This window comes from Macrobrachium nipponense, chromosome 32 (assembly GCF_015104395.2).
Source record: "Macrobrachium nipponense isolate FS-2020 chromosome 32, ASM1510439v2, whole genome shotgun sequence".
In the NCBI taxonomy this organism is placed as follows: Eukaryota; Metazoa; Arthropoda; class Malacostraca; order Decapoda; family Palaemonidae; genus Macrobrachium; species Macrobrachium nipponense.
In genome coordinates, this window is record NC_061094.1 from 36,718,560 (window position 1) to 36,790,648 (window position 72,089).

At 35.6% G+C, this 72,089-nt stretch overlaps 1 long non-coding RNA gene across 2 annotated transcripts; it reads left to right on the plus strand.

Moving 5' to 3' along the window:
- Window positions 1–15,424: 15,424 nt before the first annotated feature.
- LOC135207344 (uncharacterized) lies at window positions 15,425–34,776 on the plus strand. Of its 2 annotated transcripts, none has more exons than XR_010312960.1 (4): window positions 15,425–15,550; window positions 20,813–20,896; window positions 25,276–25,415; window positions 33,435–34,776. It is a non-coding gene; the product is annotated as an uncharacterized LOC135207344 (long non-coding RNA). The 2 variants fall into 2 exon arrangements; XR_010312961.1 differs by lacking the exon at window positions 33,435–34,776 and adding an exon at window positions 25,961–26,707.
- The last annotated feature ends 37,313 nt before the right edge of the window (window positions 34,777–72,089 follow it).

Consider the following 72,089-nt stretch of genomic DNA (forward strand, 5'->3'; position numbering starts at 1 on the left):
TGTAAATGACAAGGCTATAAAAACAAAACATTCCTACTCGAATTTCAAAATTACAAGAACGCTGAACAAACATAGAATACCAGTAAATGGAGGAGCAAGGAACGAGTCTTTTAAAAGCTGATAATAGTGCCGCACTTGCAAATAATCATAAAAATCATACAAAACTACAATTTTCATTAGTAACCCTTGTTATATCATCATACAAAGGCACAGAAAAATAAACCGAATAATTGTGTTGAATAGAACCTCTGAAACCCATTTCATGAAAATCGAACAAAGCACAGAATGTCATTGGACACATCTACTCTTTCCTTTGAACAAATATCCTTCAATATTTTCTTAATTCTTCAAGTTAAAACCAATGAACTATGAACACCATGCGACTGTTCTAATTACGTCTGCATGAAAGGACAGTATTTTTTTCCCGTTTAAAGCAAAGTCCAAAAGTATCACTCCTTAACAAACTTGACATGAGGTATAAACAATTTGCTGCATAATAAAAAAAATCACAATGATGTAGTAAAAATAACAGTAAACGTAATAATGACTAGAGATGGAGTTCGTAGGATTTACAGTTATACATCGAATAAATATTAGTGCATCAAAACCATTAAAATATATACACCTATCAGCAATCCGTCACCATTTTGCATTTTTAGGGTAAATAATATCATCCACCAATAAAAAAGACTTGTAGAAAGGGGGGAAATTGTGCCTTAGTATGCATATGAGCTGGACTTAGGGAAAATTTTAGTGACAATAGAAAACTACAAAATCGTGGGAAGAGAGAGAGAGAGAGAGAGAGAGAGAGAGAGAGAGAGAGAGAGAGAGAGAGAGAGAACAAAATCATGTGTTGAAGTTGACGAACCAAAAATGAAACCCTTTTACAAAATCGTATACCAATAAGCATACGCACAGTAAAGGAGAGAGAGAGAGAGAGAGAGAGAGAGAGAGAGAGAGAGAGAGAGAGAGAGAATCCCGGCACTGCCCTTGTATTTTCTATCATATACAGTCGTGCTGAAAAAATCAATTCACATCTCCACCGTCTTCCCATTTCCCAGCCTCCTCCTACACGCGGCATAAACCACGGCAGGATCCGCAAGCAGAAGTCACTCCTATGCCGGGAGGCACCAAGAGCTAATCTTGCAGATCCAAGCGGAAGGACATCATGGCAGACTGGCCCTAAGTGTATTTTACATAGAAAAGTTTCCATTGAGTGTTGATAGACTAGTCTTGTCCAGCTGAAATTGAAGTTTGGGTTGTGTGTAGGGTGCGAGGCGGAGGTTTCGGGGTTGGGGTGGTGGTGAGGTTGGTAGTCGGGGTTGGTTGCCCAGCGGGGGGAGGAACTAGTAGGTGGTGATGGACCTCAAAGGCAAAGGGAGGAGGAGGTTGAAGGAAATGTAAAAGGAAATGATGATGTCTAGGAGTGAGGAGAACTTGCGAGGGAGATGCCATCCACACTTATGAGAGAGAGAGAGAGAGAGAGAGAGAGAGAGAGAGAGAAAAATGACCAGATACTTGTCAGTTTACTTTCAAAAAACATAAAATCAGGATTTAATGATAAGCATACTCTTATTACGGCAGATACCGTGTCCTCATCTATAAGAATGGCGATGTAAAAGAAATCAAGACTAGGACTGTGATATGCAGATTAAACAATATAGCACAAAGGAAAAAAGGAAGTCAGGAAAAGATATATGTCACTATATACAAGTAAGCGTTCATTTGCAATTGTAAACTTCTTATACATCATGATAACGTAAAATTCATTAGACGCTGTTATACATCAAAATAAAGTACTCGGGTAAAATTCATACTTTATTCATTCCTAACATACGCGACCTTTGCAAAAAAAAAAAAAAAAAAAAAAATTAAGTCTGATTTCGAAACAAGAAGGAAACAAACACATTTTCGCTTGACATTAGTTACAAAATTATAATAAAGAAATTCACAAAAGTTATTCTTGCTTTTGTAAACAGACAAAAATGAATGTTTTTGATTTAAAAAAAAAAAAAACGGTTTATAGGGGAAACAACAGTAATGGTTACGCAATGGTGACATCATTCATAATGTTAATGTCCAAAAAGTTTCTCGTGATTCGTTTGAGCTTTGGTGATCGATAATTGATGGATTATCAGCGGTCTGTTGATACGGGGATCTCGTCATGACGCACGAGTCCTTCCCTCGTGAGACCCCTACCCGTAGCCCACGGGCCCCACATCCCTACCCACTCCGGTGGCGGAAGTCCGAGACCACGCCCCGACAGTTTACATCGGACAATGGTGACTGATTTCCCCAATGCCTCTCGAAATGACGGCGCTAAAAGCTACCTGATGACACTGGGCGATGTTTGACTCCTCTTGCGTTGAAAGCTGGGTACGAGTGATCCCGAGTCCAAACGTTTACGGTTTTTGAAATCGGTCGCCATTTGCCAGATTTCCCAGCCCATATGCAGAGTAGTACTATTCAGATGGCCCTCTCGCGTATGCCACAATAGTTGCCAACTGTCTACTGAACTTGAATTTATTACCTCTCTGTCCCTTGAAACGATAATGCATTTTATAAAGCAAAAGCTACATCCGAGAAACAGGAAAAGGCAAGATCTCCTAATCAAAAATCGAGTAATTCTGAAAAGATGGCGCGGCTAAATAACCTGGAGTGGATCAGGCAAAAATATCGTTGGAACCATTGACCAAATGCTCCGTTACTAATCAAGTCAAGTGGCTCTGCAGCTACTGTTTCTCTTCTCGTGGAACTCAGAATTCAGTTCATTATCTTACTCCTCTGGAGTCTGTCAAGGAGGGATGGAGGGATGAACAGCGCTCTCCTCTTTGGAAGTTCATTTTTAAATGAAATATTTGGCACGGAATTCATACTTTTAAGTCCAAAATAATTTTGTTAAGTAAACCCACTGTCCTTGGTTCTCTCTCTCTCTCTCTCTCTCTCTCTCGTCTCTCTCTCTCTCTCTCTCCTCTATATCTATATATATAAATATATATATATATATATATATATAAGATATATATATATCCTATATTATCTTTGATATATATATATATATATATATATATATATATATGTAACCACGACACGAACATCTTCTGTTTACGATCATTATCACGGTCACCGTAATTAAAATTATGATTTTTGTTATTGATATAGTTGTTCTTTTTGGGGTTGTTGTTTGGGGATGGATTTATGTAAGTGGAAATTTTCCATTTCCAGTGGCCTGCTGATCATAATACGTTTGTGGAAAAATCAATTATTCCATTTATACACATATATATGTTCACATATATATATATATATCCTATATAAAATATATAATATATATAGATATATATATATATATATATATATATATATATATATGATATATATATATATATGTATGTATGTATGTATGTATACATATATATATATATGTGTATATATGGAATAATTGATTTTTCCACAAACGTATTATGATCAGCAGGCCACTGGAAATGGAAAATTTCCACTTACATAAATCCATCCCCAAACAACAACCCCAAAAAGGACAATTATATCAATAACAAAAATCATAATTTTAATTACGGTGACCGTGATAATGATCGTAAACAGAAGATGTTCGTGTCGTGGTTACACCACATAATTCTGCAAAAATATTCGGCTTCATCCTGCCGTATCCGGACATAAATTCGCATTCTACCAATGAACCCGGCTTTCTTAATAATTTCGAGAACATATGTCAAAAATAATTATTTCTGAATAAAAACCCAGCTTTAGTCCTAGGGTAAAAAATTTCTAGCAACCTCCTTTCAACGCGTGGCACAGAAGAGTGATAGCTCACCTGGTGCTATCTGGACTTCACAGTAAATGGTCGAGTTCAAGCTCACTCATAGCTAGACAGATTTGACTCGCAACATGATCTTACCCTGTGAGCTAAGGACAAGGTGTTTGAGGGAACCCTTAGGTTTACCTGATAAGTGAGTGGCCTGTAACTCATCTCTCTGAAAACTCAAAAAAGGTTCGTTCTGACTACTTATTTATTGATATATAATTTTATCAGAGCAAGAAGCTTCCTCTAATAGGAATTGTTTCACTACACTTTGAGTCCATAGCGAATCATACATAAAAACCATCTTCTTTGTGTATTTCATCTCATTTTATCCATAACGGAGATGCCAAAAGAATTTTCCCCAAACTTAAAATTGGTTGATCGTATAGCCTCCTACGTAGAGGGGAAATTACTCCCTTTCAGAAATTAATTTTTATGCTTCCCGTAATTGGAGCGCCGAAAGTAAACAAGGCCGCAGCTCAGTAGTCTAATCTAGGTTATTCAAGCTTAATAGTGGCAATTTCCTTGCCGGTATAGATTAATATAGAGGGATCCATTTTAATCAAGTGTTACTCATGTAGCACAATGTAATATTTTTCAACTTCAAAATACAAGCGTTCATCGTTTACTCCGTCCACCGGTTTTTTCAACAGCTGTAGCATATTATGAAATTAAGCTCTCCTCACAATAAGTATGCAGAGTATGCAGATCAATGGGTTTTCCTACTGGTTTGCCAGCATACAACGGCCCGAAGTTGTTATATATATATATATATATAATATATATATATATATATATATATATATATGTGTGTGTGCGTGTGTGTGTGTGTGTGTGTGTGAGTGTGTATGTATGAAATTCTGCACTCACGGAAATAGACAGACGAAAGTGCAAACATTCAAACAGAGGTACAGGCATGATTGCAGAAGTGATGGCTAGGATTCAATTCTGGAATTTATAAAATGGTTATGATCTTGAGTGCTGTTTCATACAATTTTGCATTACATTGTAAAGGTGATGGCAAATGTTTTGTTTTTAAATGATAATTTAGACCATCTGATACCACAGATTGCAGATTTTTTTTTTTTTTTTTTTTTTTTTTTGAGAGAATAGATCACTTTGTACAAGTCAAAATTCAACTTTTTTAACGTACACATAAAAGCTATTGAGAATAAAACCAAAGTACTAATCGTCTTTGGACAACTTGAGAACAGACTGGGGGAGTTTTCGCTCTAATAATGGTGTCACCATAGTCATTTCTCTAACTACAGTGACACCGCAGTGAGACCCATCATCCTATCTCACCATGCAGATACCTTCCGAAAAAGCTGACCATGAGGTGAAATATTTCAAATACGACAACAATACTGGAAAACTGTGTATACAATTAACACAAAGCAAAATTTACCATATATACCTTATACCTTATTCATGGATAACACAATATCGGGTACATGAATACAACACTATATAGTGTACTTGAACTACAAAGGGTATCTTATACAAGAAAAAGACAATATACGGTATAAATGAATACAGAGTTAATACTGTGCACATGATTAACTATTCAGTCAACAGTTTATGTAAACTTGCAATTTTGCAACACTTCATAGGATTCTAACTGCCGTATATTACGTCATCCTGTCTTAAAATTCCTTACTAAAATCAACCGATACGCAGAAAAGAGAGAATGTAAGGAGCAGCCACAAATATTAACCTGATATTGGTAATATAGCGAAACACAAACACGACAAAGGAAATGACCCGCATCCTCTGAATATCTATAAAGTTACGACTGAGAGTTACATATTCCTGTCGGTTATTTCGTGTCTACAATTCTTGCAGAATAACATCAAAATGATATAAACTGTCGATTTTTCATGATAACAACAACATATCTCAGAAACATCTGAGAAATACTGAATCAATTCTGATAACCTGGCACTTAAATATTATAAAGTTACTTTTTCTCAAATGAAAACTATTCATAACGATCACACTGCTATGTAGGTTGAAATCTTACCCAGACGCTTGAACTCACCTGGGAATGTATTGGCAAAAAATCTGAAAGCAATCCATTCAGTATTTTTTGCTGAACACTGGATTTTCGGGGCGGGGGGGAGGGGGGGTGTGGTGGCTGTTGTGGGGGAAGGCTCTGGCAGTGACATCGGTGGCACTAGAGAAATTTCACTCAGCCATCATTATCCTATTGCCTTTCTAATTTCAAATCTCCATCTTCAATATTATCGAAATTGTTAAAGGTCAATGTCAGGAGAGGAATAAAAATTAATTTGGCTGAAACACTCGTTCCTCAATCTAGTTCAGAATAAAAAAAAAAAACTTAATCTCCTTGAGAGCAAATATTACTTCTGAATAGTGCAAATAAAAGAAAAAACTGCTTCATGGAGGTACGGAATTCTCTTTCGGACGTAAAGAGGACAGTGAAATAACGGAACCTATTTAATGTAACTCTCTCTCTCTCTCTCTCTCTCTCTCTCTCTCTCTCTCTCTCTCTCTCTCTCTCTCTCTCTCGCGATTATAAAACATTCACCCTTCCCAATTCCTTCGCGCACGATCGGCTCTTTTCTTGATCTTTTCCACACTTTTCATCTTTATCATTTTTCGTCCCTTAACATGGGCGCCTCTCTCTCTCTCTCTCTCTCTCTCTCTCTCTCTCTCTCTCTCTCTCAAGCTTCATCAAACACTCTTGATTAACTTCATTTGTCTAAGGGTCCCGGCGCGCACGTTCAATATGGATGGGTGTCAAATTTGAATTGATTTTTGTCTTCCCTCTCACAAACCAGCCGCTTCTCTTCTCCTCTCCACCCTTCAGAATAACATAGAGCGCCTCTCTCTCTCTCTCTCTCTCTCTCTCTCTCTCTCTCAGTTCTTATTGGTATTTATTCTAACCTGTTTCATGATTAGTTCTTCTTTGTCTTTTCTTGTATACATCTTCATTAAGTTCTCTCTCTCTCTCTCTCTCTCTCTCTCTCTCTCTCTCTCTCTCTCTCTCTCTTTCTCTCTCTCTCTTTGCATTTCGGACAAGTCTTCCAAGCGAACCTCTCACACAACCAAAAATAATAAACATAATTGAAGAGAAATAATGTTGGATAATGCATGCTTTGTTATTCTATGTTTGCGTCACATCACTCTGGCGTTGATCCTTTACCAACCCAGCCCTCCACTCTCTTCCTATCACCACCCCACCCCCCCGACCCAGAATCCTGATTATACAAAAGGACAAAATGGTTTTGGGATCTTGTGTCCTTTCTCCACTAACGAGAGCTGTTTTCTTTATTCATGAAGCTTTTAAGCTCCTGCATCTGCCTTCCTTCACATCTGCTTTGGATAATCCTGGAAGGCAGTGTCAAGCACTCCATTAAATCACTTAGCTTCATCACCTATAAAATGCTAAGATGCATAACATTATTTTATATATAGTATATATAGTATATGTGAACACTATTTTTTAGCCGTGAAACTGTAACTGTATGATTCATCTGAAGTCTGTTTTTTACCCGTGAAGTTATAACTGTATGATTGATCTGAAAGCTGTTTTCACCCATAAAACTGTAATTGTTTAATTGAAAATTGCTTTTACCCGTGAAACTATAATTGTATGATTTAACTGAAAACTTTTGTACCCGTGAAACTGTAACTATGATTTATCCGAAACTATTTCTAACCCGTGAATTGTAACTGTATGATTTAAATACTGTTATTCAACCCTTGAAAGTGTAACTGAATGAACAATTACAACCAATGGAAACAGACTTTTTTACGTGATTAAAAGTCTTCACAGCGTGACATTCGTCAATTCTAATCGCAAAGAGAATAACGACGGAATCATTCAATTCACATTTGTATTGGTACAACAGTCTTCCGCAAACTCCCAGACCAAGGTCTAATGTCCAGGCCACAAAGATGGTCCCGATCAATAAAAAACAGACTTTTTGAGAAAAAAAAATAAATAAAAATAAAAAGTTTTCAAAAACATGGTAAGAAACTGACAATCGTCAATTCTGATCCCAGACAGAATAATGAATGAACGCCATTCAATTCACAGTTATACCAGTACGACAGTCTTCCGCAACCTCCCAGACCAAGGTCTGATGTCCCAAGGTCCCAGACCACAAAGCCGAGCTGGTCCTACCGCTGAGACCCAATGTTTACACGGACCCGGAGACTTTTCAGAAAAGGTCCTCCTCCCGGAGAACACAATTACCATATATATTGCCGGCGAACAGAAAGTGCATATAATGGAAAATTTTTCATCGCCCGCTTATTTTCTTTTTCATTGTGACGGTTTCGGGGGAAATGAATGATAATGTTTACTTTCTGGACTTTGGGATGCTCGTGCCAACGCTTTCGTCTTTTATTTCTTGCGGTCTTCCAGTGTAGGTGTTTGTAGTAGAAAACTATAAAAAGGTTTGGTGAAATGAAGTGATGACACGCTCGGTCCTGACACTTAAAAAGACTGCTTTTCAGTTTCTTGATCGCGTGCTGGACGTTCTCGGAGAGAGAGAGAGAGAGAGAGAGAGAGAGAGAGAGAGAGAGAGAGAGAGAGAGAGAGAGAGCGTGCTGTAAAGTCTTTTTTGGAAGGTTAATAACAAATCATATAAAATTAAATCACTAACACCATCTGTCAATAATTGATTCTTACTGTCCTAACTATTCCAATTACTTGCTTCAGAAAATCTTTATCAAAGGATTGCTCCAAATTAAACATTCTGAAAAGTTCCTAAATAATCCGGTCATGGTTAATTTTACATTAACCTTTTATAACCAGTTCATCCTCCAATACTTATATGCAATTAAAATGCCTTGGCGCAAAATTAAAGTGTAAACAAAAGCACGAAAGCATTACGAAAAAACAAAAAAAACAAAATAAGACTCTCAAAAACCAAAACACAATTGGAGCATTCAAATAAAGATAATATCAACCTGGAACTAGTTTAGAGCACTGTTACATTTGAGCATTTCAGCATTCTGAACCCTTTCGAAAATAGAGTTCATGCCGATCAACAGCAAAATAAGTGATGCTTGCTAAAATACAGCATCAATAAAATCGGTGAACAGGAACGAATGCATTAGATGATGCTTCCCGCAGAATATGCTATAATTGTCAAGACACAGACATATAAAATTAAAAGTAAAAAATAAATCGCGATGTTCAGATGATGTCACACGCAGCAAGGATCGGTTTCTTTAATACCACCCTGGATTAGGCACCAGTGGATCATCGTCAAGTTCTGTACATACACAAGCTTGTCAATAAATACAAGGATTTTCTTCTCCCTTTACTGTGGTAAACCTACCTATTCATTGTGCAATGCTAACATATAGGAAGTAATAGTGAAAAATTAAAGATCACCCCAGAACGAAGATTCATTTTACTGTACTTGAAGAAAGATTATAGACATACTAATACATACTGCAAAAATACTTTCAAGAAATACTGCTGCTAATCTTTACTGATACCAAGACTCGAAGGCATTTATCTAGTGTGCTTCAGAAACTCGATGTGCTTCCTAACCATCACTGAGATTTGGAAGAGTGGGATACCTCGACTAGGAAAATAAAAATTCATGCTTCAAAACGAATAAATTCTAATCCCTAACGAAATGTAAGCAATATATAACAATAAAATCACTACTCGCCTTTGGATACTACCCTCAATGACTTGTACAAGACAACTGAGAGTTCTACCAGACTCTGGTAGAACCGTGGCATCTTGAAATAGTCCCAATATTCACCCCCCAAAAATAAACGAAAAAGAGGGGGTGTTGTGAATCTTAGCTGAAAACTTTTCTTCGGTATTTTTAAATAAACAATTACTGATTCCCTGTCTGAAACGGCAATTTTCTGGTTTTCCTCCTCTTCTTTCTTGAGATGCTAGGTTCTTGATTGGCTTCAAAACCACCAAACTACAAATAACACGAGAAAAAAGGAAAATAAATAAATAAGCAAAACCTTATATTTAGAGGAGACTGGTTTCAAAATAAACGACTCTAATAAGGGAACTACAATGGAAGTTTCGACAAGAGGTATGAGAAGTTGATGAACATGAAAGAGCAACTTGTCCACGCAAACTAAACTCTAATATTCCTGTAATGAAACCTGGAAGTAAATATTCATGTACTTGCTTTCCAGCGTCTTATGAAGGTTTATAATCAACAGTAAGTCTTCATATGTTCTCAAAATAAAAAGGATTTTTTCCCCTTTGTTAGTGACATAACTTTTTTTATTCATATCTTGATTTATTTATATGTACTATTTTAGTTTCTTCAAAGAAATAGGAAAAAATATGAAAAATCACTGAATTCAAAATAAAAACCTTGGCAACAATAAACCCAAGTCAACTACTACCATTAAATTAAATGTCGCGAACACTCATAACACGAGCATTGTAAATATTATTGTCCACAAAAGTACATGAGAGAGAGAGAGAGAGAGAGAGAGAGAGAGAGACTCAAAACCACCGAGCCAGAGACAGCATAACATAAAATTATCCGTGGCGACATCCCCCCAACCCCCACCCCCCGACACTCTCCAATAGCCACAACTTCAAAAGCTACTTATTCAAACCGTCATATATCTTGCATAAAGAACGAATTCCGTATCCCTCTGACCCCTATAGGAACTAATGGAGCAACCTCATGAAAGTTTGATCTATAAAGTGTGTGTGTGTCTGTGTCCCTTTTCTCTTAGTCATATCTAACTCTCATAAAGTAGGGTGGAAGTTTTGAGGGGAAGTAGGGGAGGGAGGAGGATGGAGGGTTACGCCACACCCAAGTCATTGTGAATAGATTACATACCTCTCCCCCTCCTACCCCCACCCCCAAAACGAAGGCCTACACCACCCTCCCCTTCTCCCTCTCCCTCCTTTTCTGGCTTTCCCTCCCCTCGCACTACGTTCTATAGGCCTTTTCGGTCAAAACTCAGCATATCAAACATTACACACAACTCCGTGGGATATGACGAATGGTTAGTAAGACAGAAAATCTAAATATCCTTGCGAAGTTGCCCTTTTCTATCCTTAACAGTTTTCCTGTGAAGTAACTGTGCTCTCCCTTATGATTTGTACAAAATGTCAAACTACACTCATAGTTTTATATCATTCATTCTCTCTCTCTCTCAAAAGAGGATAACATAAAAAAAAATATTGCGACACTAACGTTACAAACTGCAAACTCCAGTTTAGTGCCATGGATATGCAGTCCTCACAGTCGACAAAAATTCCTTACTCTCTCTCTCTCTCTCTCTCTCTCTCTCTCTCTCTCTCTCTTGACAGCCCCATAGACCCACATCTTTCAATTCCCACGTCGACATCGTTACTATGCAAATGGATAATGTAATTGATGCGGCCTGCGGGCTCGGTGCACTTTCTGCCACTGTGGTTTTCATAGAGAGAGAGAGGGAGAAGAGAGAGAGAGAGAGAGAGAGAGAGAGAGAAGAGAGTTATATGCTTTATCAAACTTGGAAACAAGAAACATTCAGTCTGGTAGTGTTCTAATTTTGAAAAATAAATAAATGAGTAAATAAAATTTTCTCTTAAGGCAACGCTCACGTATCACCGTCGACCACTCTCTAATACAATTTAATGGCGTGAATCCTTTGAAAATGTCTGAAGTGCCTACTTAAAAAAAGGCAATTATTAAATATTATACAATTGCTTGATTACATTTTTGAGCCAATATAAATCATACATTTCGCTATATGAAATTTCTTATTATTATCTTATTACATCATATATTCTTGTTTTATCATATTCGCTCCTCTTTACAAAAAGTCAAGTATATCTAGTTTTACCAGACCACTGAGCTGATTAACAGCTCTCCTAGGGCTGGCCCGAAGGATTAGATATTTTTACGTGGCTAGGAACCAATTGGTCACCTAGCAACGGGACCTACAGCTTATTGTAGGATCCGAACCACACTATATCGAGAAATAAATTTCTATCACCAGAAATAAATTCCTCTGATTCCGCGTTGGCCGAGCCGGGATTCGAACTTCGGACCTTCATGCTTGTAGGCAGTGAACATACCTGTTAACAACCAAATACACTCATACACAAGTGTAATATAACAGCATATATTCTTCGTCTTGATCATATTCAGTCCACTTTTCAGCCTCATACTTGCTGGCAGCGAACATAATGCGCAAGTAATGGCTACATATACGTTAAGAACCCCGGCACATCCATCGGATGTCTTCTCTGCTTGTAAATATACACAAATTCACAAGTAAATAACCAATTTCCCCTCGTTACATGACGAGAAACTATTCCCACACTGAAATATTCATAACAATTTCTCGTGACATTTGTCGGCTTAACATTTATCGTCACAAATTCGGCTGGACCAGTTGGTATTTTCTAAATTTGTTACTCTAATAATACGCTAAATCTCCGTGGGTTGATATTGATTTATTAACCTTTATGAAAACCTCAGGTGGAGTTATTATAGATCATTTTTATATTCGAGTTATTTGATGTGAACTTTAGGATTATGTATGTAGTAAAAATTTATTTTCTTTATTCTGACTGCCTGATTTGTAACTACGAGACTGAAATTCGAAAATATTCTCTCTCTCTCTCTCTCTCTCTCTCTCTCTCTCTCATGTATAAATGGATGATTAAGAACAAGCATTTTTCGGCTACTGTATTCAACATTTGGTGCCTATAAGGCTGGTAGTCTCTCTCTCTCTCTCTCTCTCTCTCTCTCTCTCTATGAATGAACGACACCAGACGTCTAGATTTCACTACTATTATCTGTAAGAATTCACTGAATACATAGTAGACTTGTCCTGCCTAATGCAATAAATCTGAGAAGCATGCGTCACCTAATTTAGGGCATGAGTCCTGCCTTTAATTTTTCTTGGAACTTTATATACCTCAGTCTGACATTTCATTCACCTTTATATTTCTATTACTGATTAGGAGTATAAATCAGCTTAATATCTTGACCAAGTACACAGCCATCTCACTCTATTTAGGTCTGGTTAATTTGACAGGTAGACGAAAGTTAAAAACTAGGTAAAACAGACATGTACTTGGTGTTGATTGTTGAAAGCACGCAGCATAAAGTAGGATAATAACACCTGACATGAAAGCCTGGATCACAAGCATCCATACTCACAAAGACACTGCAAAGAACTTGAGGCTTGCGTACCGCAGACTTATAAAAATATCGCGATGATGCAGTGCGCCATGTAAAAAGAAAAAAAAAACAGAATACGTTGTTGACACGTTTCAACCATTGGATATAAAGGAAAATGGAAACGACGGGACAAAAACTGTCTAACCACTAAGGGAGTGAGAGTTAGAGGACACGACCCGAAGTAAGCAATTATCTTACAGTGATGAATACAATGAAAGCAATAACTACAGTTTTATTACCTGGATTTAGTAAAAACAATATCATGACGCACATAAAAACATTCTTATAAACAGATAACAAAATGAAAGTATATACTACATACTTGAAGCTAAAGTCACATAAACATTTTATCATAGACATTCTTTAAAGTGCAAGAAAGGTCCGCACAAATATATATATATATATATATATATATATATATATATCTATATATACTATTATATATATATATCCATATACATAACATACAGAGAGAGAGAGAGACGATAGAGAGAGAGAGAGAGAGAAAGAGAGAGAGAGAGAGAGAGAGAGAGAGAGAGAGAGAGAATATTTCTTAGCTTGAAATAAATGAGATAAAGGCGTTTCGGACACTAAAATCAATGCAGTAGTCACATGCAACCAATACTCGATTATTTAGGTGTAAACGAGTGCCAGCCATTAACCGAAATCAAACTAGAAGTTTCTTAGTCTACATTATCTGATGCCATTTAAGTATCCAAAGCGAAGCGGTATAACCAGCTTCTTAAAAGTATGTGAATCAAAGTACCTACTTCGCATTATCCATATTAAGAGTTTGTTATTACACAAAAGAGTGCAGAGTTGTATTTGGTGACAGAGCAGATGCTCATTTTACTATCTTTTCTGATCACTCGATTCGTTTGATTCTTATTTTCTGTCTACTTAAGCCAAGCGAAAAGTGCCGAGAATTTTTTTTATTCATATGACTATTAATTTTATCATTATTACTATTACTATTATGATTAACGGTGAGCAAAATTCGCAAGGAAGAAGCCAAACCGTCCAGCAAGCTTCCACGGAAGAAAATGCAAGACGAGAAATGATGGAAGGAAAATTATTTAGTATAAACATAAAACAAAATAAATCTATTTAGATTTGTTTAATCAATAACAAAAACAATAAGGAGAAGTGGAAAGATGTCAAGTAATCAATATATAACTAATGAGAGGAAAATATGATCGAGTTTAATTTCAAACAGGGGAATTCAAACAGAAGACTACAGACGGCCATGGAACAAGAGATGTTACCTAGACAAAGATTTGAGATCACTGGCCAAATGGTCACAATACCCGAAGCAAGGCAAAGAAATGTGCTACCTGACATGACATAGAAGCCTTGAACACCGGTATAGATGCTATGAGCGAGAGCCCGTGCTGGCATAAGGCTAGCTTAATCTCCAACAACTGCAGAGATGATATCACAATGAAAACGAGATAGGTTCTATACTCCTGTATAACCATTATTTCTTATCAAATAATCTATCGGCCCTTAACCCTTAAGTCTATAACTGATATTCAGTACACCTGCAAATTCAGTTGAGGTCTAAATGATATCCAAGGCCAGGAGGTGACGTGTACGCGTTGAGCATAGAGCTTCGTTTGAGTTGGGTTGGCAATGACAAAAACTAGCAAACACGGAGATGATCCTATAAGATCCTTCTGCCTAGGAAAGCCAAATGTTGTACCCTGAAATGGAACTTGGCTTTTTCTTTATTCAGAACTCATTTTTTGTGAATATCATTAATGTGGGAAACCCCACGATTACGCTTTTGGCCTTGTTCATTTTTATTTACCCTGATGTGCGCGCTCTGGTCCTGACAAATGTAACAGCTGGGTCTTACGACGCTATTCTCGTCTGTGGGAGTATTCATGACCTCTAGTTGAGTCATTTAGTGTATTTAGTGATTCCTTGCGTGAAAATGCAAGGTATACGAGAGAGAGAGAGAGAGAGAGAGAGAGAGAGAGAGAGAGAGAGAGAGAGAGAGAGAGAGAGAGAGAGAGAGAGAAACCTTCTGAGTTGCTGTACATCTACAGTACATTACAAAACAACATTTGAAGAAAGACGGCAGAGAAACAGAGAAAAGAAAAAAATAAGTAAGCTTTCAGATCTAAAAACTTGAGCCTTATGTACGTAACTTAACTTTGTATTCAGACCTACAAGATACGAAGCTTGGATTTAGGAATCCTCTTTATTTATGACATAGTGGCATTTTCATACAAAGTGTGTATGACATTCCAGACATACCAGAACACTGTTTCATCTACAATTCGTTGCCTAATCATGTAGTACTAATGTAACTCGTCAACCCTATAACATGCAAATTTCCACGAAATCGAAAGTGCATCACTGAAACCACCTAGTATTTTATAATTATTCATGTAAAATAGCGTTTATAATGAATTTATGATCTATAACAGTGTTTTATGAATTTATACTTTTTCCTAATTATTTTGATTTAGTCTGCCTGCAAGGCTCCGTTTTCTTTCAACGAAACAATAACACTGGAGATGAAGTTCAAGCCGCCGATAATGTTCGCTGGATGCTGCAGTTGGTAATGTTATTTAAGTTATTTAAGCACCAAAAAGGTGTGTTGTATATATTTCCGTGAAATACTAACGGGAAAATAAAACAAATTAACCACACGCGAACTGGATTAGCCTATTCACAGTAGCTCATGCCAAGTAAGATCCTAGTTTAGGCTACCGTAGGCATACCTACTGTAGTGAGCATGATTATAATAGCTAGGCATTTCAGAGGTGGTATGACCTAACCAAACTTTCCTTAATCATTAACCTAACCTGGATGTCCGTAAAGCTTCGCCTCGCCCTCTGGACCCCCTACCCCCAAAATTAGTAAGTTGTCGGAGCTAATGCAGAGTAAGGGGTCAGGGCTACCGTAGGTTTAGTGTAGGCTCAATCACCTTAATGTTGTGAACTGTCGTTCGATGCACTTATTAATAAGAGAATATGCCTTAGGTCACTGGCATATTGTGATACTGTAAGCTACTGAAGCCTATTTGTTTACTGCTGGTGCTTGGCTAGGTCTAGCCTATTATAGCCAGTCTTGGACCACTGGCAGGTTAAGGTGTGGGACCTATGCCTTGGAAAATCTTCTTTAAAGGTTAAATAATGCTTTAAATGTGTTTCAACATTGGCCAAAGGTAAAACAGCCTAATACCTATTGAAATTTTTACCATTAAAGTACGTAATGAAATATATTTGTTTTGTGGTTTTTATTCATTTCTTTATATCTTAAAAATTGATAATAATAATTGCAAATAAAAAAATCTTTAGTTAACCAATTGCATCACTCAATAAACAATATCTAGTAATAATGGGAAATGCTTGTTCTTTTTAAATTGAACAAAAACCAGACATACAATAACCTAACCCAGGAAGCTTGGTCCTAACTACCTTGTGTGAAGGGGTAGGATTTCCCATCTTTTTAAGCATGGGAGCATTACAATGGCAAACTAAGAATGGTTTATGGAACTTGATGTTAAATTTGTTAGATTGCTATTGAAAACAACTAAAAAAACTATATTTAACATGTTAAGAAATTACTATAATTTAATTAAAAGCTAGGAAAAAACTCAGCTCATTATATGAAATATGGCATTTCTTAAATCTAGTTATAATGAAAGAAATAGCCTATCACAAGTTTTCAAGTATAACACAAAATTGTAAAGAAAACACAAGAAGCATTATGCTTTCATTGCACATACTGTAATTACTAATCAACATTATGTTGTAAACTAAAGATGAATATCATAGAAGACATGACACAACATGGCACAAGCAAGTGTCCAGTGATGTCACATGTTACATCATTAACGAAAAGAGTATGAATGAGAAAAGCAATGTAGCAACCCCTCAACTTATCAGGCTTTGTACCTCTTCAGACAATTTTTCCTAGGCTATCATTTTAGACATGATGCCTTTTTATATAAATTAAAACAAAGCACAGTCAACCCTCTGCCTATTCAGAGTTCTGGATTCACGGATTTTTCTGTGTGAACGTATATCAGCATTATTTGCAAATGAATATATTTTTTATGATAAAACTATTACAATAGGCAGATATAAGCATTTTTAGAGGGGGTTCTTGATGTCTGAACTATCAAAATAGGTAGTTATGAGCATTTTTAGAGGGGTGTCAAGTATTCACACATTTTAGCTATTCGCAGGGGGTTGTGATCAATATTCTCCGTGAATCCCTGGAGGTTGACTGTAAGGATAATTTCAAAGAAGAAGCAGTCTCATATCTCAATAATGACTATTGCAAAAATAGAAGAAAATTATCTTAAATTTGAAGGAAAAAATTGTACTACGTATTTCTTTGTCATACAATAACCCCGTACTAATATATGTAAGTATCACCTAGTCAGTAACTTAGCTTACTTGCTATGTTATGCTAGGTTTAGCCCATTTAGCATACAATGTTTCCCTCAATGTTAGGCTCAGTCACTTAAATATGAAATCAAGTAAAATACAGGTGAACTGCCAGAGAAGTAGACTTTGTCATTCTATCGTAGTAGGTGATTTACATTATATCAGATTTAATATACCTATACCTTTAACTTATGACTGTTGCTGCCACAGCCTAGCTTGTACAGTACTACTTTCATTCAATTCAGTGAGAAGTATTGCACAGGATTATGTCAATTGTCATTTCTTATCTACAATACATACCAATTTTGATCTCACAGCTATACGTACACATTTTCTGCTTTACAGACCACGTAAAAAAAGCATGAGAGAGAGAGAGAGAGAGAGAGTTGGACTATTTGTAGGGCACAAATCTTTGAATATCCCTATTTTGGAACAGTTTTTTTTTAGTTTCAACTAGATACCACTTTCAACAAGATATGAAAAATTTTTTTATTATGTACAATGAGACTCAAGAGCATCAGACATTACATCAATTGCTGTAAAAAACATAGTCAGACTGGTCATCATTATCCTAATGTCCCTAACCTAACTAGCTGCATTATACTTGTGATTAATGTCATACAGCCCAAATTTATTAAATTTGCACTTCACATCTGTGGAAATGATCGTTTTATGTATTCTAATTCTGGCTGAAACTAAAATGCTGCCCTAATTTCTTAGGTAAAAATAGAATCTGCAGCTAGCCTACTATTTCAGGTTGAGTATATTTTGAAGGGACACAAAATTGGGTCTGGAACAAGTCTAAACTTGGTTAGCTAAAGGTCCAAACATAGGTAGCTGAGGTTACTTTTCTGGGTACACTAAAATGTATGTCAGCTTCAAACGAGATTGAATTTTTTTCTTCCCTTTTTTGCATTCCAGGAAATGTAATTGCTCTTAGCTTTCTGTATTATGTATTGCATATACCCTTTTTATAAATGGTATTACAGTACATATTGCTTACCCATTGGTTGAAGGTAATTAGGCATGTGGTGCTAGTGTAAGCTCAGAAAAATATTTTTAATTAACAAATATAAATTCTGTTCTGAAAAAAAAACATTAATCAGATAGGAAATATTCTACTTTACTAGTTCAAAAATATGGTATCCTACATCAATCCCTTGAAAGCAAAGCAGTAATATTTATTTTATGTAAGGATAATGATTTACAATACTTTCTTTAAAAACTAATAAACAAATACAATAAAATACAAAATATTGTATGGTGAAATCTTTTATAAATGTCACAAGATTCAGGTTTTTAGTAGTTTTATAAGTATAACAAAAATTGTTACAAAATGTTTTTATATTTTACAATTTTACTCGCTTTTAAACTAAATTGTTAATTCAGTATACATACTGTAGTTGGTTTTTCCTACAGCAATAACACCTTCCAATACCAAGCCCTTCACTAAAGAAATGCAATTATAGACAGTGTTTGAATCATACTGATGCTGTTGTATAGTACCATACAGTACGTACAGTAACAAATTTTCCAAATTAAAGTAGTATTTTATAGTGCATTTATAAGGAAAGCTCGCAATGTGTACAAGTAAGGGGTTGTGAAAAAGTTTGGTTCTTGCTAAGCCTTTTTCTCTTGTCCCTGGTGATTATTGTTTTCCCAAACATTTTCTTTGACTGTCTTACCTACCTACAAACATGTTATCGTTGTGCTGCGATAGTGAATTCACTTTGTTATATGTGCATCTCTGTAACATATAACATTGCTTATATTTTTTATATTTGATGTGTTGCTCCAAAACAATGAATGAATTTGATTTATCCTTGGATAAAACTATGGTATTCAGCATTTATTTTTGTTGCCAGAGTATATTTAACTGTACACCAAATTCAGTCTAAAGAGTATTTTCTCTTGTAATATAGTACCAACAAAGGACTAATTACCAGTAGGCTTGGAAACTTTGTTAGCTGGCATTTTATTTTGGTAACTGATACCCAAAATCCCCAGAAGTCTGATAACCTAACACAAATTACAGTACTATCCATTACTCTCATTCCATATACAATTAATTTGTTCTTTCCATTTTCAAATTTGATTATTCAAATTTTGAGATATATTTTGTTAGCTTGTTAAAAAGTTGAAATATAAAACTTAAGTTGCAGTCAAAATAAACTAATTGTGCACAGTCATTTTATGCAAGTACAGGCAGTCCCCGGGTTACGGCGGGTTCGGGTTACGACGTTCCGAGGTTAAGGCGCTTCTCAATTATATTCATCAGACATTATTTCCAGGGTTACGACGCATGTTTCAGGGTTACGACACCTAGAATGCTCATCTGGCAGATGAAATATGACACCAAAAATGCAAAATAAAAATAATCAATATTTGAAGGTTTTTTTGATGAAAAATGCAATAAGAATGCAGGTTACATAGTTTTCAATGCACCCAAAGCATTGAAAGTAAGGTTTTCTTAGGATTTTTTACAATGTTCCGGCTTACGACGATTTTTGGCTTACGACGCGTCTCAAGAACGGAACCCCCTTCGTAACCTGGGGACTGCCTGTACAGTATTGTACTGAAAGAGAGAAGTGATGATAATACTATTCTAGTGTTATGTAATGCATGTAGTGTAACTTACATGACAGCCATGAAAGATGAGAAAATATATACAGAAAACGAGTTTCTGTCTTACAGGCTGCTGAATTGCAAGAGCCTGTGATAATCTCGATGGGTAGATAGTTTTTGTCACATTTTCCTTTCTAAAATTTAGTATATTTCCTATATTCCCTAAAACGTATTTTACTCAAGAGCACGTTCTTTTGGACAGTGAAATTACTGTTATTCAAATTACTTTTTACTATGTTAAGCCAAACAACCAATTATACAGTGATAACCCTAACAACCAATTATATGACTGAGAAACGTTACATATTGAACACTCATTTAATTTTGGTATGTTTTAATAAGTCTTAAGTTTCAAGAGTTTCTGACTGCACTAATGTTCTAAACTTGCATGGTATATTTAGCTTATTATATTTTCAACACTGTATCTTATCATGTAAATGAAAGGTATAGTCTATTGTTGAACAGTAAGTCTCTCTCTCTCTCTCTCTCTCTCTCTCTCTCTCTCTCTCTCTCTCTCTCTCTCTCTCTCTCTCTCTCTCTCTCTCTCTCTTTTAAATTTTGCTGAGCATCTTGCTTTCTTGTTCTTAGTGAAAACTAAAATCTTTAGTCTCATTCCCACCTAGTTTTTTCAAATGTTGCTAAATTAGCACCCAACTGGTCCATAACCCCATTCACCTTCCAATGAATATAGAATGATTAAAAGTGAAGAATATTAAATAAACTGCCTGTATATTATGAATTTACAATGTAAAATTATTATAAAAATGAGTTCTAATGGGTAAAATTTTCTCTTTCAGATAGTGATCTCAAATATTGAAGAACTGTTCAAAACTTAATGGTTTTCAGTGCGAGGATGGAAAATACTACAATAGTATTGCTAGGTAAGACAAATTATATTTCATACTGAATTAGACTCGTATTTACGTGAGTAGTGGGATGAAAGAGCTTAACAAAAAAATCTTTTCTTGCTTTTCAGTTTCATATGCTCCCTCTACACATGACTGTTTGTGAGCTTTTAATCTGACGGTATAATTGTGCAAATTACTCGTGAGAATCCTCTTGATATGTACTTTACTTAGTTTTAATATTATTATTGTAAGGTAGTTTATTCACACTACCAACCAGGCATGTAAACTTTCATTAGCTGTTATGAAGGATTTGTTTTTAAATGGAAACAATTTTGTCATGATTAAGGTGAAGTTAGCTAGGTGGGAGGAAACAAAAAGTAACAGATTAAAAAGTAAAAGCTAGAATGCAGTACAGTATCTCTAGCACAGCCTGTAGTTGAGCAAACAAGACACACTGTAGATAGCATCCTGAACATAATTGACTTATTTGTTTGTAGGGTTTCTTATGGAAGCTGTAACCTCAAGAATGTTGCATCTTGTAATTTGTACCTACTTAAGGGGAAGGTTTGTTATTTCATTGAGAGAAAAATGAGTTGAAACCAATTTCTCTATTTGTTTATTTACTTGTTACTGTAATTGAGTTACATCTGAACTGTTTTGGCAATCATGTTAGAACTATAACATGAAGTGGTAGGGAGTTCAGGGCTACAAATAAGTATTATGTATTGAAAAGAGTTCAGGGCTATGTATATGTATTGTTATTATGTGCACAAGTATTTTAAGGAATTCCTATTTTGCTGTTTGATCTTCACTTGATGTTGTTTGCTTGACCTGTTGCTTCAACCCAGGAAATGTCATATTCATTAAAAATTAGACTCACTTCTTATTTAATTCTGAAAAGTTGTAATAGTGCATGAACCATTTTTGTCCCTTTTTTCTTGTGGCATTTCTTTGTCTATAGCCTCCATGCATTATACTAATGCATCTTTTTAAAGTTTTGTGTCAGTGATCATAATGATAAGCCCTCATGTCCACAGTTCAAATATACCTTTCCTTTTATTGAGAGTCAACTATCTATTCTTTTTGTGCTTCAAGCATTTTTTTTCTCCTACTTACTTATTGTTAACTTCATGTCTATCTGTACATTGTAATCTTTTTGGTGCATTTTAAAAATGAAAGTTCCTTCGACCTATGAAAATCTTAAGTTGTATCTGTTTTGGTCCTGTACTCAGTACAGTTGGTACAACTGTGTAGTACGGCATTGCATTATTCGTGGCTTTAAATTCACATGCTAAATGCCAAAATTTATGAAGTTTATAGATTATTATCAGACTGCGTACCATATGATCTGTGATATTGCAGGAGGTTACCGAGTCCAATCAAAATGTCAGGTCTGTTACATTACCAACATGGACATCCACTATGGTATAAGACTGCCCAAAATTTAATTAGCACAGTAGTATATTGAAGATTCAAGTATACAATGAGATGAAGTAATTTTTTGTTATTTGATTGAATTTTGGTTGCTGTGCTTTTTTTAATTTTGTTTTATTTCTAAGTTGTAGAGCAATTAATATAAGGCACCACCAGCAGGGAGAACTGTATTGATGCCGATTCCTCTTATTTATATATATATTTTTTTTCCGAGAATAATAAAGTTTACTCATGCTTTGAAACTGTAACAACATTCTTGAGTACCCTTCAGTAGGAAGAGTTTTACACTTACATATTACATGATACATTAGCATTATGAATAGAAGCTCATGAAGTATTTAGGGGAGACTTAAATAGAATACAAGGGCCATGTTTTTCAGTGACCAGTGTAATTAATTTTTCACTTACATTTAGCACTACAGTATATCATAGCCTTACAGGTATTAATAAAACCCAAAGATACGTAAGAATCAAACTCAGTGGTTGATTTGCCTTAAAGAACTCTTTTTAAGTAATCGATGATTAGACAGTACAATATTAGCGTTCTAGTTACTAAAGTCAAGTACATTAATTCATTTTAGTGTTGCTCTAAGATATTTATAGCTGAAAGGAAATCATTGTTATATTAAAACATTTGCATGGAGCTATGATAATGCAGTTTTATTTTAAGTGGTCATTATTGGGACAAATTTTGTACTGAATTTTCAAGAAAACTGTACGATTCATCATAAGGGCTATATATCAGTGCATAACTAACATGATTATTATTACTTTGAATCTATGAATTTTGCACATGTTCTGATTTTCAAGACGTCATAACATTATTTGTTCTTTATTGACTTATAGTCATACTGGTTTCTTTTATAGAATGCAGTACTAGTATTTAATTTTTATAGTCAATGTCTTTCTGCTTAAAAACTGGTAAAATCTGCCTAACTAAAAGGAACAAAACTGTCCTCTTCAATACAATACTACATATCATAGGTTGGGGCTGTGATTTAATACCTAAATTATACACATTTATCGTAACCTATGTACTACTTACACCCTGAAGTAAAGTTATGCAACTTTAATGCAGTACTACATGCTTGACCTTCAAAGCAGTATAACGTTCATAATATTTCTTATTTTTAGCCTTTACATGTATTTAAAATTGTAGAAATATTTTATTATACAGTACTAATTATGTTATACATTATACAATACTGTAATTTAGAATTGAGAATTCATGCTAATAATAAATACCATTAAGATATGGTGTAATTGTTCTGTCATAAAAAAAGAATGTTTTCTTAAAAGGTTACTCTAACTATGAAGCCAGATTATGGAAATAAATGAAACTTATCCCTGACCATGTAGCTTTTATCTTGAAAAAAACTGTTAAAAATACTGTAATACTATTTTGTACATCATGTACATTGTGAAACAGGGGAAAGTAAAAATACACATGTCATGCTTTGTTTTATATACATAACACATCCTTATACAAATAATATACATCAACAGCAATCAGTTGTGATATAACACAGTTAAGTTAGTACTTCCATATTCCTGGTATAATTGATAAAAGAAGTATAATTTCATATTTATTTGCAACTACATAATTTAGAAATTTAGGTACTAGTTCAAAGTTGATGGTCAGTAAGCTTTATGGTTTCATTTCAGATGTTTTCAGTTAAGCCTGAAAGCTCACTTGAATAAAATATTAATTCACAGTGCACTTATTGGATGGAAACATTGCAGTGGCTATTATCATAATAATGCGTAAAAAAGGAATTAAAGTAAAATAGTCTTTGTAGCAGTGTATCTGGTTTAAATTTGGTATCATAATTACAATAAGTGATTACATCCTGATTAATTTTCACAACACAAATGTCATACATGAAATAAAATGATGCAGAACTTTTTTTATTTGCATACAGAATCACTTATAACAACCAGATTGTAATATCAGTTGCAGCTTATGAAGAAAGATATAGCATTTTGTTTTTACTTTTTCTTGTTAATCTTTGTTGCATCATATAGAATATATGATTACACAATGACTTTTCACAATCACATTTTTATAGTACTCTTTGGGAAATACCCAGCAGTCATGAAATTCCAGTAAAAAAAGAAGTCAAAATAAATCATTATGCAATACTAAATAACGATTAACCAAAACAACACCACTAAAACACTAAAATCGTGTATGGGACTTCATGTATAGGGATGCACCTGTACACCATTCTCACTTTAAAATGCACCTGTTGACATCACATCCATATGCACCTGTTTCTTCTGTTATGTTTACATTTGTAAGGGAACAATGAACGTATTTTGATTTTCAGAAATGCCTATTTTTCTCTTTATATTTTTTCCTTCTGAAAATAATATTTACATTTATTAATGGCTGATATTTCATACCATGAATATTAATAAAATTAACACTTTTTTATAATATGCTCATGTTTTCTTCCATACACTGTATTTCTGAATAGAAAATGCACGACAAAATATATTTTAAAAGCACTGCACATCACAAACTGTATAATCACATTTTATATGAGGAGCATATTGCAGACCTCCTTATATCCAGGCTACTGAGAGTCAACTAGGGTGTCCGGTGTAGATCCACCGAGCTATAGCTAGTGTCTGGCGCACGCAGCTTCATTTCCCTCTGCGTCGATCGATCTCAAATCCATGACAAAAAAGCCGCACGTTCCCTATGTAGGGAGCTTGTCGGCACATACCCCTGTATTATGAAAAAATAGGTTTACTTATATAAAAAATCTAGGGTGGCTTAAATCCTTTGGTCTGCACCCCTTTCACCCACCACCCAATGAAAGCAGGGACCTATTGAGACCAGATCCCGTGAAAGGGGTTCAGCACGTGCTGTCAACTCTTTGAATGATTGCTGGCAGTTTTTTATGTTATGTGATGCCCTGGCTGGTATTTTTTTTTTATATTTAATCTCTCACCCTTCCCTCTGCTTCCAGGGATGAATGACCACAGCCCAACCCATTGAAACCCAGGCAGCAAAGGGGCAGGTACCCATAGGGAGGGGGAATAGGGTGGCCAGGTGGGGCATGACTCAAGCTTAGGTTAAAGTGAGGCCACATGAAAGGATACATCACAGGTAAGATTTTTTTGAGTTTAGAAGTAATGAAAAGTAAACAGTAAACAATTACTGTATTACTTAATCAGAAAAAAATTACAAGTTGTCTGTGATGTCCTTACCATTTGTATGTTTTTAACATGTAGAGTTTTTCAGACTTTTATTTTATTTTCTATCATACAATTAATTACGTGAACATGATACATCATGAGTAAAATTGCTTTCAAATATAATTCATATTACAGAAAATCAATGATAAATCATCTTAAATGTCATTAATTCAGTATGGGTAACTTTTAGCTCTCATAAATTTGAATAATGATGACAGAAACCAAAATTTTATTTTTAAAAATAATAAACTTAAAACATGTTTCTATGAAAACCACTAAAAAATTTATGGCTACTAGTATAGTATTACATTAAATTTAACTTATGTACTTGACTTGGTGATATTTTCTGTACATCTGTACTTATGGTCTGTTTATCTTTATATTGTCAACTCAAAAATAACATTCATAGAAGTCTGACATTTGTTGCTTTAAGTGAACTGTTTTATACACTTACAGTTATCACAAGATTCTAAGGCTTCTATGACATATACAGACATTATCAATTAAATATTGGAAACAGAAATGCAATTTGATGTACAGTACATAATAAAAAAGTTCATCCTATGTTTTATATGGTGTCAGTGTCTGGATACTAAAGAAAGAATCTGAATAGAATTACAAGTCAAGAAATTAAAGAATCTGAATAGAATTACAAGTCAAGAAACTGTACAGTCTACAAATGCTATAATTTTTTATATATCTCTGTACGTATTTACTCTTATTCTTCGATACACTTATGTATATATTCTAACAATAAATTATGAATGAAGTTTTTTTTCATTAACCGTTGCTATCTAACATTAGTGTAGTGTATTTTGTGTGCGTGTGTTTTTAAGCAACATTGAGTATATTTAATTTCAAAGAACAATTGAACAAAACATTTGTAACATAAACTGAAATGTTAAACAATGAATGAAGTCAGAGGAGTATTCTGGAATTGATATCCACCATTACAATAAAAAAAATACAAGCAAGTAAAGGGAGACAGATAAAGAATAAAAATCACATTATTTTGTTTACTTCTATTCTGTTCTTACTGAATGGCAAAATATGGGAAACAGAAAAACTTCACATGATTTAGATGTCCATGTTAAAAGAGTAGAAGAGATCATGATTTTTGGTGAAAAAAGTTGGACAAATATAAAAATCACATGTGAAGTTAAACATAAGTTTGAATACCTGGTCTTTATTATTATTAGTATTATATATTGTGCTGATATTATAGTTATATACAGCTTTATTATAATAAATACGTGCTGTATTACTAGTACAGTACTGAATATTCCCCAGAGTTCTGATGCATAAACATAGGTGAACCATTTCCACCAAACAACAATGAGAAACTAACCCTATTGACACAACTTTATCCCCCCCTCATGCCAATAAAAGGCGAGACAAAAAAAGGGTTTAATCCACAGCTGCTGTCACCCCAACCCCTTTAATTTTTCTAAGTACAGTATATCTTTCCATATAGGCTTATATACCATAATTCTTTTAACCATAATTCTTTTAAATTGCTGAAGTAAATTTTTAAATATACTGTAAATGATTAGATGTATCAGAGGTGTATGTATGGTCTTATAATTGTCTTTGTTTTTATGCAAGAGATAATTTTTTCTGAAATATGCTCTGATTTTTAAACTATTTTTCTTTTTTATCGGGTGTTTATGAATATTTCAAATTTATGTTTATTTCTTTTCATAGTATTCTATCTCTCTCCCTCCATCTCCTTTCAAGTCTCCCTACTCAGTACTTTCCTTTCCCATGGTGGGCTTAGTCCAACCCCTTTCTCCACCCCTAATGCACATGAAGCTCCACCCATTTACCTGACTCCTCCTACTTTAGGGGAGTTGAGAAACAGAATCCACTGTATCAGGTTCATGTCTTTGATATCATTAGAAGACATTTAACTTTGTGTCTGTTCCATTTTAAGGATGGTTAACCCCTTTTGTCCCTCAAAAGGTCCATGTTGACCTTGCCTTAGTTAACTCGATGGTAAGCACAGATTCTTCAGCTATTCTTAACCTATTTGAGATATAAGCACAGATGCTACCTAAGTATGGTACGTGGTGTTTGAAGTACCATCTTATTATTTTAACTAATCCATGCACAGCATACTGAATATAAAATGTATAATAAAATATACTTTAAATGCACTGCACACCACAAACTATAGAATTACCTTACCTGTGAAATTACATATCCCAGAAAATGATTATGTGTTTTGGCGTTGAAATTTGGTTGATATTATACATGGACTGATATTTAAAGAAAAATTTTCAGGTAGTAACAGTACAGTTCAATGGATATCCAAACTTGTCTTCTTAATAAAGATATTAAAAATCTTAATAGATTGCTTAAAATCTAATGTAGTATATACAGTATAGTGGGAAGTGTCTGAAGAGTGAAAGCAAAAGTCTTAAAATCTGGGTGAAGCAAATGTCCAAGAAGAAATAATACTACGTAATATATTTGAGTTATATGCTAGAGAATACTGTTATGAAATTGGTTATGTATTGTGTAAGCTCTGTAAATGTAAGTTACTATACCACATATATTTATGTATAGCTGTGCATTATATACCCATTAACTGTATGTGAACTTTAGTGCTCTGTATTTGTGAACTAAGACCACTTTCAGTATGGCATAAAATTTAAATTGAGATATTGAATGATGACATAAAAGTATGATTAAATATCAATGAATTTTTGTGTACTGCATTTGTGAATTGAGGTCATTTTCAGTATGGCATAAAATTCAAATTTATATTGGATGATAACATAAACATACAAGCCAAACTAGATTAAGCATATACTCTTATCCAGTCCCTACAGTATTTGGTGATCTCCTCATCCTAAACTATTTGGGATTTTCTACCTTCTATTGTTTCCCTTTGTTTATTAGACAGGCTTGTTATGTACCATGAGAAAAAGTCACTTAAAGGCTATTCCTCTTTGGCATTTTTTGCATGAATGAGTAATATTTGAAGTTATTTCAATACATCTTGGTTCTCAATGCAAAAATATAAAAGGGTATAGTGTTGATAGCCACATGACACCCCTGTACAAATTATGGATACCTAAGTGATCATCCAATTAATATTGTACTCCACTGTTGACAGAAGGTAACTGTAAGTAAATTAATTCTTTCTCAATTGAAAAGAAAAACAGTACGTATTTACATTTTACAGAAATAAAGGAATAAGTTCATAGTTGCTTCTGTACTCATGAATATGAAATATAATCAGGTCCAATACTTTATATGTGTATTAAACAATAGATATTACAAAAGTGCCTAGTTTAGTTTTAATCCTTATAAAGAACAAGTAGGGGGGCGTGTTGGTAAATATGCTTATACCATATTGTATAACTGTTTGTATAAAATATCAGTGTACTGCATTGTCATAAAATTTTATCTTGAACTTCCTCACTCCATCAGGCTTTTACATTTGCAAGCTTGTGTTTCCCTGAAGAAAGTATAATTTAGAGATAGTGTGTCTTGAGTACTGTGCTGAGTATGAAGTACTAAAGTAAAATTTTTATGAATTATTTTAACCCAGTGCATCTGACAACAGTTTTAATGGCTTCTGTGTCATACTTATATTGTATTTCAAATGTGCTTTCTTTTTAAGGAATGCAAAAATTATAAATTATAAAAACAGATGGTAAAATTAGTTGTAATTTCATGTCCAATTCCTTTTATGTCATGCAAAATCGTGTGATTTGTTTACAATATACTTTATGGTAATATTATAGTATTACTTTGATACCAGGTCTTTCTGCAGCACTGCATAAAAAAACCAAGCAAGTGATGTAGTGAACGACAGGTTGGTTCCCTGATAATGGCTTTCCTTTGTGAAATTAAGCAGTAAGGCTACCTCATTAGAATCACATTAACAGAAGTGTGAATAAATATAAAAATAAAATATACAAATGTTATGAGATTACATGTAAAATAATGAATCTGCACCTACAGCATTAGAATCACATTAACAGAAGTGTGAATAAATATAAAAATAAAATATACAAATGTTATGAGATTACATGTAAAATAATGAATCTGCACCTACAGCACTAGACAAAAGTGCACATATTTGTTCGAAACTAGTAAAACTACTTATGAATGCAAATGTAAATAAAATTACAAAGACAGTTCAGATTACTGACGTAACTGTAGAATACTACAGTAAATGAAAATGTTAAACCAGGATTGTCATACAAAAGAAAAGCCTTACAGTCAGGTAAAGTTCAACATTAAATAGGCTGAAGTCATCACATTACTATTTAGGCTTAAATCATGATGGAACACCTTTTTAAAAGAATATGGTTGTAAGTATAGCGTATTTGTTCAAATAAATGAGATATTCCTACGATTTGCTACTTCATTCCCTGCCAGTCATGTTTTTATTATAAAAGTCTCAGTATTGGGGCACATAACATATATTACTAATGAGAACATATAAATTGGTATAATTTTTATTTGAATAAATATTCTTTTGTCACAAAAATAAGCTGCATGAAATTCTTAGCGTTTTTATAATACTACTGTTTAATACTAAGGAAAGTTTGCCGTTCAGGGGCAAGACTCGCGCTCTTATTTTAAAGTTGGGAATTTGGAAGAAACTTGAAATCACCGTTTGTTAGTCATTTTTACTGTTCATCTTCATATGAAATGACTTGATTTTCTATAACTTGTCAGGAAATTCAGAGAAAAATAAATGTTCATGAAACTGGAATAAGAAGTATATAAATACTAGATGATGTGAAAGAAAAATGTATCTAAAAAATATTGACTTTCACCCCAATTGTCAGTTAAATTTTTGTGTACCTACATCACTCCTGTCGGAAGATTCGATTTTTCGTAAATTAATGGTAATGGTGAGTAAATAATTAGTCCACAGGTGGGCAGTCAGAGTGCTCGAAATTTAGGTAGGTTTTGGAAATAAGATAAATTTAGGTAGGTTTTGGAAATAAGATATCAAAGGATAAACTTCACGAATATTTTTCTCTTTTATTTTCATCTGTGTAATATTATTCTACTTGTCTGTCTTCTTTTCTTTTTTCAGTGTTTTGTAAAATAATGTCATGTAATAATAATAATAATAATAATAATAATAATAATAATATGATGATGATGATGATGATTTCGAAGAGTCACAACCGAAATGTCACTCTTCCTTAATATTGGCGAGAGATCCCCATAGATTTTTTTCGAGATAAACCTGGCGTAATTTCATGGACAAAACTCTTCCTTTGGAAAAACATAAGTCGTCCTCTTTTCACTACAAATATGGATCTTAAATAGATATAATCACCTTCGATTCGTGAATTAAGACAATGGCTTGCATGTTATTTTGGCAAACTCCTATTATCACTGCTTACGATGTTTCCGAATCCAGTATAATGTTCTTGAGTTTTGGAATAGTTATACTAAAAAATGACAAATAATTCGAGTGAACATAATCTTTAAAACGAAATATTAATGAAAAATTTGGCTTATGAATTACCCAAAATTCTTGTAACATATATAGTTCAAACGACTCATTTATGTTAATGCTACAATTAAAGTATATCGCATTTTGAAACATTCAGTTATTTGTAAATTTTGCTAGGATAATGCGAGAGAGAGAGAGAGAGAGAGATTCATGTAAGGTCTACGGTAGACTTCCATTATTCTTCATCTTTTCTTCTATCCCCTCCAGCCCCACAACCCCCTTCGGAGGAAAAACTTTTCGTTCAGTGCTTTGTGTCATCGTCGTTTGTCCTTCATCGAGGGGCGGTCCACCTATCGCGTAATTACAGCGGGTTCTATTCCGAGTCATTAAATGAAGACCTTTGGTTGAAACTGACAAAAGGTGATCTTGAGTGATATAAGCAGAAAATATTTCGTCAATCTTGGACTAACTTAAGCTCTTTTGCTTTTTTCGATTGATGTAAATTCGGTACCAATGATTACAGGTTTTTAAACGTACTGTGATAGTACACTGCTTTCCTAATTAGTGAGGTACTGGAGTCCGAATACCGGTCGAAGAAAATATGGGCACTTTCTACCAAATCCCAACTCTTAACCTTAGCCACGAATTAGGTACTGATAGTTAACCACTTGTGTTGAGTTGCATCAAAAGTGAAAATAGAGCAAAAATTCTGCAAGATCATCCCAAAATTAATTTACCGAGAATTGAAAGAATGATGATTAGATCTAAAGTTTAAGAATTGACTCCATAGTACTCCCAAGAGTTGTTGTAATAAGGTGAACATGTTTGAAAAATAAAAACCTACCATACTTAAAGATATGAATAATAATTGGTTTACGAAACTAATAGGAAAGTTCGAGGTTGTAATGGGAAAATTAGATGATGTAATGTACAAGGTAACCATATGCATAAATAATACTTGTGCCTTTTATTATTTTATATACAATAATATCAGCAGTGTGGCATATAGAGTAGCCTATAATTTATTAACTGTTATGAATATCTATGGCAAGAACAAATTTCAAGCAAGATTTTTCACTATTAGTTTTGCCTTTCTGGGCATTTCTTCACGTAACTCAAATTTTTCAACAATGCCGAGACGCAAAGCATACAAACTTTGAAATAAAGGGCTTCTCGTTTTATGCAAATATTTTATTATACATAAAATATCTGCATATACGTCTGCTTTATCCCTACAAATGTCTTTGAGGGCTTGACAACATTTCATTTATTTGTGGTGCAGCCCAACAGCAAATCGGAGTGAATGTGTTCTTAAATTTCCCTTAACTGGCATTCGGATAAGTTCTCAGATTTCTCTTCATTGAAATGCTTTGCCGAAAGTAGATAAGCATATCATGTCATCGAGGAAGAGGCTGTAAAGGTCTACTGTTATGTGTATAGGCCTACTGTTACCACAATGTCTGCATATCTTGATATTTCACATCTCGGTAGGAATGGTCCCCTTTTCCTTTCCTATTTTTTTTCTTTTTTTTTTTTACCTTTTTCACCGATTTCTTCCTTTCCTCATCCTTATCCGTTAAAACGGAAATGAACGCATCTTGGGAATATCCTCTAAGGAAACGCCGTTCTAATCGGAATTAAATTAAAGCACAGGAATTAATCTAATTAGGAGTAGTCCTACTTTAGATAGAGTGATAGAATATGGGCCTAAATCGGATATTTGCAGTAAGAAGGTTTGATAAGTGTTACAGGATGAAACCAATGTTAAGGGTAGAAAGTTATACGGTATAAAGATAAGATGAACGGAGGTATAGTTAAAGGAATGAAAGAAGCAATACTTTAGTAGCCAAATAAATGAATATATCCAATTCTATGATTTATTCAGTTTCCCTTATTTAACGAAAATAGTAATTCACGCTTCTCACATTGACCGTTTTAACAGCCTGCCAGTACCGTTTATTACAGCAGTGTCACCGTATGTAAACATGATATGTAAATCCGTTACTCGAGTAAATAGTGGCAATGCCTCGAACCAACAGAAAGGACAAGAAAAGAAAAGAAAAAAAAAAACGTAGGGGATAGAAGAGATGTCAAAGGCCCGTGTGACCACCAGTTAAAAAGACTGACACCAATTACTCATTTAAATCTGTGATTTCCAACTGCATGAATTAAGTGTAAAATGTCTTCATAAATACGACCTATCTCTTATGGCATTTTTTAAAAATAAATGTGTAGGTTGATGATCATTACCGTACCTTGAATTTCATTTCAAGTTCTGATCAAAAGTGAAAACACGGCAACCCTTACGAGCTCTTTTTAGTTCTCCAGAAAACCGAACTGGAAGGGTCCTCCTGGGATGGGGAAGTCGTCGTGGTCTGTATAGGAAGGGGGAGACGAAGAAGGAGAGAGAGAGAGAGAGAGAGAGAGAGGGTGAGGGATTTTTGTTAAAAATGCTCAGCTTGTCACCCCGTTTTACCTGAAATGTCTCGCTTCCAGGTGGCGGCAACACGCCCCGGGAACTCGACACCGCCGTTGGCGTGTCCGCTTTCCCATCTCCAAGACGCACTCGAGGAAGGCCGACATCTGCATTGCAACTCTGAAGTGACGAGGTGGTCCTCGAAGGCATTTCGAGTCCCTCGCGGGGGGCGCTGAAACGGGGTCGGCCGCAGAAATACCAAGCAAGGGAAGTTCCACGCGCATAAAGGGAAGGCTTGGTCTTTGTTCTGGATAAGGCGGTCCCTCTGGAATGAGGAGGTGCTGGTTGTGAGCTTAGAGAGAGAGAGAGAGAGAGAGAGAGAGAGAGAGAGAGATGGGGACGACGCATCGCAGGGCCGTGCCCAGACTCCCCTGGACACTTACTCATCACCTATGGAATAAGATCTCGCGAGCGCTCCGCGACCCCTGTCCGTACTGGTCCCTCTGGACTCTTTCCCTGCCCTTGCTGGCGCCCTGACGATATGACTAAGACATAACCTTAAGAAGCAACTTGATACGTAGTGATAATAATTGTAACAGAATTTAGTTAACTCAGGGCCTTATAAAGACACAAATCCTTATGAGAATGGTCTTCTTAAGTAAATATGGTTGTACGTATGCTTTAAGCCAACTACTAGAGGCTTGAACAAAATTATTACATATGCTCACCTTTACAAAAATCAGTTTTTTTGGTTAATTTCAACAAGTGCTCGTTGTGAAATTAATGTGCGTTTTATATAAATAACACTTCTGTTCTCGTGATTCGTTCACCTTTATAAAAAAAATAAAATAAAAAAGCTGCCAATAATATGTATAATTATGAAATTGCAAAATTCTTTGTTGCTTAATACCTGCAGGCGTACGCACCTCAAAATACACATGCAAGCACATAAAGCTCAAGATACAAATAAGAAGAAACTGCTGCTTAAATAACAAGCAAAATGAGGTCCGGAATGAAGTGAAAGCACGAGATAAAATCGATGAAAGGGGACGAATGAATCTCACGCACTCTAAATATTCGATACCAATTATCTCCCGGACATTCCCGAATACCGAAAGACATCGGACACATCTGAGATAGGAGGCGATGCGATGGTTCCTCAAACAACATGACAAATTAAGGTGTGACCCGAAAGCAAGTTTTATCCCGGAATCTATACGTAAATGTTATGGATACCTCTGGATTTATACTTTTTGGAGAAGTCAGCCACTCATAACATTTTATGAAGTTAAAAGAGTAGGTTTTAAGATTTAGCTGTATATAATTATTAGCATATGAGAGCTATACTACATTTACATTTTTATGTTAGATAAGTAAGCTGTAAATCTGACTGAAACCGGTAAATAAACATATATGTAGTTAGTATGGCCTTATTTAAATGTTATGGACGACAACTTTTATTTATAGGACAAATGCATTACAAAAATGGTCATTCCTGAGTACTGACTATAATGCATTATGCCAATTCATGAATACACAACCACTATATGTTTCGATTTTCCCACACTTTTATATGCTTCCCACGGAAAGCCTTAGATTCGAAAGGAAAATAAATACAGAAGATATTTCTTTAACCTAACCTACCATGAGCTTCTTTGCAACATAATGGGTTCTAATCGTGCCAGGGAAGGCTTTCCTTGTCGGGTTCAAGATTTTCAGTGGAAAGCGCCAAAAAAGAAAAAAATTAAATAAGTTATGAAACCGAGTAGTATAAAAGTTAATTATATATATTTTGAAAAGGCTCGGATTTTTCTTTGTGATTGTGATGTACATGTTTATATATACGTATATGTGTGTATTTTATTTTCATACAAACGTGGGACACTTACAGAGAAGTAAAGAGGGGAGATTCTTTTTACGAAACAGGATCGTACTACATACAATTGTAAATGGTTGCGGCAGTACAGTCATGTAATTATGGCGTCCAATGCATGAGGTTTACGTGTGATTATATGATACGGCATAAGAACTATACTGTCAAAAATTATTGTACAGATATTTCACATCTGAATCAGCAGCTTTGGCGAAGAAAGTATCTCTGCATTTTCGCTCGTGTATATACATTAGTATGCAAGTCTTCTGCAAGTATACTCCTGCAGGAAAGAGAACTTCAATCAGGAATTCTTCCAAAGGCACGGGACGAGGACAGGAATGGTTTCTTGAGAAGGAGAGCAGTGAAGAGAAGCCTGAAGGAGTTCCTTACAAAAGCAAAAAGAAGGGAGACGGGTGATGGCGAAGATGTAGAGGGTTGGTGAATGGGGGAGACAAAAGGGAGCGATGGGTGCGTGAGGGGGGTTGGGTTGGCGGGGATGGGGGGTTAGTTGGGTTAAAAGGAACAGGGACCAAGATTATATCAAGAATGTATTTTTCATTAGCCGGAGCGTCCCATAGCCTTTGACCTGGTAAAGATGAATGTGTGATACAGGCCTTGTAGAAGGATCTGGCGTGACACTTGAGTTAACTGATACAGCCACACACACACTGGCAGGCTTACATGTGGACAGTAAATACACATGCATACATATGCACGTGCTAAATATGGACGGACTAACTGCATGTTGCATATTCACCGACTCTTGCTGAACTGCAAGTATTGAATGCATTCCAGATAGTAATTTAACCTTTCCATAATCACAGAAAAAACTTTATTTATATATGCCTTTGCCTATGAAGCTTTGTTTGAAATATTCTTACAGAATAAAATGGAAACTAAAGGATTGAAACATCCTCTCAAGTTTAATACCCTCAGGAAAACCAAGGGGATGGGAAAAATATGGATAACAAAATCATACAATAAAGTGCTCAAGTATATATCACAAATACTCGAGTAAACATCATCTATATATATATATATATATATATATATATATATATATATATATATATATATATATATTCGTGTGTGTGTTTTCATACAGTTTCTTTACAAACACACACACATATATATATATATATATATATATATATATATATATGTATATATATATATATATATATATATATATATATATATATATATATATATATATATATATATATATATATATATATATATATATATATATATATATATATATACACACACATATACAGTTTTCAGTGGTGGCTCCAGAAGATGCTGCTCACCCCCAGTTTTTTTTTATTAGATATTTGGGAAGTGGTTGCTGGCCCCACTGATGTTCAAGGACTTCGTATCCCTTAGGTGACTGACATTTATTGGTAGGCATCCCTCAAAGTTACTGACAAAACGTTGCAGAATTACGCGGCTCGGGCGAATAGTGGTATACCGAACGTGTATATGAATACTTATATTCACTAAAAAGCTATTCTGCTATCGTATACACAGATATGTGTATATTTACATATATATATATATTATATATATTATATAAATAATATATATATATAATATATATCTATATATATATATATATATATAATATATATCAGAGAAGCTTAAGAAATACAACGGGCATGCATTGAAAGCTTGGCTTATTTTCACCCTATATCAAAGACGCCAAAGCGCTGGATGCATTTACCTTTGGAAGCTCGACAAACATGCGTAAGTGTTTGTATGTGGCTTCGTCACAAAAACGAATGGAAGATAGCTTCGATGATTCTGGGGGCTTAAAATTTGGAAATATCTAGGGGAAGGAGAGGTAAGCATTGAATAGTCATGGCCAGAGAATGGTACAAGTGTCAGAATAGAGGGATGTTACTGAAGAAGCGTGATAGACCTTATGCGTGGTCGTATGATGCATCTGATACTAAGGATATTTTTGGCAAAGTTTATCATTGTTTCAGCAACTAAAAGTTGGATGTGAAAGTAACCGAAGTCTTTTATTTCTCTGAAGCCAGCCTCTTAACATATAATATAACCCAAAGAACATTTTACTACGTTGCTTTTGCCCATGCTCATTTTTCTTAAATATCCTAGATAAATATTTGACCCCAAAAATAAATAAATCAAACAGCGTGACAAATGCAGAATGGAAGCTTAGTTTTGTGTAAACAAGATCTCTCTCTCTCTCTCTCTCTCTCTCTCTCTCTCTCTCTTTAGATACTTCAAATTTAATTGTCAAACTCTTCTCGGAGATATTACTCGAAAAGTAGAGTACCTTTCACATACCTGTCACACTAACTACTAAATTGAAGAAGAGAGAGAGAGAGAGAGAGAGAGAGAGAGAGAGAGAGGAGAGAGAGAGAGAGAGATTTGATGCGAAGATTCTAAAGTAAAGTGACCGTAAACGAAATTTTAGTTTTTTTACCAACATGCGATCAGCTATTTATTATGGAGCCTGTACACATCTTAAAGGACTGGGATGAAAATCTTGGATTTGCAAAGGTACAACAGTATAATAAATACATGGCAGACTGCGAACAAGAAAATATACCTGATCAGTGAGAAGCCTCTTAATAAAAGGACTAGTAAGTCTTTTACTTTTCCAAGAAAATGCGTCGAATGACTAAAATCGTCCCCTCCTAGAACTTACAAAAATCTAGAAAATCCAAATTCGTTATCAATACTTTCAGAAAGACATTCTTTAGACCTTGACTGGAAGAAACTAATCTACGATTTCATCACCGCTCTAGGCCTAGAAGCCAAGATTCACCCATAAAGCTCACGGAAGAGCACATAATCCCACATTATCGAAGATGGTGGCGGTCATTCAAGAGGCCGACATTCAGCATTTAGACGAGGCGGGACAAGTGACGAAACGCCTGGGAGCATAGAAAACGGTGCCCATCCCGGACGAAGATAAATATACATAACACGGACCGCTGTCGAATGCCTACACAATAGGCCTTGGATCCACTGAATATTTATTATCAGACACTGGAACGGCCACTGAATACGCCCTTTGGGGCGACCCCTTCACCTCCTAGTTTAAACATTCATTTTATTAGCCAGTCACATAAATCAGGATATGGAAAACATAAACCTTTCAGCCAAGATCCAAAACGACGTTTGGAGGCCAGCGGAAACGTTCGACTTCGTTATAGTGAACGTCTCCCGTGTCTCCTCTCCTCGCTAATATTCAGTCGATATTTTAACTACTTGATGAATTCCGTTAAATATAATAAAAGATGTGAAATTTAAAAAGGGAATGTATTTGAAATACTGCAGTTGAAGGTTTACATATCGGGGCGTAGGAGACAGATAAAACCCGACCCCCTCCTAAAAATCCGGACAAGGCGCTTAGGCAGGAAGTTTAAATGGTCAGCAGCATACAATGCGATGACTTGGTTCCTCTTTCACCTCGGCTAATGAAGTGTGAATATTCAATGGACTTGAGAAACTCTCACCTCACCCTCTCACCTGGAGAACTTCGACTTGATCTTTGTTCCCGAGAAGAAGAAGAAAAAAAGAAGTAACACCAATTGATTGTGAATGTGTCACTCCGGGACAGAAAGGCGTTTTGGGGAAACGGCCAACAACAACAACACTACTTTTAGTCCATTTTTGCTGCTGGTGCCCTGGGAAAGGGAGTGTCTCTCTGTGAATGCACCCATGAGAGATATACTCATCTTTTATCTGCCTACCGGCCCACTGCTCCTTGCTCATTTATACTCAGGGATCAGCAGCTATTCTGGGTAGGATGGCAGTGATCCCTTCTTACAAAAGTAAAATACTGGAATATAATTCAGCAGCTGCAATGGCTACCCGAATTCGTGTTGTTCATTCCTTTATTTGTTCGGAACTTTCTTGACGGCCCAGTATAAAAAAGTTATCATGTTAGAACAAAAATAGAAACCACAGATATTCTGATTCTAGATTCAAACTCTAGCTGAGAGATGTTTTATTAAAATCCATCTTATGAAACACATGCTTGCAATCTAAAATGTAATACATTGCTACTTCCTTTCAATATCAGTCATAATTACCAAAGAATGCTTGAGGCTTTAGCATGTGACATACTTTGGGCTATGGCACGTTTCCGATCACATATACAAAAGCATGCACACACTAGTCGATAATCCTCGCTCTTTCGTCTATAAGCTCTCTTCAGTTAATCTATAAACAAACACTTGAGTAATCACAGTACTTTAAACTCCCTTGTCTGTCTAGACGAAAGAGTATAGGGTGTATTACGTGAAGACAGAACTCCAAAAACTTCAAAACCAGAAAACTCTCAGATCACTGATAACGGACTTTAATTTGCATGAAAAGAAAAAGATGCATGATTTCAAGACGCCCAACCCAAGGCCTTTCACATCACACCTACTGGTACTACACCATGTCACAACTAAATTCCGTACATAAATATTATCTTGAAAAAGAAAGTGAGAATCAAAATGTTTACAATCCATCTTGAAAAAAAAGCTACAACGTTTATATGTCACTGAGGATATTCTTGTAAATAACAACACAACATAGCACTTCTTTTTCATATAACACAAATTTCATGTCTTCAGGAAATGTTGATCACTTTTGCAGTTCATAAAATAACACAATATTACAAATAATGTAATTATATCAAACTATCATCCGGGGTGATGTTGCTAGCCCCATGTACCCAGTCAGTGTCATTTTTTTTTTTTTTTTTTTTTTGTCTACTGAAAGCTACATGTATGTTTTACTTACAAGAGAGATTTTGGCATCATGGGATGACTGCGTTATAGGTACGTAAGTTTCAGCGTCGATATATGATACCGTAATTGTTTCAATACGATTATGAACCTGAAATTTTTCCAAATAAAACAGGCTGCTTCGACAGAGCCAAAAAATAACTTCAATATTACTGAAAACTAATAATAAATAACGTTTAACAAGGCATTACATAAACTCGCCCATAATTAAGGCAGTACAATTAGTCCATCCAAAGCATCAAAAAAAGGACCCATCCATCCATCTGCCGTTCCCGAGACCCCACGAAGCCTTATTACCAAGGTCTAGATCTTGGTTATTACAACGCCAGCGTTATTAGCAGCTCCTCAAAAAATGCCTTCGGATGCCCCGAGATGCCTCGGGGTCCGGCCACCATTAACCACACAAAAGGGGTACATTTAGTCTGGATCGCTTCGCTTCCTCTTTTGTTGTTCGGAGTTTGGCTCCGCGTTCAAGAACATTAGGCCCGGAGGGGCTCTTGTTGTGTGGGGGCTTGGAGCAGTCTGGGGATATGTGAAGGCGATTGCGGCGACGCGGCGGCGGCGGCGGTGGTGGTGGTGGTGAAGCAGTTGAGGGAAAAAACTTGTCAGGAAGTGTTGGCGTATGATTTGGTCACGGGACGACTATCAAGGTCTATAACGGCCTTAAGCACAAATTTGATATCGAACAATGAAAATATTATGACGAATTCAACAATGAAATGTGAAAAATGTTAAATTCTTACGAATCAAAATTCCAGGAAAAGCAAGTGCGCATGAAAGAAGAGGGGATGGAGTGCCTCCCCTTATATTGTCTTGGAAATATAACTGGCTATGAAAATTTCCTCAACAGAAAGAGAGATCCATTATTATTGCTACTGTTTCTACTACGTTACGGGAACTTTATTCTTGAAAAAATATTACCATATATCAACTAATTAACTCGTCTTGCATTAATCTGTTCTAGTCTTGACCCAAAATTAAGTAACTGTTCTCCTTATAAAACTGGAGTGGGTTAGCATGAATACGAAAGTGAAGTCCATGCAAAATCATGTGGAATTGTAGGATACAACGATTTTGCACAAAGCTTCCACTATGCGGGCCATTGTGCATCAAAAGCGATAAATTTAATGAGTCAAATATTTGGCAACACTAGTGTCACCTTTCCCTATAGTTTCTCTTCAGTTTCATTTATATATCATCTAATGCAGCCAGGGAGTTCAATAATAACTGCCTTTCAAGGGCTTATACAAGTAGAGCAGCTGAACAGTTATTTCCAGTGCTTTGGATGTTGATTTAAAATTACCTTCATCTGATTGTACTTTGTTACTGACAACCTATTATTTTTTCTAATTATCCCAAATATGAGTATTCAAGGTTGATCAAGCCTGCTTAGGCGTGTTGATAGGCTTTCAGGGGACTTTTTAATTAAAACTGTAACCAACTTTACGGTTAGTGTACATACTGTTGTAATATTCATTATTGTTAAGATAACACTATATTAAAACCCGGCCACGCAACTCAGTTTAGCAAAAAAATACACTTTACTCTTCTTCTCTTTGCCTTTTCTTTCCACTTCACAAGTAGGCATTACATTTTGTGGAAGCTTCCAATTTAAGATACTTTCTTGACTTATTTCTTATGCACAGTTTTATTCTTGAGTTAGCAGTTATAAAACGAATGTGTTGGTGAACGTTGTTTTGATTTTGTTATTGATTATCTACATTTATTTGACATGCACTTCTCATAAAATCATCACGCACGCACACACATACACACACATATATATATGCATACACACACAAACACACACACACACATATATATATATATATATATATATATATATATAATATATATATATATATACACGCATACATACATATTATCTTAAAATTTTCAACATGTTTGAGAGCCCATATTTACATGCCTACTGAAATAAAAACGTTTCAAAATAAATAGAAATTTGAAGATCTAGAGTGATTTTCATTTACTTTTGAAACTAAGCCACTCTAAATATATAATGATAATAAGTATCAAGATCTGAAAATAGAAAATAAGAGGGATATGGGATATGCCAGTGGAAATTGTACCTATATCATAGGGACACTAGGCATGATCCCAAGGTCCCTGAGAAAATAAGAAGGATATGGGATATGCCAGTGGAAATTGTACCTATATCATAGGGACACTAGGCATGATCCCAAGGTCCCTGAGAAAATAAGAAGGATATGGGATATGCCAGTGGAAATTGTACCCATATCATAGGGACACTAGGCATGATCCCAAGATCCTGGAAAAACTAGATCCTGAAGTAGCTACAGTAAGAAAAGTGATGGACTCCTAAGGAGGCAGGATGCAACCCGGAACGCCAGATTAAAAAAACCACCCAGTTGAATAGGATGACAGATAAACCAAAAAAAATGTTAAATAAATAAATGCATAATAATTAATAATAATAATAATAATAATAATAATAATAATAATAATAATAATAATAATAATAATAATAATTTCGCTATGGATGGGAAGTTATGTAAGTGCCGATATTTGCAGCCTACAATAACTTCACCGTGCATTGCAAACTGGATTAAACGAAATTAGCACAAAATTAAACTGGAATTCTAAAAGTGATTTAAGAGGCATATGTAAAACATGAAAATGATGACCTTTACAGGAACAAAAAGCAACAAAATTCTGTGAGGTTTTGAACCACTTCATTAAAATGTCTCAGTACGATTAAAAAAACAAAAACAAAAGTAAATAACACAAATTGCCAAGAATTAGAGAGTAAAACGGGAAAACGCAAATAGAATTGAACCGTCAGTCAGTCAGACAGTCAGACAGTCAGTCACCTTGAGGGAGGGAGGAGTAAATGGGGCTTATATGCTCTTTCCCCAAAATACATTTTTCACTTGCGGTCCCGTGTTGGGTCGGGGATTTTTCTTCGGTGGTGTACACATGAATATGGACGACCGGTAGAAGCTGAATGGCGCTACAGTGACTTGACAAATATGGTGATTGATCCCCAGGTTTTAATTCCCTTCGCGTGACAGATCAAGGCCACTAGTGCACTTGGGCCCCTCTCTCTCTCTCTCTCTCTCTCTCTCTCTCTCTCTCTCTCCACTAGAAATCACTGATGATTTTGAGTAAGAACTTGCATCTTTTAATTATTATGCGGTAAATCGTTGGCTCTCTCTCTCCTCTCTCTCTCTCTCTCTCTAATATATATATATATATATAGTCTAATATATAATATATATATATATATATATTAGATATATATATAAATGTGTGTGTGTGGTGTGTGTGGTGGCCTCTCTTCTCTCTCTCTCTCTCTCTCCTCTCTCTCTCTCTCTATATATATATATAAAATATATTATATATATATATATAATATATATATATATATTAGATATAATATGTGGTGTGTGTGTGTGTGTGTGTGTGTGTTGTGTTGTGTGTGTGGTGTGTGTTCACAATCTCGGGTTAGTAAAGGACATCGAGGCGAAAGGTCTCGCAGTACTCCTTAGTTTCACTTTCCTTCGTGGCTTTTGCCTTTATTTATAAATATTCATCACATTCTAAATTTTCGTGATTCAGTTATAGTGCATATATTATATATATATATATATATATATATATATATATATATATATATATATATATATATATATATATATCCACAGATACATATCGTAACACTGGACTTTCTGTTCGCTTATCTTGAGTTAACAAGTAAAGAAGTGTGAGGCCTAATGCCTGGGAGATTTATTTGACACCCCGAACCTGAGAGGCAAATTAAGCCATGTTTACCCAACGCTGGAGGAGGAATGGAGCGGGAGGGGGGAGAAGGAGGAAGAAAATGAGGAGAGGCAACCGTAATTTGGATGACTGTTGGATGATCGATTTTAATTTGTTTTCTCGGATTCACGACCGAATTCCCGACGTGGAATCGAAATTAATTCATCAGAATTCATTAACTTGTCAGATGTCATGAGTTGTCCTTCTGTTTTACTATGATTGCCTTTAGATCATTTTGTAAGATTCTCGTAGGATGAGACGTCGAGTCGAGATCGTAGTCCTTGGGATACGTGAGAAGGAACTCCGTCAGCGGCCGTGTCTAAGTAAGCGGGTTCCGTTTAGGCCTACCCTCGTTTTAATGATCGGCTAAGTGAAAACTGCATTTCACCTCCATTGACCGTTCTTTTTTCTGGGGTGGATTTCTATGCTGGGCATCCCCAGGGGGCCCTTACCCTCCCAATCCTCTTTATGTCCTATCCTCTACCTCTGTGGCCCCGCCCCACCCATCACCCCCCCCCCCACACCCACCTCCCAATCCTAGTGGTCCTTCTTCCTCTTTTCTTTATTTCTCTCCACATTCATTTTAGTGCTTTTTCAAGAGGCAGAAAGACAAAGGTATTATACACATGAGATTTTCTTATTCCCTAAAGGATCATACTACACACACTGCTATACTTTCTCCCTACATCAACAGCAACACACTGACGTAAACATAGGAACTTATGATACGAACTGCCCTTTCTAACTTCAAAATCTATATACATAGAGAATCGACACCAAAATCTATATGAATGATAAGTACAAACCCTATTATCATGTAAACAAGAACATTAAATACAATGAATATAATATATAAGCATATAGTATAATGGCCACAATCTATTGCAAGGCATAAACGAATAATTAAGAGGATATAAAAGCGATAAAGGAAACGTGATTTCACGTTAAGCAATTATCCAAAATTGTTTGATAAAAATCAAAACGAGAAAACATGAAAAATTAAAATTACCCACATATTCTGTGAAGATAACAAAAGTTACGTAACATGTCAAAACAGAAGAAGTACTTGTACGAAACGATTTGTAGTCGGCGTGGGATTCAAAGTTTGTCAATAATAATAATAATAATAATAATAATAATAATAATAATAATAATAATAATAATAATAATAATAATAATACCACACACATGGCTAATAGAATGCCTGAAAATATATGGGGCAGAGGAAAATACCATCAGCTTCCTCAAAAATACAATGCGCAACTGGAATACAATACTTACAAGCTCTGGAATAAGACTAGCAGAGGTTAATATCAGGAGAGGGATCTTCCAGGGCGACTCACTGTCCCCACTACTCTTCGTAGTAGCCATGATTCCCATGACAAAAGTACTACAGAAGATGGATGCTGGGTACCAACTCAAGAAAAGAGGCAACAAAATCAACCATCTGATGTTCATGGACGACATCAAGCTGTATGGTAAGAGCATCAAGGAAATAGATACCCTAATCCAGACTGTAAGGATTGTATCTGGGGACATCAGGATGGAGTTTTGGAATAGAAAAATGCGCCTTAGTTAACATACAAAAGGCAAAAGTAACGAGAACTGAAGGGATAAAAGCTACCCAGAATGGGAGCAACATCAAACACATAGATGAGACAGGATACAAATACCTGGGAATAATGGAAGGAGGAAGATATAAAACACCAAGAGATGAAGGACACGATCAAAGGAAAGAATATATACAGAGACTCAAGGCGATACTCAAGTCAAAACTCAACGCCGGAAATATGATAAAAGCCATAAACACATGGGCAGTGCCAGTAATCAGATACAGCGCAGGAATAGTGGAATGGACGAAGGCAGAACTCCGCAGCATAGATCAGAAAACCAGGAAACAAATGACAATACACAAAGCACTACACCCAAGAGCAAATACGGACAGACTATACATAACACGAAAGGAAGGAGGGAGAGGACTACTAAGTATAGAGGACTGCGTCAACATCGAAAACAGAGCACTGGGGCAATATCTGAAAACCAGTGAAGACGAGTGGCCTAAAGAGTGCATGGGAAGAAGACTAATAAAAGTAGACGAAGACTCAGAAATATACGAGACAGGAGAAAGACAGAAAGAACAGAGGACTGGCACAACAAACCAATGCACGGACAATACATGAGACAGACTAAAGAACTAGCCAGCGATGACACATGGCAATGGCTACAGAGGGGAGAGCTAAAGAAGGAAACTGAAGGAATGATAACAGCGGCACAAGATCAGGCCCTAAGAACCAGATATGTTCAAAGTATGATAGACGGAAATAACATCTCTTCATATGTAGGAAGTGCAATACGAAAAATGAAACCATAAACCACATAGCAAGTGAATGCCCGGCACTTGCACAGAACCAGTACAAAAGAGGCATGATTCAGTGGCAAAAGCCCTCCACTGGAGCCTGTGCAAGAAACATCAGCTACCTTGCAGTAATAAGTGGTATGAGCACCAACCTGATGGAGTGATAAAAACGATCAGGCAAAGATCCTCTGGGACTATGGTATCAGAACGGATAGGGTGATACGTGCAAACAGACCAGACGTGACGTTGATTGACAAAGTCAAGAAGATAGTATCACTCATTGATGTCGCAATACCATGGGACACCAGAGTTGAGAGAAAGAGAGGGAAAAATGGATAAGTATCAAGATCTGAAAATAGAAATAAGAAGGATATGGGATATGCCAGTGGAAATTGTACCCATAATCATAGGAGCACTAGGCACGATCCCAAGATCCCTGAAAAGGAATCTGGAAAAACTAGAGGCTGAAGTAGCTCCGGGCCTCATGCAGAAGAGTGTGATCCTAGAAACGGAACACATAGTAAGAAAAGTGATGGACTCCTAAGGAGGCAGGATGCAACCCGGAACCCAACACTATAAATACCACCCAGTCGAATTGGAGGACTGTGATAGAGCAAAAAAAAAAAAAAAAAAATAATAATAATAGACTTCACTTTGGCTCTGGTTTGATAAGCAGATAAAATCAAGAGATAAAATAACATGACCAATTTCATGGGAACTTTCAGTACTCAAATGAAATGCAACATGAGATGAACGGTAAAAACAAAAAGTCACTGCCCCAGGTCATGAAACAATAATTATTCCAATATGCGAAACCCGAGACCAAGGGCCCTAAAGTAATAACTACAGACCCGAACCTAACTAGTTCTAAAAGGATAGTTGTGCTTCTAATATCACCCTTAAGGCTGTTTGTCATTGAAGACTCTTCTGAAAATTAGTAACGACCCGTACTCCTAAATAATCAAATGTAGATAATTTTAATGAAGAGAATTAACGTTGATCCTATTTTTAATATGTGATGTAATCATCGTTCAGGGAAATCCTGAATCGTGATGTAATTTGGGTTCATACTGCACAAGTGGAGCAATGGTAGGTACAGCTCAAACATCATTACGCATGCTTTCTAATTATATAGCAACGTACTTTAGTGAAGTAATTTTCAATTCATATATATCATTTTATCATATATGTATGTATTTATTACTCATGAACAATACACAAACATCTTATAATCGTGAATATGAGAGTCCCATAGTTAACAGCCCAAGGACATCGCTAAATTTTTCATCATGTACCTCAGCAATTTACATAAAAGTGTTGATTCATATCACGCAGTTACTCGTGTTTTATGACCTAGTCACTATGAAACTAAAGTATGCAGTCAGAGTATCTGCATGAACATGTGGTCGTAAAAACTTATGCCTATAATCCTAAGTTATATGCCATGCTTCGATAAAATTGGCGTTATACACATATATAACACATGCAAGACCCATTTACCATAAAAAAAAAGTCACTCACGCTTGACTTCAAAGCACTAGTCACTAATAAAAATATACTCCACACTAAAATGAACAGTATTCGATTTATGTTGACTATTCTGCAGGTGACTAACACGGTAACAGTAGGATATCTTAATTAAACATCAGGTTAATGAATGGAAAGTAGCATTGACATGCTTCACAGGAAAGATAAAAAATTACTCTTCAAAATACTGCCCCCAAAAATGGCGCAACAATAATTGCTGAAAGCAAAGTAACAAATCATAGCTGTAATATTAAGCCATCAAGGGAAAACTTGTTTTGGTTTACCTATAAAAACAAAGGCTCAAAAATCTAAAAACCAAGAAAACTTTCAAATGAATGACGGTAAATCACCACTGTATAGCAATACAACGTCAATGAAGGTTAATTTACTGCGTTTACAAGTAGACTAGTTTAGAAACCAGGCTCTGAAATCGAACGAACGCCACTCCACTACAATTTCTGCTAGGAACAACGGATGATGAAGAAATCCTTTTATATCAAAACATCCCTTTTAAGTGAGCATATCTACGGAATTCCCGTTCCTATTTGTGGTCTCATACACTTCAGAAAATCTTATAACAAGTAACAATCGTTATTATATTTCTGTATCATTTACACTGATCGTCTTCAGAGTGTCAAGGTCAGACTTGTACAGCGAAAAATGCAAAAAGTCCCACTTCACAAGGTCATGAGAAGTGACAGCACGCTCACAACCCAGTATGTCGTTCGTCCCTTTTGAATTTGGGTGTCTTTATTCGAGATGTCTTAAGAACTTCCATATGAGTGCAATGTTAACACGTAAAAAAAAAAAAAAAAAAAAAAAAAAAAAAAAAAAGTAGGGTAACTAGTGTAACGGGCTGTATGCTTTACGCAAGAAGAAAAAGAAAAAAGTAGAGTTGAATGTACCTAAAAGTTTAACATTTATGGACATTTAACCTCTGTCGAAAAGAAATTGATGAAAAAAAATGTAATTATTTCAGATTCGCGAATTCGAAAAATCCCATTTCTCAAGATTTCAGAAACACTTAATATTAAGCCTCAACTCCGCTTGATATAGATTAAATGACAGCTCAAGATTTGGATAGAAGCAAAAACCTTAGACTAAAGGAATTTCTAATGAACAGTAGCGCTGCGACATGCAAGCTATAAACAATGAGCAATAGGTTTCGGTAATATTTCTACTGTTTTTATTACACATGTAAAGATAAATTCAACAGCCAAGTAAAATGAACGGCAATTCATTGTAAAACAAACGCAATGAGAGTTGAATTACCAATGACGTTGAGCTTTTACGCTCATGGAAGGAACACCCATCATTTTGCAATAGTACTAAGCGTATCCTTTATCGCTGGCTAAAACAAAATCGACCTTATATTTAATTCGTACTCATTGCTACAAGAATGACCGTGCATTAACGTGAAATTAAACATTTTCCTGCTTTTTTGTGCTAACAGCTGATCTGACAGGTATGTGGATTTACCACACTTTTTTTTCTACCATTAAATATGAAAAATCGACCTACCTGCGTTCCACAAGCATTCTTTAATTAAGGGGCCATGAAATCACTCGTGTATTAATAGAATATTTTGATCAAATGCTAAAACTTAAAAAAAAAAACATTAATTTCATTGCGCTTATGATCATCGAATTTGGCGTTGCAGTCCATCGTATTTCATTATTCTAGGATTCGTTAATATTCGATATTTGTACTTTAAAATTCCTTTAAGGTAGCGTATCTCATAGATGCATCATCACACACCTGGAAGACTGTGTTACTTAAACAAATAAGGCTCCTTGCTTAACTAAATTAATAATAATAATAATAATAATAATAATAATAATAATAATAATAATAATAATAATAATAATAAATAATAATAATAATAATAATAATAATAATAGATATTCACAAAACACAAGGCATAGAAATCTTCCTGGTTTCTTCTGGTCAATGACATCGATGACACTGAATAACAGCATTGAGATTAATGTCAAAGAGCATATTGGTCATATTTTACATAAACCTCCTTAGAAAAACATGAAGATACTGATAAAGTGACAGTGAGTTTGCATATTCAGGCTGACATCTGAAGCTTCCCATCTGTGAATATTTAAAATGAAATAGTTTAACGTCTCCATTGCTGGGTTATGTGACAAAGTTATTCGCTAACTTAATACAGACTTGAGATAAACACCTAAAAGAGAGTGACAATTAGTAGCAACTAAGGAAATGATAATAAGGATAATGACGATGAAAATGAAGTGCATTAATTTTCTACAATTTTTTCAATCATCCGTACGGTGGTAACTCAAGAAAACAATATTTTCAGGCACTGTCAGCTATATTTATTTAAGTGCGGCTGGCTAGAGTTCGATTACAAGAGTGCAAGACTATATTGTTATATAATGTGAACTCCTCAACAGTTATTAAATCAACGTATTTTTTTTTCACTGTCTCTTTTTTTCGCCTGATAGTATTACGTAAATTCTGAAAAGAATTTTGGACTGAAACCGGATACATGAGACAAGATTTAAAAAAAAAGTGATCTTGATACTATCCAAGATCACGAAGCGATTAAATACAACAGCCACAATGAAAAACTAATTAACTCAAACGACTCATCAGCCCAATTAAACCGCTCTGGTGCCCACAATTCTCCGGAGCTCACCACAAGCACCTCCGGACAAACCGCCGAAATTAGAGGGTCCCCTATACAAAGGACCCTCTTGGTTGTCAAGCACAGATAACCCTTTCGCCTCGAGGACTGGCTACTGGGGATCGGAGTTCAGGGAGGGAGAGAGAGAGAGAGAAGAGGGAGAGGGAGTAGAGGGGATATCGATGGTACGAACGGGGGAGTAAAAGAATGAATGGGTTGATGTTTTGGCACGTGGACACCAGCGGGTATTTTTTTAAGCCCTTAACCCTTTTGTACGTCAGCAGGTGTTTCGCTCTCCTCCGGCGCCCTGGCCGGCGGCCGGCCCTTTTGTTTGTCGTGCGCTAGACCTATTAACTTTCATTTTTTTATTTTATTTTTTTTAAAGGACTCAAAGGGTGAAGAGTTATACAGCCTATTATAAATGCGGGCCGGCCGAGATTTCAAATCTCACACACGCTTTACAGGACAAAGGGATCTTTTAAGCTGGGTTTTAAAGGGAAGTACGGCTCATTGAAAAAGCTTTATATCCTTTGCTCTTAAAGGAGTACTTGCATGTTTATTTTAGCTCGCTGCACGCTGCATTTATGATAATAATAATAATAATAATAATAATAATAATAATAATAATAATAATAATAATAATAATAATAGACAAGCAGAACAGAGGAATGGCATAACAAACCAATGCACGGACAATACATGAGACAGACTAAAGAACTAGCCAGCGATGACACGTGGCAATGGCTACTGAGGGAAGAGCTCAAGAAGGAAACTGAAAGAATGATAACAGCGGCACAAGATCAGGACCTAAGAACCAGATATGTCCAAAGAACGATAGATGGATATAACATCTCTCCCATATGTAGGAAGTGCAATACGAAAAATGAAACCATAAACCACATAGCAAGCGAATGCCCGCCACTTGCACAGAACCAGTACAAAATGAGGCATGATTAAGTAGCAAAAGCCCTCCACTGGAGCCTGTGCAAGAAACACCAGCTACCTTGCAGTAATAAGTGGTACGAACACTAACCTGGAGTGATAGAAAACGATCAGACAAAGATCATCGGGGACTATGGTATCATAACAAATAGGGTGATACGTGCAAATAAACCAGACGTATCACTCATTGATGTCGCGATACCATGGGACACCAGAGTTGAAGAGAAAGAAAGGGAAAAAATCGATAAGTATCAAGACCTGAAAATAGAAATAAGGATGATATGGGATATGCCAGTGGAAATTGTACCCATAATCATAGAAACACTAGGCACGATCCAAAGATCCCTGAAAAGGAATCTGGAAAAACTAGAGGCTGAAGTAGCTCCAGGACTCATGCAGAAGAGTGTGATCCTAAAAACGGCGCACATAGTAAGAAAAGTGGACTCCTAAGGAGGCAGGATGCAACCCGGAACCCCACACTATAAATACCACCCAGTCGAATTAGAGGACTGTGATAGAGAGAGAAAAAAATAATAATAACAATAACAATAATAATATGAAATTCTGAACTCTCATCTAAGTTTAAAGTAGTAATAAAAAACAAATCACAAACTTCAAGACCAGAATTAGGGGATTTCTCTAAGATAATGGAAGTTGAAAGAGGTGCATCATATGTACCGAGGTCTTGCAAATGTTTAAATATAAAATATGGAAAAATTATGACTTTAGGCATAAGTATCTCGGCGTTTTGTAAAAAAGGGTTAAAAAACTTCATGAAAACTGGGCGTTATAATTATAGTTGGCAAGGCATGACCTACCACTGCTCCCTTTAGCCGCTAGCGAGTATAGCAACATTACCAGATTGTGCAGCCGAAAGCATTATTACTGTTCTTTCGAAACAGCTGGAATTTCTTATGGACTATAGACAGTTATTGAAAAACTTTATATCTCTAGATCCTAGACTCAACCGTCACACAGCATAAATAGTTTAGCTCTACCCCGAATGCCCTCATAGACCACATGTTTTTATTTTCCACCTCACAATTCCCTAGGGTCATTTGAAATACCATGAAACAATTTTGTTAATAAACATTAATAAACAATCCAGTTGTGATGGTTTTCTTGCATATAAGCATTCAGTTCTCTGCCATCCAGTCATTTAAATTTTACTAGCTTGCCTTAATTTATCTAGGTTTAATTCTCCAATTTCCACTAAAGTCCCCACTTTAGCTCAATAAAATTTGCTAATCATTAACAAGCAAAACGATGTAATTGGTCAAGGAATTTATTGTCTGATTCCCTTAACACCGCATTCCCTACTTTAATGACACCCTCCATCCTTATCCTGAAAGACCTACTGAACACTTTTTATATCTTCTGCCTCTCCTGTTCTTATACTTCCCTGATGTGAAAAGTGTATAATGGGAGATTTTATAATCCAGAACTGTCCTTGATCCTTCACAAGGGAGGTACACTCCTTCATTTTACGGCTATATCATATAAATGGTTCTTAACACAGCAAAGCTGTGTAAAGGACCATAACTTTTTCATACGACTTCAGATCTTCTGATAAGACTTAGACAAAGAAGCCTTTTTTCTCGCTATATTCCTTCCATGCCCTCAGAGTTATGCTGAACGCTCACTGGACTATCAACAGTCCCCATCAACAACTACAGTAATGCCAATGACACATGGTCCAAATTTTTCACTCACCAGCAGGTCTCCAGTAGCTGCTGTATATGTGAAAATTATTTCGTATTTCAATTTTCTTACTGTATTTTCTGCCTCCATTGCATACAGACTTGAGCTGGAGTATATTCCGTTATTATCATTGTTATTAGCAGTGTCACAATAACATTTTGGTAGATGAGAGTCGTCATTATATCCAGATTCACTATAGATTCTCGTCATATATCCAGTTTGACTTTAGATTTAGGGGAAGCAATTCTAGTTTTACTGAATTATATTTTCTGATTCTACTTCATGCAAAACTTGTAAAAGCACCCCTGCATATTTTTCAATTTTAAGTATCTCTGAGGATATTATCATAACTGCCCATGAGAAACAATTTCCCAAGTTAGAAGATAGTACATGTTTTACCTAGTTGTTGCCTCAGACAGAAATTGAAGAATTGTGCTTTTAAAAAAAGAAAGCTAAACAAAGAAGGTTAATTACATAGTGACAAAAATAATTTTTTTAATGCTTCCGCAGCTGACCATCGTAAAGTGATTTATTGTTAGGTACTTTCTTTTATGCTTCTCTAACATCAGCTGGTGTCATGTAATCAACAAAGCGTAACTTTATGTTGCATGACACGAACTGCTGTCTTGCTCATGCTGCAAAAACTTTCATGGCCATTCCAACCTAAGGAAGCTTTACAAAAAACCACAGTACGCCTCACTGTTGTCAATGATGTCACTACAAGATATTTAACAACCACGCATCGTTAACCCTCCTCTGCAGGATGTTAGCAAGAAACCGTTTCGTCGTGGGAGCCATCAATGGAAGTTCTTTGGTCAGTCAGATGCCCGAGAAACAAATTACAGTAACATACTAAACCTAAACGTCCTACATAAAGATGCTAATCGTTCATGACGTGGAAGATTTCAAAGAGAGCTGTAACTGTACATTTATAATTGCGGAATATGATCTAAAGTTGTTGACTTCTTTCTTCCACTATTGCGCTGAAAGCGTCTGAATTCTGATATTCTGACTGGTTTTATTCAAATCTAGGCAAGGACATTATCAACGCCATGTACACTTACACTAGTACCCTTTTGTTTTGAATTATTTAGTGTTATATTTCTTTCGGGGCTTTATCATTAACATTTCTGTGTTACTGTTATTGATATCATCACATCATTTAGCATATACGATTAGCTTCCTCACGGCAACCTTTCGAAACATCCTTCGACATGGAGGCTGGAACAGACTTATTTCCATAATTATTAACGTCAAATTTATGCAATTACAACAGTAAGTTAGCACCAACAATATGCGTTGTATAACTGACGCGAATATCTGCGCTGCTACCTGTGCATGTGGGTGACCTCTGGGCGCCCACATAAGGTTTCAGTACGCCAGGTGGTGACCATGCTATTGCAAGCATAGCCTTAGGCTATGGCTTTGCTATACCCTCTAAAGTATGGCCTTCTTTCGTCTCGGGTTTGGGGTCTGCACTTACGAGTTAAATTACATGCTTTCCTTTCCTTTGCTTTTCTGTTTCGCATCTAATTTTTAATTCTTATTAACTCTCCTTTATTGGAAGTCTAGTATGGATGTTGAATTAGAGGGAAATAATGACAAATAGGTTGAAGCGGTTGAGATAGGCTGTTTGCGTATTTTACGCGGTATATACAGAATCTATAGGGTGACAAAAGTGGAGATACGCAGAATTGGGCTATAGGAATTGGAATATAGAATTGAGGCCAAAGGCCAAGTCCTGGAACCTTTGAGGTCGTTCAGCGCTGAAATGGAAATGGAGACTAAAGGAGGCTTGAAAGGTGTAACAGGAAGAAAACCTCAAAGCAGTTGCACTATATGACAATTGCTAGGAGAGGGTGGGAGGTAAGATGAAAGAAAGATGATATAAACAGAGGTGCAGTAAAAGTAATGAAAGAGGATGTAGCTAGGGTACGAAGGAGCTCCGCAAAGAACCTTAAGTAATGCCTACAATGCCACGTGTGAGGTGCACTGATGGCACCTCTCCCCTACGGAAAATGTGCAGTATTGAAGCGTTTCATACAGTGAACGGTGGGATCACGATGTTTTGAGATAGTTTGGTTTAGTGGAAAGCGAGGAATATGACAGGTTGGTAAAAAGTAGAATCTTAATACCCGGGAAGACCAGAGTGCGTGGAAGACAGAGGTGCATGGTGCAGTGCGTTTATGGAGGCTAGATGTGCTGCTGATGAAGTATCTGTGTAGGGGCAAGGTACAGCTAAAAGTTTACAGGTTACAGGCACCGAGTTTTCATCCAAAGTTCATCAGTTGGAGCACGAACGTGGCGTCAATCGATTTTTTTTTTATCTACTCACTTTGGCATGAGCCAAACTCCTTGTAAGGGAAGAAGCTTAATAACAAAGAATTTGTTTGATTTCTGTTTTTCTCTTATCTCCTTTCTTGATGTTTTTTTTCATTTTTAGACACATGAACAATCAATCCCATGAAGACTTGCCTCATTATAGTCAAGGAGCTTTTGGCTCGTTCTACAAGAAACTGCAAACTGAATGAACAACTGTAGTCAAAATTTTTACATCGTCTCGCAAAAGGGAAAACCGATGCAATTCCGGGGAAGTCCTGTAGCACCTTGTATAAGATGCCTTATGACTTATTAATATAAATCTTGAGGAATCATCCACAATAAGATTTGAGAATTGGGAACTATGGGGCAATTATTAGCATAAGTAGTTCCTATTCTATCTTTAAGACAAAGGTCCCACCCTCTTTTCTCTGGATATCCTTGTTTCCACTGAATTTTATATATAAAAACATGAACTTAGGAAAGCTTTTCACCAGACTAAATTTCCATGGCAAACCTGAAATGGACGGGGAAAAAAATCCTAAATCTATTATTCAGGAAGTTATCACCTTTCCCCTCAACCAAATGGAACGCTTCAATATTTCATTTTGATGCTCTTAGAGTACCACAAAACGAACTGGAAAGTGACTACAATCATTATTCATACAACACTCAAGTGAAAGGGAATGAAAAATAAAGGGAAAATTGCAAGTCACTCAGGCTGTTACACAGATTGTCACGGAGGTGTCCAGCATGTGACAGGAGAGGGGTTGGAGGGATTTGCCCCAAAAATTGTTTGGATTTCTTTGAGGTATTGTATGGGCGAAATGTAAAGGTCCTTTGTTGTTTGTATGTTTTATAGAATAAAAATATCTGGCAACAATGAATCTATAAAAGGATTACTATATGGTAGCTAAAAGTTTCTGAACTGATTTCATTGTGGTCTCTCCAGAAGAGTAGCGTTTTGTAATTTACTGTAATGCACCAATTTCTGTGAAAAGGTATGAAATAGTAAATATTCTAATAAATGAACATTTTAACCGACATAACATTGACAATATCAACAGCTGACTTATTAATCTTACTGCATATTACCATTGCAGTAATACAACAGGGGAAAGATGGTCGTCGATAAAAAATAATGTGTGAAAAGGACAAAATGTAAGTGATGACAAGAACCACGAGTTAAATTACTTAGCGGCCATATGCTACCCACACACACACACACACACACACACACACAGAAAGAGAGAGAGAGAAACGTGTTGACAAATGCTCGTTCACATCTCTCTCAAGTGGCGGGCTAATGCCTGGCCTCACCTGCTCACCGGAAGAGTGAATGTCGTCTCTAGGCGACGGAAACCACGACAGTTAAAACGATAACATTACAAACGCACTCTGACTTAAACTCTCTGCTGCTGAAACCCAACTGTAAGCATTTTTCGGTCTTGGTGGGAATGCCACCGACCCTGGGAACTGCAGAGAAATACAGCAATTATTTAATGACTGCAGAGATTTTCAGAAGAGAAAAATCAGAAGTCTAGTGTGATTAGGATATTTCAGGGACACTTCTGACCAACGGGTAAAACGACGCATGTATTATTATTATTATCATTATTAATAGTGGACGTTATTTCACCACAGAAAAGAATACAACTACACAATACTTATACAATACGTACAGTACAAAATACATAACCAAAAAAATACAGCTATACAACTTCAACTAACACTACTCTTACTATGATAATATATGTAGTGTAGCCCGGTTTTTGAACAGAATTCACAGTCGGTAAGATAATAAAGAGCCTAAAGTAGTAATTGTATTAGCGAATAATAGAAAATAAGAACTGCTACTAATAAAGATTAGTAATAATAAGAAGAATAGTGGTGATAATAGTAAACGTAGGGACTAATAACAAAACAGGAAGAGGCATAAATTATCACAATATAATAAATTTACTAGAACTTTAAACATAACGCAATAATACTTGGTTACGTTCAACAGCAGTCGAACTTCAATGAAGATAGCAAGGCAGACATTTTGATAATAATAAAGATGCCGATTATCATAAAATGTTGGAACTTGGAGAAACAATGAAATATAAAAGAAACTAAAGATACACGCACAACACGTGTCAATCGTGGAGGTCAGGTAATCAACAGCAATACCATACTTACACCAACGCAATTTATGAAAACAAAAGAGAAACGAAAAAGAATGAAGCGTGATCCGACCTCCAGCTTACTCGAGACATGTGCAAGATTTCTCCCTCGCGCCTAAGTTAAAAACATTATATTACTAACTTAACGTAAATTAAAACGGGCTGAAATCTACGGTCAAACAGATCCTTGTTTCACCCAGGGAAATTAAAAGTATACTATATTTTAATAGAAATAACTTTTTTGTATTGTTAAACATGCACATTATTTATTTCTTAACATTTTTATTCTAATGAATCATAAATATCCTATTCTAAAATTCCTCTATCTTTAACTCAACGTGAAACATGTTCTCTTCAACTAGAATGCAGCAAAAGACCAAAGGAGACAAATCAAACAATGGCTGGCTGAATGACATCTAAAAAGCATATTGCATACGAAATTAAGATTATACATGAATCTAGCAACGATCTAGGCCCAGGCTTACTTGGAGGAAAACTATGAGACGGTGGCCTGGTGATGAGTCAAGATTTGTGGAAGATAAAAGGACAGTTAAGACATGAATGTTAAAATCACACAAGAGGCTCACAGCTTTAAACGGGTTTGGAGGCGACGATGAAGTATTAACAGAAAATAAAGCACCCTTAAGCTTAAAATCAAATTGTTTTGATAAGGAATATTGCAGAGGAAAAAATAATCATAAATCTTATAATATGCAGCAGGTAAAAGAGAAAGCTCCTGGAATAATATATTACATATATATTATAGTATACGTATATATATATATATATATATCTATCTAATATATATATATATATATATTATATTATTATATATATGTATATATATGTATAAATATTATGTATATCTATATATATATAATATAGATATATATATATATATATATATATATATATATATATATATAGCTATATATATATATAGCATTAAGCTACAAATGTCCATAATATCCAATTCACTCTACCTCGGATCGGAAATAATATATTTTCATATGCGTTAACCGAAGGGGAATTTTTTTAAGTTCGATGTCTCGTGGGCTCGAACCACAGAAGACAAGAATTCCGTGGTGCGAGCCCACTAGACGACGAACTTATTATCACTAAAAATTCTCGTTCGGAAAACATATTTGAAAATATATTATTTCTTAGGTAGAACGAATTTTAATATTAAAGGACATTTGTAGCTTAATGCTTGTATATGAATAGCGATGATGTGATAAAATTCTACGAATATATATATATATATATATATATATATATATAATATATATATATATATATATATAATACAAGATAAATGTATGTATGGTGGGTGGGGGACGAAACACAAAAGCAGAACCGTAATATTGAATACGTTTGAAGGTGCACATGTCTGGCAGTTGAATCAAATGGTCTAGATCTAGACCGCAACGTCTGGAAGGTGGCAAGAATAAAGAAAAAAACTATTACTGAAAACTCCACACTATTTACGATCACATGACATACATTACGTTATAAGGCCTCTATTTTTACGTCACTTGTCCTCTGTTTTTAAATTAATTAATTCCTTCCTTGAGAAAAGCATTCAATGAAAAGCATATCGTCTTCAAGAACATAAAAGCTCAAATATCACCGACAAAGTAGCAACATAATTTTGTCTCCACGAAGGGGCGGCCATATCAAAATATCGCTCGGCAGAATTCTAAAGTACATGGAATTCTGGAAGCACGCTATGAAGGAACAATGAGATATGGATCTCTAACATTTGTCACACTGCCAATCATACCGATTGTTTCAGTTCTTATTGTTTTGAACACGTAAATATTATAAACATGACTATTGTTCACGCCATAATTGCGAGATCGTATATACATACAAAATAATGGCATGAAGTATCTTTCTTTCACACTTTCAAATATACAAAACAAATAGTTTTCAAACAAACATCTCAAATATGAATTTAATTTTCACACAATAATTACGGGATCATATATTTATAACAAAAACAAATACCGGATAAAACTTTACCTCTTAATACTTTCAAACTGACAAATGTCGTTCTCATTAAATTTGGAAACGTATAACGCCAGGTTGTAACGTGTATTACTTTCATGCCCTATCAAGGGGGTGGGGTGAGAGAGAGAGAGAGAGAGAGAGAGAGCTCTTCCAAGGCCAAAATTTCAGACGGAACGCTTGGGAGGGAGGGAAGTGAGGCGCCTTGGAAACGGGGTGCATTTCTATCGCCTGAACACCATTCAATGGAGTTCCTTTTTTTTCCTTTTCTTCTTACGTGTTTCCGCTTGGACGGTTCCATCAGTTCGCCATCACCACCGCCACCACCCATCCACCCACTCGCCATCGTTGAGTCCAAGTTCACACTTCACCTGACCTAGGGTACTTTTGTTACACTTTTTGATGATAAATTGATGCCCGGTGAATCGACTTCACACTTGAGGGATTACCGCATCTTTGGCTAAAAGAATCCGCCCTCTTACCTCCGCGAGAATGTAAAAAGAGAAGTTTGAAATTCGTTATTGATAGTATTCCCGAAGGTTTTATTAAAAGAAAAAGAAAGTAAAAAGAAAAAAAAAAAGGGAAATAAATGTTGTAAATTCAAAAAGATGAGACGGAAATATATTGTAAATAATGGGGATTAAGGAACATAAAACAAAATTACAGCAAAATAACACATGTTCTTAAGCGAATAATAAAACTATATTTTATTTAGACGCTTCACTTAGCTCAAAAAAAAAAATTAAAATTAAATCATAATGTTCTCAAACCGCATGAAATATTTAAATATCATAAAGTTATTGCATATTGGATCTATAATAACCTCCAAAATATATATTCTAAAAGTAAACCTAGAGCTCTGTCGGAATAAAAAGTAAGCTATTAACCAAGCAAATAAACCTGTGGCTTAAGAGCAGCGACTTCTGATCAGTAAGCATGTATCTCAAGGGAAAATAATCTATGCTTCTGAAATAGATTTTATAAACCATATAAAACACTTCTGAAAGTACGCTTTTTACACTTGCAGGTAAGCTTTTATTTTACAAGAAAGCATAATTTCAAGGAAGCAAAGCATAACACATGCAGTATTTTATCAATATTAAAAGAACTAACTAGGAAATACAGAACTGACGGTGTATTTTGCAGTTTTTCAACACCAAATTGGAAATACCTGAATAACTCACAGTAGATATTACGGAAATTTCGGTATCATAACTAGAGCAAAAATGTATTAAACATATGAACAAAAATTACAAATATAAGACATCGCTCAAATGTTCGCCTTTACCGAGAGTAAATAATGCAGTTTCAAAAACACAGAAAGACAAAAACGTGAAATATCTGGAGAGAGAGAGAGAGAGAGAGAGAGAGAGAGAGAGAGAGAGAGAGAGAGAGAGAGAGAGAGAGAGATGAATCCAAGTGTCACCCTTATCCAGAATGATCTTCATTGTTTTTAGCCCTAAAAATGTAGCCACCAAGGCCGAGGCAAAACCGAACACAAACTGTTCATCAACCTGTAACCGGACCAGCTGGGGTTGTTCACCTCTCCTCTGCGTCTTTCTTTTGTCATCTTCCTTTCGCCCGTTCATTTGTTACGATTCCTTGTCAGGGAGGCCTTGTCACGGCTGCTAAGGCCTCCTGCATAGACTCATGAATCTTTCTTTTTCTTATTCTTCTACCCGATCCTCGCTAGGAGTTGGCTAATCGTTATGACGAAAGTGTCAATGATTGTGTATATATATATATATATGTATCTTATATATATGTTTGTATATATGTATATTGTATTCTAAGAGTTCACTAATCGTCATGAAGCAAGTAACAGCCCATTATTTTTTCATACCTCTTTGCTACATTCTTTTTCTTGTATTTACATGAGAAAGATCTATCATTATTTGTCTGTTACTTTTAGTAAAATAACAACAATAGTGGTAGCAACATAAACACGATAACAATGGCAAAAGATGCTTTCAAGGTAGTAGCAAAAATCTTGTTGTGCATTTCCAGTTTACATGATTTTCTTATATTTACGTGAGGAGGAATTATCATCTTTATTATTTCTAATACAGCAACAATAGAACTAATGGGCACAGTTTTCCGTCTCGAAAATGATGACAATGGTTGCAGGTCCACACTAATATAGCATGTGAGAATATGGTCTTGGATGGATATTAAAAGCTTTCGAACCTTGTACTAGGTTCATCTTCAGTCAAGTGACTGAAAATGAACCTAGTACAAGGTTCGAAAGTTTTTAATATCCATTAAAGACCATAAACTCACATGCTATATTATGGACCTGCAACCAACAAAACTAATATTAACAACAATAATGATAAAAATAGCAGCAACATCTGTCAAAGTTTTTCCTAAGGTATATACCAACCTTGAGCTTGGAAGCAGAAAGAGCAGAACGGAAAATGGCATAAAAAAAAAAAAATTGAAATTGAAGATGATATGGCTTTTTCGGTTTGGGCAGCGCCGAGGAATGGAAAGGGGGGACGTCGATAAGACGAATGAAACGAACGGTCAGGAATACGGAGAGAGATTGCATCCTGCTCCTAGAACCTTTTTTCCCTTACGAAAAAATGGGGCTTCTTCAAGATGCGGCCCCGCGATAATGATTACTCCGAGATATGGAAGAAGAAGAAGAAGAAGGAATAAGAAGAAGGAAGGAAGGAAGGAGGAGGAGGAGAGGAGGAACGGAGGAGGAGGAGGAGGAGGAGGAGGAGGAGGTATATCTTTGGTTGATACCCGAAGCCAAAGGATTCCTATCCTTTCGTAGGAAACCGAGATATCTCACACTTCCGAAACCACCAAGAGGCCTCTTAGGGTCCTACCGATAAAAAGGATCATCTTACGCTCAGGGATGACTACAGGAATTCTCTGCTTCGATCGATAAGGAAAGAAATGCACTTGAGAGAGGTTACAAGAGTGGCCTGAATGCTAATAAACATTGTTAGTCTCTATTTCACCTCATGCCTACGAACACCGTGGAAAAATAAGATAAAATTAAAATACCACTTTATGTAGATAAACGTACAAAAAATTCTATAAATAAATAGATATATGCATATATATATATATATATATACACATATATATACATATATATAGAAGAAAGGTTAATAGAGTAAAATAAAATAAATAGGTTGAAACTGTAAAGACGACTGGCTGTTCGTCAAAGATATGAAAGGGTGCGATGTGTGTAAGTAATAACATACTAAAAGTGTTATAAGATGATTCGGTCGCATGTAAAAAAAATAAAGGATGTTAAGGGGGTAATAAGTGTTCAGTTTCTTAAGGGTTAAGAGAGAGAGGTAACCTAAAAGGTGCTAAAAGACGGAGCGAATGAGTTATTGGCGGAAATGACTTACATATCTAGGTAGCGAGAGTGAGTGCATGTACAAGTCTTCCAAGTGGCAAAAGTTGTGTGTGTGTGTGTGTGTGTGTGTGTGTGTGTGTGTGTGTGTGTGTGTACACGCCTGATTAATTAAAAAGTTAAGGAGATACTACTTTCCTATCAACCCTGGAAAAAGCATACGTGGAACTGATTTTATATCCACGACAACAAAGTCTGCAGCGTTGCAAAAACCGACAAAGAAGCTCAAAATCAAATTTAAAGCCAGAGATGACACTTAAGGGAAAAATACTTCCCCTCTACAAACCTTGATTAATTCTCGATCTCAACGATGATGCAGTTGTTTTAATGTTACTCTATGTTACTCTAATGAATAAGTTCCTTCGAGGAGTAACAATAAGCAGTTCAAAAATGGAGCAGTAAAAGGTAAAGCATAAATATTCCTACAACTTTCTTGATTATCAATCTTCATGCAAGAAAAGCAACTAAGACCAAGCCATAACCTAATATAACAAACCGACTTCACGATCTTTAAAGCAACATGACAGCATAATTCAAGCAGCGGCTGGGTTATGGTATGTGAGGCGAAGTCCTATAATACGAAGGGAATCTTTTCTTCAAACCTAAGTCATGGAAAAGTGATGAGAATTTGGGATACTTAACTTTCCAAGAATAAAGCTATTGATTTTGTTAAGACATCTAAATACAACCATGCGGAAATAGAAGAAATGAGTTATGATTAAAGGTCATATGCCACAGTCAGATTCAGGATGCATGACGACAGAGCCAAAACTCCTATGGAGAGAGAGAGAGAGAGAGAGAGGGAGGGAGAGGAGCGAGAGAGAGAGAGAGAGAGAGAGAGAGAGAGAGAAGAGAGAGGTCCTCCCAAAACCATGACTAAGGTCATTCCCAAACAATCACCCGCACCCCCGCTCCCCCCCAACCCCACCCCCAACATCTCCAATCCGGTAACGACTACCAGTGACACGACTATAAACCCGCTTCTTAAGTTATCCATTTATCCAAAGATCCCTACCGTATCCTTATCCCTTCTAAATACCATTTACTTGCCGTTCTCCCAATAGCGGATCCTTTAACTACCGCAGCTTCCTCCAGTAGCAACCCATTTTCAAAACCTGCTCGGAAGGGCACAGGGAAAGGTAAGAATAATTACGCGAAAAAGGTAAAAGGTTTGAAGCGATTTGGATCTTTTCAGTACACTTGAGCAATCAATGTTCAACAACCCTAATTTTCTTTCGTAGCACCATAGTTAATATTAAACAATGCTAATTTACTATAGTGGAACGACAACGACGGAAATCATAACCATTCCAGCGTTAGTTTAACCCAGACTAATTTGTAGCGTGCTAACAAAGACGAACGGCAAAGGTGAACACTCACTCCATTAACTTCCCATTGAAGAACAGACAAGACGAGTAGAGAAAGACCCACCAGTCCACTGATATCCCCAGAAGCTCTTTGCCTTGACCGTCCAAGGCAGAAACATTAAACCCTGACAATCCGGGGGCAACGGGTAGATGGCACCGCCAATGGCTTAAAGAACGGGGCCCCATTCAACAAGTTTTTCGAGCGAGTGAACGCGCCCTTTGATATGACAAGACACCTCAACAATTACCTGCCTGATTGATGAAAAATTGGCCTCCCGGCCTCGCAAACATGATTTTCGATTTTTTTTTTCTTTCTTTCTTTTCTTAAATCCTAGTTCTTACGTTACAAGGGCACCATTAGTCCGACATTGTTGTTACAATAAAGAATGGAGTACGGTGTTTCAAACTTTATTTTTTTAAAGTTTTCCTTTTACTAAGTAAATATTCTTGTTTTCTTGAGTGCTACAGTTGTAAAGCTTAATGAAGGATTGTAAGAAATATCTTTAATTCTGCATTTTTTTCCTTCTATAGCACATTTCTATGGCAATGTTTAATATGCTCACAAGTGACAAATCTCTCCACGATGGAACCCATCTCTAGAAATTAGTAACGCATGAGAATGTACAAAACTTCGATAGTGTGGGTTAGAATGCAATCCACGGGGTCTCAGGGCAAGAAAAAAACCATAAATATGTTTCTTTCAAAAGTTTTGAGTTCCTACTCTGTAGTTCTCACTACAGTCAAACAAAAGCACCTCGCCGACTTGATTTTATTGCCCGGTAACCGAAGCAGCGCCGATTTACCAATATCCAAAAGGTCAGTCATTGAGGACTTCTTATTTGATCTGCAGTTCGCGGTAGGCACATTCTATATCTTTAAAAGGAAAATTTAGAGTTCTTCTGAATGTCTCGCCTGTTCTCAAGTTCAAGTAAGGGTACAATGGTGTTTTCCCCTATTCACGTGGTGGCGTTGATGAATCACGTTGAAATGGGTGATTTCTGTGGTTTATAAAATACCGAAAGTGGGAAAATTCACTAAATAATCATGCTTTTAAATTATTCAATGTAATATAGCTGTTATTTTAATTTCGAATGATGCTCAAAACAACATGACTATAAAATCAAGACCCCTTTACCAAAAACCTGACTTCAGTATCATTTTTTATTTGTTCTTGAGGTGTGTGTATGTATGTATGTATATATATATATATATATAATATATATATATATATATATATATATATATATAAAGACTATACATGTGTTTACATATGTTTGTTGGGAATGCTCAGTTTTCGTTCTGCTCTCAAAATCCTTTGATTGCAGTCCTTCACAACAAAATGTGGTGAGGCATAACCTTTGTCAGCAACTATATTATTTTGGACTCTTCAGGAACTAAGCCTCGAGAATCAACTCTAATTGCGGGGAAGCATTATAATGTGGTAAAAATTAACCTGATCAATTTGGAACCAGGGTTCACTGACACCGACAATTCCCAGCCAAACCTGAAATTTCATCCTTGAATAACCTAAAAGTAGTACCTTCGATTCCAAAGCATGCCACTAAAACAAAGCATCCACTGCGTGCACTGAAAACGAAATCTTATGTTTTCGTTGACGACTCAAAAGTGATTTCCAGAGCACGAATCTCTCTCAATATGGACGTAATTTTACCCACGTTTAAAAGACAGCAAATCGAGAACACGTGACGTTAAAGTACTGCGATTACCTGTGAACCACTGTATCAATGAAATTATAAATTTGCATGAATAAGACTCATACCGAACGGTCCTAACGACTTTAAATTTCGGGAGTAGGGGATTCAAGGACACCGCACACCAGATGTGAAAAGCCTTCATTTTGTGTATGTATTTGTTTGTATTTATTTTCTTTTATTTTTTATAGGCGGGGTGGGGGGGGGATGTCTTTTCTACAATGTTCTGAAACATCGTAGGTTGCAAATAGTTTAATAGGGAACAAGGAAGTTGACCAGCACTCAAGGAAATGGAAATTTCTTATATATATATATATATATATATATATATATATATATATATATATATATATATATATATATATATATATTCAACAACAACAAAAATACATGGTTAATTCAAAATACCCCAAAAACTGTCACGTGCTCGTTTTAAATGTAATGACCGAACCTTCTAAAGATTCTAAAACCAACTGATGTATCAGGCTAAATTAATGAGCAGTATCGAATCTGAATATATAAAATCTTACAGGATACATTATAGTGCAATTAACTATGGTAAAACGGGATCATCAAAGGTAAGAACACTTACAACCCTTATTTGTTTACGTCATAAACAATATAAGATCATAATTCTGAAGTATTTATTATACCATACAATTTAAGGATCTATAACAGATTTAGATATGACAGGAATGAATAAAACTTCAAACAAATGATTCAGTAACAATCATTTTTATAGCCGCTGGAACAAATCCACATGGATTACATGCCTTTAAATGGATAAAATAGAAAACCAAGGTGTTACCTACTCAAAGAAATGGGATTTCAAAGGAAGATCCCTGAAAGAAACCGTACCTGTGAAACAAAAGTAAAGTCCTGCATCATCAAAAAATTAGTCATATCAAGTAACCTAGTGTCTAGTTCAAACAAATTCTGGAGGAGGAGGAGGAGGAGGAGGACGAGGAGGAGGAAGAGGAAGAGGAAGAGGAAGAGGAGGAGGAGAAGGAGGAGTCTTCACCCCTTCTACCCTTTATTTTGCCCACCCACGGTTCATAACTGCCTAAACACTACCACGCGCCCCTTAACTACCAAATTGGTTATGGCCTTCAACGGCCTTACGGGTGACCATAAGTCATCCCTTTCTGATTTCAAACACATGAAAGGGGTGATTCGAGACGCAGGGTGGGTGGAAAAAGGGGTTCAAAAGGGTTGGGATGAAAAAAGGGCAAAAGAAAAAGGGAATAACATTGTTCTTTTGCGTTCTATTTTTTAATTCCGTTTACTTTTCGGATACAGATAACGTGATGAATCCGAGACGTTGCGCCCAGCCTTTTATTTATTCTTTTTTTTTTCTTCCACTAATCCTCGTCGTCATTCTTGCTATTTTTTAATGTTTTATTGCTCAAATTATTTTTTTCAAGTTCTAAAAATTAAAAATAGCCTTTACGTATAACTAAAAAACGACTAAGAGTTATTCCAAGCCAAAAAAAAAGTAATGCGCCGAAGTTGCTTCTGCATAGCGCATAATGTTGTATGAAACCCTCAGCCACAGCACATGACACTTTCAGCCACAGCCCGGTGGCGGTCTGTGTTGTTGGCACCTATAACAGTGCCAGAGGCACGATCATTGCTTAATTTAACCTTAAATAAAACAAAAACGACCTACTGAGGCTAAAGGACATCAATTTGGTATGTTTGATGATTGGAGGGTGGATGATCAAAATACCAATTTGCAGCCCTCTAGCCTCAGTAGTTTGTAAGATGTGAGGACGGACAGAAAAAGTGCGGACGGACACACAAAGCCATCTCAATAGTTTACCTTCTCAGAAAACTAACAAAGGCGTAGCAGTGTTTCAATGAAAGTCATAATGGGTTACCAAATTAAGCCAAAAATTCCTTGACAACAGACAGTTTAAAAGTTTTTGGAAAACTGATGAAGATAGGAAATGTTAAGTTTTCTACGGCTGATAGAAAAGGAAAAAGGTATTATCAGTAAACTGCAAAAAATAAAACTGGGCTTCATTTTCATTATAATCGTGGACACAAAGATGAATATACAAATAACAAAACAACAAACAAGTTCAGTGAAATAGAAGAAAATTCATATGGTGTAAATAAAAAGTTTATATATATATATATATATATATATATATCTATATATATATATATAATATATATATATATATATATAGTATGTGTGTGTGACCAGACATACCAGTAACTCTTCGATTTCCTCACATATCAGGATTAGCCCATCACCACGACCACCACGAACCTTGAACACAAATGAGGAAATCCTAATTCCCATTGTAGGATACGAACACAAGCACAACAAGTTTGGGTTATTACACACGCACAGACACACACATTATATATACATTATATATATGTACATATATATAGATATATATATATATATATTATATATATATATATATATAATTCTATATATATACCTATATATATATATATATATGTATATATTTATTTACTTACATATAGAGTACATGCGTGTGTGTGCGTGTGCGTTTCAATTTTTGTGACTTATACACGCAATATTATAACGGTAACTAAGTTACAACAGAATTTGAAAAAGAAAGTAAGTGTAGTTTATTGAAATACAAAAGAGCATTTTTTTCTTTACTTAATGGTTAGAGAGAGAATACCTGGCTTCCCAGTAAGTCAATATTTACCCAAAATGCAGTACATGCCGCCAAGTGTTGTTGAGCAAACATATAAAAAGTTCCTCACTGAAACGAAAAAGCTCAGGACGTATATTATTTATGCAATTAACTAACAAACTGACTGACAGAAAGCTAGAAATTTCCTTAACATGTCTTACAGTTGACTGATAAAATACAATTAGTTTTTAAACACTTCTGTTAGTCTAACGAACATTGAAAATGGGAGATGATTACCCGGAGACTTTATGCTGCTAGGCAACACGTGGAGAGTTTGGTCATCCTCCCATTCCAAAATGGAGGGCATATCGGGTTTAGACTTTCCGCATCCCGTTCGTGACCATGCTCAAAATACCAAGGTTTATCATTTTTATATGTAATGTAAATTTCCGTTTGATCTTCGTAGTCTCCTTTTTTATTCATTCATTATCATCTACTATCTATTCACATAACATGTTTAGTTTTTACTATGTTATCATTATAACACTTATACCATCAGAGGATTATTATTTTTACTAATCACCCCCACCAGTTGTTATTATTTGTAGTAGTAGTAGTGGTAGCAGTAGTAATATCGACTCTTCAAAATTATCAACTATATAAAACCCCACTCAATTAACAGATTCGTATATCTCATCGATATCAACACTCATTCATCTCTGTATAAATTTAATTGAAAAGAATCCTAACTCTCTGACATAACCATAACGCCACAAAACTTTGAGGAAAATACAATAATAATTTGAACGTAATTCACTGTAGGTCCAGACAAAACATTAAAACCCTAAATATAAGTAAAATATTTTTCGTTTTAAGAGCCGTGCGTAATCACAGCCTATTGCACGATCTTGTAACAACAATTCCTATCAATTTACGATAATACCTGCACATACCAGTATAAGAGTAATCAGAAACTCAGCTCATCAAAACGTACCTAAGCATACAAAAATATGAGTACTAAATCTCTGAAAACTAGTCATTCTTCTTCATAGAATAATAAATGCTGATTAATAAAGTACTATTTGAGGATCTCAAGAAGAGGAAGAACTACTCGTAAATGAAGTGACAAGACGGACTCAGAGTGAGACAAGAAATAGGGAGGAGTCCGTTAAACGGTCTTTGCTCTCCTCACCTCCCTCAGTAGGGAGTGAAGGCGGTGGGGTGAGAAGGGAGAAAATATTGTAGAAACAAAATTGACTACTATCACTGAAAAAACTAATCAAGGTATTTCGTACTGAAGTATGAAATAATCAAAACAATCACAATTTCCCTGATTTCCACTATTATGCTTATGCGAAAACCATCACAAATCCAAGTTCGACTTTTTCGGGGAAACCTGTTTCATTTAGTTTATAAGCGTATCACACATGTAATCACATATTTGCATCTGTAAACCGTTTCTCATAACTGAGTTCATTGCCTATACACAAAAAAACAGAGAGATAGGCGCTAGCTGTAACATTTGCGTAGTTTTTTTTTATATCTGTAATCTTTCAAAATAATAAAATAATACATACAGAAAAAGATATAAGCTTCGAAATAATAAAATAACACATACGCCAAACTAATGACATTAATAATAGAGGGAAAAAACAAAAATCATCAGAAAATAAATTTACATATGCTTTAAAAATCAAATAATGCATACTCCAAACACAGGTATATATCATATAGTACATATGTGTGTGTGTACATAAATACAACACACTCATACACACACACACACACACACAAATATATATATTATATATATATATATATATATATATATATATTATATATAGTGTATATACATAGATATATATATTATATATATATATATATACATATATATATATATATATATAATATATATATATAATATATATATATATATATATAAAACACGGCTACTTTCATTGGAACCAATGTATATAATCCTACAATCACTACACAGACGACTATCAATTCGAAATCCCCTTTTAGCGATTCAAAAGGCCGGAGCAAAATAAAAATCAATACATATAAATCAACTTCCCCCCCTTTTTAAACTCCATATGAGATTCGAATAAATACAGCGATGCAACCGCGTTGGAAGCTAGGCAGACTGAGGAAACGGCCAGATGAAATTTATGTATTGGAATTTCACCCACATTTCGAAATCTGGACCTTACGGATTTCCTTCAAATTCATTCATTTCTGAAGGGGCTTGACAATGACGTTGAAGAGGTGAATAATATGAATAGCCATTAAACACCGGTTATTCATAGTATTGATAAGTATAAAGTAAATGTAAGCGTCTAAAGGAATGCGTGATGTGCGAGGCTAAAAAAAATGGTTTGAGCCCGTGCTACGCAATTTCCTAACCACCCGTTATGGCAACACCGACCAACCTAGCAGATGTGCTCCCCTATTTTTTTCCTCGCTTTTTTTCCTTTCTCTTTTTTTCCAAACCCGAACGGAAGGGCGCGGGCTGTCACGAGTCCCCATTTTTTATCATATATTAATAATTGAATTTTAAACTCGAGCCTATTATCATACTTGACGTTTTCCTTTACGCTCATTGGCTGGCTGTTAGAGCTGCCGTTGCCTGATGTACCTTTTGTAGGAGTGCCTGGCTCCCTTGTTGAAACCTTTAAATATATAATAAATATTAAATATTACTGATTTTTTTACATGCATCATTTCAACATTGGCCATTTTATGGCATTAAACAATTAAAAGCTTCTCCAAAAGAGTCCGAGTTTTATCCAATTGAAAGAGGTCCGTGTCCCCCTCCCCCAAATACCGGAGCTGAGGTGGAGACAATTCTGAGCCAATCACTGGCAGCCGTCAATCAAGGACTGACTAAGGAATAAATCAGTCTTTTATGCAAGAATACAATACCCTTAGATGCCAAGCCCGATTACGGCCAATAACGGCTTACTCTGAAGGATGGTTACGACGCCACATAGGTCTGATCGAAGTTTCCAAATGGAGAAGGATAAAAAAAAGGGGGGTTGGGGTCAGAATTTGAAACTAGAAATTTTGAGTTTAAATAAAATAAAGTTTTTCATATCGCGATGTGCCATGAATTCCAGAGAGAGAGAGAGAGAGAGAGAGAGAGAGAGAGAGAGAGAGAGAGAGAGAGAGAGAGAGAGAGAGAGAGAGAGAGAGAGAGACCTTATTGAAAATGGCCAAGTAATGTCAGCCATGTTATGGTCACAAATCAATCAATATCTAGCTCTGTACAAAAACATCTAACTACCAAAAGTTCAATAATAAAAAAGTCAATCGTGAAATTAAGACATTATTAGAGAAATTACCTTAAAAATGACACCAATGACAAAGAATCAAAGAAAAATCCTAGTAATAAATTCAGGCCTAATAAGAAAGATAACATGAGATATTGAATTCACGCATAATTTAAATACTTTATGCTGTAAGAAAATAGGATTCGGTGAGATAACTTGAGCCGGCAACCAACACAGTAATTTTACTATTGAA